This window comes from Canis lupus, chromosome 25 (assembly GCF_003254725.2).
Source record: "Canis lupus dingo isolate Sandy chromosome 25, ASM325472v2, whole genome shotgun sequence".
Lineage (NCBI taxonomy): Eukaryota > Metazoa > Chordata > Mammalia > Carnivora > Canidae > Canis > Canis lupus.
The window spans coordinates 934,678-1,006,766 of NC_064267.1; the positions used below are offsets into that span (position 1 = coordinate 934,678).

At 43.2% G+C, this 72,089-nt stretch overlaps 2 long non-coding RNA genes across 2 annotated transcripts; one reads left to right on the top strand and one right to left on the bottom strand.

Annotated features, from left to right (window-relative positions):
• Positions 1-32,936: 32,936 nt before the first annotated feature.
• LOC118355199 (uncharacterized) lies at positions 32,937-41,851 on the top strand. The gene is made up of 3 exons (XR_004817194.2): positions 32,937-33,383; positions 35,913-35,983; positions 41,685-41,851. It is a non-coding gene; the product is annotated as an uncharacterized LOC118355199 (long non-coding RNA).
• A 5,350-nt stretch (positions 41,852-47,201) lies between these two features.
• LOC118355200 (uncharacterized) lies at positions 47,202-55,570 on the bottom strand. Its single transcript, XR_004817196.2, has 3 exons — positions 54,152-55,570; positions 53,422-53,460; positions 47,202-47,399 (listed from the first exon to the last, which is right to left on the bottom strand). It is a non-coding gene; the product is annotated as an uncharacterized LOC118355200 (long non-coding RNA).
• Positions 55,571-72,089: the final 16,519 nt, after the last annotated feature.

The following is a 72,089-nucleotide window of genomic DNA, read 5'->3' on the forward strand; positions in this document are numbered from 1 at the left end:
TAAAATTATCAGGATGAAATGTGATAGAAAGAAATGTATGCAGACCCTAATATTCCAGGGAGGGCAGGCTACAGAATTTGCATGGAGGGCCTGGTGTATAATGAAAACAGAATTTGTGCAGTCCCAGTGCAAGGCAGGGAAGTCAGTCTCTTTTCACCCAGGCCCACTGCCTCAATTCATGGTGGTGAGCAACCCTCAGGGGATTGCTATCTCTGCTTCAGGGTCTTTTCCATACCTGGATCAAGGTGGGTGAGAGGGTAAATGTACAATGGCACCATGGATCCAGGACAGGGCAGCCTCCACTTTGCCATGCCCTGAGATGCTGTGGGGCACATGCTTTCCCAGAACCTCTGCCCATTGCTATGGGTGAAGGTGGCAGTGGTTGTGAGATGTGGCCTAGAGCCTATCTCAGGGGGTGAGCGGAGGTGAACTATTTGGGAGTCAGGACTCAGGCCTGTTGCATTTGCTCCGTAATCCCACAGATTTAACAAAACAGTACAAAGGCACCCTTAGGTGAGTCCCATGTGACTTCACTGGTCACAGACCCAGGAAGCTGACATTGATTCTGGGCTGGGATGACAGTGTCAAAAGTAGGAATGAGAACTTTTTTTCTGGACAAAGCAATTTGAGCAGATGGATAGTCCTGTAAATAGGAGGAGAAAGAAGCCTGGAATGCAGGTTGAAAACGAACTATAGAGAGCTTTGGAGTCACACATCATCCTGTAGAGGAGAAGCAAAGGAGATCTGAGAGCAGGGGAGTGACAAGGTGAACGAGGTATTTCTGAGGATTAATTCCCAGGGAGATATCGTTTAGAAGCATGTGCCTTTCAACTATTCCTTTTTGTTGTTTTCATACATAAAACTGAAGGGACACTCTTTTGGATCAAAGATGGGCAGTTGCCTGCAAGGCATCTTTCACTTTTTCCTACTGCTTCATGCACAAAATCTGCTGGAACTTTTGACATTTTGCTCTTCCTTTCCTCTGGATTTTCATGCCAGCAAATTAATGTGTAAAATGCCGGCAGAAAATGACTTTCACAGGACAGAATGATCTTGCATTTTTGGTCAGGAGAAGAAGAAAGCAGCAGACTCACTAATTGCTGAATTACAATGAACTTTTCTATGATCCTTTGAATCTCTCAGAGGAATCAAAACAAAACAAAATTAAAGCAATGATATCAAGCAACCAGCTTTGCATGCAGACAACAGGTAGATATTAAAACTGAAACCTCACCTTCGTTCAAAGTAACAGCAAAAAGAATGTGACTTCTCTTCCTGAGGGACTGGTAATAATTTTCATCTGTGTTCTGCTCATCTTAGTAGTAATTTTTTAAACAGGCATTTCCATGGCAAATACACATGCACCCACAGGCACACCCCATAATCTCCTACCCCAGATATAAATAGATTGGAGCTGCCAGGGAATTGGTCATATAGTTTAGACAATTGTTGAGAATTCTAATCTTGTAAGAAAGAAAATCAGTAGGGTGGTGTGTAGCCAGAATAAGGACTTTCATAATGCTGAAAGCATTTGGCAGCACAAACATTTCTGGGCTTTGCCAGAGACAGAAAAATGGATGCAAACTCCTAGTGGAGGAGTTTTATTTTCTCTATGTCATTCCCTCACTTGCATCTCTGGCCTTGAGAAGTCAATTTATTTCCTTTTGCCATGTTCTGTCTGATTGAGAGGCTGAGAGTTCTCCCCCATTTTTCCCAGGCATGTTGAGCTAGCTTCAGCAATGGGGAGCTTGCTTTACCCTCCAGACTGTGTACCACCCCTCCCCCCCACCTTGATCATGTGTTCTATTTCCACTCTTTTGAGCAGTTCTTAAAAATTTGTCAGCTTTTTGGACAGCTCCCGGTCATTTCTTAAGCTATTGCCACTGTACCTTCGTTACTGGGTGCCTTTCCATTGCTTTGACATGATGGTCTTTCTGAGAAAGTGCTAGAGAGGGGGTCAGCTTTGGAATCAGACTGACCAAGATCTTGATCCTGGCACTGACCTTTGTTAGCTTTAACTTTTAACAGGTTACATGGCTGCTCTAACTTTCTCTGAAAATGAGGGTGTTGATGAGTTCCCTGATGAGTTAGTTCCCTGTAGGCATGTTGTGAGCATAAAACAAAATCACATGCATATAAAGCACATGAACACAGTAGATGCATATGAACTGTTACCATGCACCTGATTTGCCTGCCTTCCCTTCTCAACTGACTATAGAATCCTGGGCCGTGAAACTATGTCAGACCTTCCTATAGAGTGTTGCAGGTTTAAAGCCCATGCCCACCTATGACCAGACTTCTCTTCCTGCTTATTAGAAATTCTAAGACAATATGTTTGCTTCTTTTTAAGATATCCCGCACTTTGACCAATTAAAGCTTCTTAGTCCGTCTCTATTGATTGAAACTATCTTTTGTTTCTTCCTTTATTGGGTCAGAGTTGAAATTGTCTTTCAGGCAAGGTGGAACTTGTCCCATTGTCTGTTTTTAGAAGAGTGCCCCTTCTGGCAGATGCCAAGAACCCTTAGAGTATCTTGACCACTGCTCATGTTTTCCTGGGACCCTTTTGTGATGGATTTCAGGAATGGCCGTGTTGCCTATAACACAACTCCACAATCTTTATTTTATTTTTTAAAGATTTATTTATTTGAGAGAAAGTGTGTGAGTACATTGGGGAGGGGAAGAGGGAGAGAATCTTCAAGCAGACTTCCTGCTGAGCGGAGACCCCAACTTAAGGCTTGATCCCATGACCCATGAGATCATAACCTGAGCCAAAACCAAGAGTTGGAGCTTAACCCACTGAGCCACCCAGGTGCCCCTCATGATCTTTATTTTAATAAGTTAGAGTAGACATAACAGCAAAAGGCCCTGCCATCTAATTATTTCCTCAAAGAATGATTTCCCCAAAGAATGATAGTTTGTTGACTATTTTAAAACTAATTGGATTTTGGTAGATATTTTTCAATGACTCCTATTGAATAACAAAACTGTACAACAAAACACATATTCAGCTACTTCAACATAATATTTTGTAGGTCATTTTTTTTTTAATTTTTTAATTTATTTATGATAGTCCCACAGAGAGAGAGAGAGAGAGAGGCAGAGACACAGGCAGAGGGAGAAGCAGGCTCCATGCACCGGGAGCCCGACGTGGGATTCGATCCCGGGTCTCCAGGATCGCGCCCTGGGCCAAAGGCAGGCGCCAAACCGCTGCGCCACCCAGGGACCCCTTGTAGGTCATTTTTAATGTAAGTTTTACCAGGGAGTTATATCACTCAGAGTTAAATAGCTATTTTTTTTTTTTTTCGGGCCAAAGTGGATATTTTGTAATAGGTACTTAAAGCATTTACTTAAGTTAAAATTATTATGTCTATGTTTTATGCTGTATGGCTTCAATTGTCCATATATTTGTATGTAAGTACAGATCTACACTGAAGCAAATGAAGCAAATTAAAATCTTTTTAGGTCATCTGCATTTGGTAATAAGGTACAAGTCTTCGGTAGGCTCTGCAACTTTTGGCAGAGGTCATCTGTCAAGACATTGGTTGCGCCCCTTACTTTCAATATAGAAGAGCCCTATTACAGAGACTTGTTAAATATAACCTCAAACTCACTGCTGCTTCATTCTTATAAGAAATGCAAATGAGAGATACTGCATTTATGAAGGATTTCCTAGATTATATGCAACTCAATCTCTTTGATACACTAAAATCTCTCCTTGGTTTAAGTTAAAGATTTAAAGAGCCCTATTGCTGAAGATTATACCATCACTTTGCATTGAAGAACATTCTTAAAAACACTCATATAGAGTTCACTGCTGTATGTGCTGCTATAATATTGCTGAGATGTTGTTGTTGTTGAGATAATGTTGTTCACTCCATCACCCCTTGTCCTCTGTAGAAGATCTGGGAAGAACTTCCTCTTGGTTCTTAGGGTGAGGTATTATAGTTGGGTTTCTCTGTTATTATCTTGTGGTTTCTGGGCATCATTTAAAAGTTACATTTTCTTCTTTGCTTGGACTACAGAAAGCTCAAAACCAAACTTGCCACCTGCCTTTCATGAGTGTGCACATCCTATGGTGAGCATTCTGTATGACCTGTCACCTACCTCCATTCCCAGAATGGAGAGGGATCCCCAGTGTTTCAGGTGCTCTGGGTACTCTTCCTCCCCACTGGCTTTCACACTTTTATCAGCACTGTACAGTACAACCCTTGTGTTCCACCAGAAAGGAAGAGCTCCTAGGTTGTTTCCCATTGCTTAATTTTCATCCCTTAGGAATTCTCATCCCTTTTTCTGATCCCATCTCCCAGTTCTCCACAACTTCTGTGATTTTCCACTGTGCTCTGTGAACTTCTGGATTGGTTGTTAGAAAGACTTTCCATATTTCCACCACTTCTTTCAATTCCCTCACCTTCTTGCTCTACCTGAGACCTGACTTTGCTGAAGTCAATAGTTCTCTTGCCTCTCCCTTAGTAGTGGTCTCTCTTTCTCACAGTCCTCCCATGACTAGATGTGGAGGTGGGGTGGTATCCTTCTTGCTTCATGTTGCTCTTCTAGATTGTTCCCATCTCCCCTCCCTACCTTCTCACCCACAGCTCTGTATCTTATGCCATCAGTGTATTCTATGCCATACCTCCTGATTGCAGTCATCCAAAGACCGCATTCCCACAGGTCACCCCCTCTCTTTCTTTAGCGATCTTTGCTCCTGGTTCACTGATCTTTTCTCTACATTAATTCTTTCATAATTGTAGAGGACTTCAAATAGAAAAGGATACTCCTAGGGCTCTAGCATCTTAGTTTCTCCAGTGTACTGTCTTCCACTGAACCTAAGCCTCTCACAACTTTAGTCGTATCCTAGAAATTGACATTACCAATGCCCCCTATATTACTTTTCTATTGCAGTATAACAAATTACTACAAACTGAGTGGCTTAAAACAATACCTCTTTATTAGTTCAGAGTTCTGTAGGTCAGAAGTGTTGACTAGGCTGTGTTTTCACTTGAAGCCTGTGTGGTTGTAGGGCTGAGATCCCCATTTCCTTGTTGGCTGTCAGCGAGGGCTACTGTCAATTCCTAGAGCCACTCGAATTCTTTGACACGTAGCCCCTTAAATCTTTATAGCCAGCAAAGGGGAATCTTTCTTGCATAGAATCCTTCTCATGCTTCCAGTCCCTTTCATCAGCAAAAGCTCTGTCCCTTTTAAGAACTCATCTTATTAGGTCAGATCCACTGAGGCTAACCTTCCTTTCTCAAAATCAATCGTCCCATATAACATAACCTAATCACCAGAGTGATATCCCTGTAGTCATAAGTCCTTCCCACATTCACACCAAGGGGACCATCCAAGGGCATGAGTCATCAGGGGGTCATTTTGGAATTCTGCTACCACATCCTCGATATTTTCTTTTTTTTAAAAAAAAAATTTATTATTTATTTATTTTTTTAAAAAATTTATTATTATTTTTTATCCTCAATATTTTCAACTTCAAGAATCCCATTCTTAAACTACTGCCTACTATCTGCAGCTCATTCCTTCTATTTTCAGGACTTTTTTTTTTAAATAAAGATTTTATTTATTTATTCATGAGAGAGAGAGAGAGGCAGAGACACAGGCAGAGGGAGAAGCAGGCTCCATGCACCGGGAGCCCGATGTGGGTTTCGATCCCGGGTCTCCAGGATCGTGCCCCAGGGCCAAAGGCAGGCGCCAAACCACTGCGCCACCCAGGGATCCCTATTTTCAGGACTTTAATAATATTTCAAACTCACCAGAACCTATAGTCTACTGATCTCAGATTTTTGTGTCCCACATTCCCATCATTTCTTTAGTTCCCTCCTTTTTCAGCTTACGGTCAATCACTATAATCACTCAGTGAAATATACCATTAGCTCTCTTTTCCCTCTGTCCCTCTGTTTTATTTGTCTGGCAAAACCCCAGTACTGGTTAAATCCTACCCTCCTCCATGCCTGCATTCACACAGGTGAAAGTGGCTGGAGAAAAGCACACTCCTATACTGACTGGTCTTCCTTTCGATCTGTGAACACTAATTTCAATAGGCTCTTCAAGTTACCTAAAACTCATAAGACATTTCCTTGCTTTCAAATACCCAAACTTTTAAACTTAGAACAAAGATATTCAAACCTTTTCTGCTTGCAAATCTTCTAAAATAATTTTTCAAAATTATGTACCCCCTTTCATATTTTAAATATTTCAATTTTCATAAGAAACTTAAACAGTTCAAGATCTTAATTATAGTGTATTGTAAATATTTATATTTTTTACAGTTTTGAAACTCTTTTAAATTATTCTGAAGGAATCTTAATATCATAGCTTTTGATATCCATCATTATCAATTTGGATATGCATAAACAAGTTCTTTATCAATTAGAAAATTTGCATCATTCGACTTTGTCCTTGAGCTCAATTTTTACTCCACTTATAACATAGACTTTCATATTTTATGATTTAGAGTATTTTATTATTTACCCTATCACTTTACTAAAAACGTACACATATAGTTAGATTAAAGATAGTTTAAATGTTCTTACTGTAGGGTCCTAAATCTCCATTTTTTTCTCATTGTATCTATCATTACAATCATGATTAATACAGAATTTACTCAAATTATGTAAGTATCTCACATATTTTAGGAAATAATCACAAGGCATGAAATAAAATTTTAAAAATACACCATAGTATATGGCTGATCTGTATTTCCCCAAAATTTTGTTTTGAAAAAAATCTAAATTTACAAAGTTGAAAGGATGGCACAATGAATACCCATATACTCTTCACCTAGAGTCAATGATGGTTAACATTTTACTATATTTTCTTCCCCCTTTCTCTCCATATAGTTTTCTTTTTTCACAGACTCATTTGAGAGTGTTCAACTAGGAGTGAGGACATGTACCATAATAAGAGAAGGCAAGGTGCATGGACAGAACACAGATTGCAGGGGAGATGTAGTGTGGGTACATGGAAAGCTTCTTATGGCTTCAATTTTCCTGTGAAAGAGGAATCAGTGGTATGTGAGGGGAGTTGTTGGGAGTTGGTGGAAAGAGGAAAAAGTTTTCACCACATCAGTCAGTGGACATCAATCTGGGGTCAAGACCCTTTGGGGTACAAAGACTTTCAATGGGTACAAGGCCATAAACAGGCTCAACACAGTACATTTCCATATGTATTTTTTCCTTAGAATTCTGCCTCTCCATCTCCAGTTTTAGGAGTCCCATTAATTAAAACCTTTACACTGGCTAGAGCCCACTTATTCTATCCCCATGACTTCACCAGTGTTTTAGATTCAAGATTTTTCAATTTGTTGCACTTTCTTTACTAGCCTTACAAGGTACCACATTTTCCCTGTTTTGCTTCCAATTTTCTGCTCACTCCTTCAGGATCTCTTTTGTTTGTTTAATCCTCATGCCTGACTGTGAAATATTGAGGCACCTATGGCTGAAACCTCAAACCCCTTCTCTTCTCTGTTATTACCTAGGTTTTTCTTCATCCAGTCTCATGGCTGTAAAAACCATTTGTGTCTTCACAACTCCTAAATTTACATCTCCAGCTGGCCTTTTCTCTGAGCTCCCAAATTGTGCATCTAACCACCTAGATGAAATCTCCATTTAGGTATGTATTAAGCATGTCATCTTTAACATTATCGAGACCAGATTCCTGCTAGTTCTATTTCATCACCCCAATACAGGTCATTCCATGCTTTCCAATGCTCAGGCCAACAACTTTGGAGTTATTCTTTTTTCTCTCTACCAATCACTAGTCCCAATTCATTAGTAAAACCTATTGACTCTACCTTAAAGACATATTCAGAATCTGGCCTTTTCTCATCACCTCCACCCTACCACCTTGGTCATAGATCTCACCTTCTTGCCTGGATTTAGTGCATTAACCTCATAATTGGTCACCTTGCTTCTTCCCTTGCTCTCTTTAGCAGTCTCTTCTCAACATGGTGGCCATTCCATTGTTTAGAGTCCTCCAGTGGCCAGAGTCCTGCCAGCCACCTATGAGACCCTTCCTGAACTGTCCCTCATTACCTTTCTGACCTCTCCTCTTGCCATATCACCTGCATCCATTCTGCTCCAGCCATTCCAGCTCCTTTGCTGTGTCTCAAATGTACCAGATGTGCCCTCACCTCACACTTTTGCACCTGCTGTTCCTACAGCTTATTCCTCAGATACTGCTGAAACTCACTCCCCCAAAGCCTTCAGGTCTCTGCTCCAATGTTTCCTTCTCAGTGAGGCTTCTGACAATGCAGCCCACAGCAGTGACTCCCTCCAAGTACTCCTATTCCCATCCCCTACTTTATTTTTCTTCCTAGAACTCATTTGCTGTTGGACTGTGTTTTGCTTATTTGTGCATTATCTGCCTCCACCCATAAAGTGGAGATTTTTGTACATTTTTGTCATTGCTATATCCGTCTCATTTGTTTTCTTCAGCATGCATGCCTCATGCCTCCACCTCAGATTTGAGAATATCTTTACAGGTGTATTTCTTCTTGATATGTGTTGAGACTCCACCGCCTCTTCCAACAAAACTATTTCTTTTGAATTGGGCATAGCTTCTGCAACTGCATCTCAACCAGGAACCCCAGCCTACCAAACATTGGGGGCACACATAAAGTTGTATTTATCAACCAATTCCTCCATTAATGACTCATAAATTTGCATTAAAATTGGAGGCTGTCAGTTTTTGCCTCTAATTTTCTGACTGCTTATTTTTGAATGAACTATTGGATATATCCTTTCCTGTTTTCCCCTTTCCTTTTGGGACTGACACCCTCCACAGTGACAAGTCTGTACTCCCCCTACTTCCTACTCTCCCACATCAGCTTCATATCCTGCTCTCTCTCTTGTCAGGCTATTCTGCTGACATTTTGAAATCTTTTACCTTAGATGCTGGGGGAATAAAAAATTGGAGGTTGAAGCAGGGCACCATTGGATGTTTTTATGGATGGATAAATCAGTTTTGTATTTTTATAGATTTGACAACCCAGCTTTCAAAGACATAACTGTAAAACATCACATATTGGAAAATATCTCTGTGTATCCTGTAACCTATTCTATTGGATATCTCACCTATTAATTATTTTCCTTAGCACTTGAGGATTTGAAAGTGGCTGACAAAGGTGTTAAGAACTGACTCAAGACAGTTTGCATTTACACACAGTTTAAATGCACATTCAGAATGATTTCCACCTTCTAAATGTGTCGATTATTATTCTATGGTGTGTAACAGTGTGGCAAGAATGATGTGGTTAATGCAATAATACTATCCTCCATCATTTTTATGAGATATTTGCATCTCTTTATGAAACACCTAATTGACAGTTGCCCCAACAGTCCTCCCCAATGGAACTGCCTATTAAATGAAATTTATGGCCAGTGCTTTTAAAGTCAGTTAAATGGATGAAATGAAAATTTATTTTAAATGATGTTCAATGAAATTTGTTTTCTGGCTGGAAAAATTGCATTTTGAAAAATAGGTATTTATTGTGTAGTTGAACAAGCCACAGTGTCAATGTATGGTGTGCATTAAGCAGTCCTTTCCTGTTGGGGATATATCTGCTACTCTTTGGAAGCACACTCTCACACCTTGCTGTGGCCCTTCTGATGTAAGTCTGGGCACAGCCAGTAAAGTACCTATACTTGGGGAACTCGTCTTCACCCGGGTACTCCAGATTTTCCTCATCCTTCATGTGTTTTCTCTCTCTCTCTGTCTCTTCTCTCTCTCTCTCTCTCTCTTACACACACACACATCAATGCTCTTACTTATTTGTTTATCTCCTTCTGCTGGAGTGTCAGCTTCAAGAGGACAGCAATTTGTTTTGTTCATGGATGTATCCTCTAGCCAATGGTAGTTGCTCAATAAATCTTTGCTGAATGAATGAATGAATCAGTGAATGGATGAATTAATTAATCAACACCCTGACTGCCTGGACCTCATTACTTTTGTGATTCTGACACAGTATTTTATCCTCCTCAACCCATTAAGTCCTTATTCTACAAACCACTGAATTTTACGATGAAACTTAAGAATAGATGCTTTATTTATTTACATTTTTAAAGGAGAGAGATGAGCCACTGTAGCTAAGAACTGGCACTTCTTCCAGTTGATTGGTGGGCCAGTCTCACAGGGTGGCCAGGGGCTTGGATGCCTGTCATGACTTTCAAACTACCTGAGCCAGTCTGCCTGACTTTTGGTAGGTCTGGTAAGGTGGGTGAACATAGACATTGGTTTGGGTTTGGGAAGGGCAGTGACTTAGTTTGATTTTTGACTTAGTTGAAGACCAATGGGATGATCAACACCTGTACCTTCTATGACAAAGTGAACAGGATTAGGACAGGATAGGTGGATGTTCAGCTGACTCCAGAGCTGAGCTGAGAATTTACCCTAAGTAGAGTGCTTTGAGGGAATGTGAATCTACCCTGGGCACTCAAATGTTTTGACAGTCCTATAACCTCTCAATGCAAAGACCACATCTACTTTGTTTGCTCTTGTAGTCTCAGTGCCTGGTTTCTTTTGTTCATCAACATTCGCTGTGTTTTGTGAGCAGAGGTTGATATTTAGTAAACATTGTTGAATGAGTGAGGTCATTCATTCTTGTTTCTGGTTGATACTATTTTAGGGGTAGGTTCATGTTTGTGGTGCCTGAACCTTATATACTTTGTGTATGGGGGGGTTCCTCTTTAATGAAAAAACACAAAATGACAAGTTAGGCATGAATATAAATATTTATTTGGAAGAGTAAAAAAATTATAACAAATTACTAGGAGTTTAGGGGCTCATTTCCCCCTTTCCAAGCTCTTTTTAGCCAGTTTGCCAGAGTGTTTTTTAGAATGCTTCTCTGTTCTAAACTGGCTTTCCTTATGTATTTAGAACTCTAAAAATTCTAGCACTTCCCAGCTTATGCACATGAAAGTCCCCAAATATTGCATTAGTTTCACAGTAAAGCTACCTTTCTGATTGTTTCACTATGGTCTTGAAAACCTGAGAAGCCCTTAGACAGAAGAAGGGTGGGAATAAGTAGAAAGAGAAAGATTAAGCTTTTGACCAAGGTAGGCCATTGGCCCTCTGAGAAAGCTCTAGAATCCATTTGAGACCTAAACTAAACCGTAGTCCAGAAATACTGCTGACACTATGACACTGCACAGGCTTCTTTTGGATCCCTGCCATGGTTCCTGACTTGCCCTGTCTCTTGTGACCAGGGCTTCGCAGCCATCAGCATCCTGCCTTTGGGTTGCTACTGGATCAAGCCTCTGGCACACGTAGAGTTGAAAATTCCCACGCTCTATACTCTACATGTCAGTGCTCAGTGGGGATAAAGTAAGGTCAATTGTTCTTTCTCTCTTTCTCCTTCATCTAATTTTCTGTCTTTTCAGAGAGAGGAGTAGTGTACAAGTAGTGATGTCCTTTGCTCCTCTTCTGAAATGTAAAAACAAGTTCTCATTTACAGAAGTATGTGATAGTCATTTTTCCTTTCTGAAGTCTCTTCAATTCCTTCATTGATTTATATAGTATATTTGTGTCACCCATCGGACATCATAATTCTTTTTCATAACATTTTTAAGATAAAAGATCTTTAAAGCAGGTGAATTCAGTACAGTACTTGTGTATGGCATATATAAAGGATATGACAAGGAGTTGAGATAGACATGGAGCCTTCCACAGAGCATATGCTATTTAGGAGGTAGATGGAAAATGCTAAATGTACTATGTAGCTATACCATAAAGAAGATTATAATGATGTATCATAAGGAAGGTTAAAATAAAATGGAGGGGGAGGGTCTATCAGAATCCACGAGAGAGAAAGAATGCTCCATGTTATATACTCTTCATGGAAGGGATACTATATTCTATGGAACTTTAAAAAAAAGAAGTGGGATTCCAATAGGCATGGATGGGTTGAAAGAGTAGGAGAAAGGAAAGCATTCCAGGTAACTGGTACAGCATGCCAAACTCAGGAGCGTGTGGGGCATGTTCAAGGAAGAGTGAACATATATAGCTTTGCTGTAATGTGAGAGACTATATTGGGAAGTATTTGAATATAAATATAATAATAAATATAAAATTTATATACCTAAAATATAAATTAGGTATACGTTATGTATGTCCTTGAATAATGTCCTTAATAATTGATAGGAAAGAGAGTGTGGTATATGGGGGAAATCATAGAACTTGAAGCAAGAAGATCTGAGTTGGATTATGACATTGTAAGATACTAGCTGACTGACTTTTGGCAAATCATTAAGTAATTGGAGGATCCCTAATAGAATGGTGGATTTATGTGTGAACTAGTGGTCATAAGATTATAGAGAGGCTTAAAATAAAGGAAGTGGTATTTGGGGAATAAATTCTTGCAAGACACACTTACTCAGGGCCTAGATCCTAGGAATACTGAGGAAATCAGGCATGTAGGGCTCTGTTTTCAAAGACTTGACATTTGGTGCAGAGACCCAAATAATACATGCTTGGACTAGCCAAAAGGAAATAAGATAATTTCAGAGAGAGGTAATTGCTGTGAAGGAAGGGGAACAGACGACTGGGGAGAAAATAATGAGACAGGATAAAAGAGCTAGGTTTTGGGCAATTTAAATATGTCAGTTGGGGAAGGCTGCATGGAAGAGTGGACAACTGATGGAAATTAGCCAGAAATGTGAAGATGTGAGGGACTAGTGTTCCAGGTAGAAATAACAGCAAGACCATAGATGACGATCAGAGGACGACCAGTTTGGATGGAGGGCAGGGGGAGATGGAGGAGACAAGTTCCTTAAGATGCTTGGGACAGATCACAGAGAGCCACGTGGTCTTGGGGAAGGAGTTTGTTCTTGATTCCTAGGGCAATGGAAAATCAGGTTGTGGGGGGGAGGGCACAATTTATTCTATGAGAAGAGAATTGTAGCAGGACATGAACAGAAGTGGGGAGACTAGACAGGAGGCCATTGTGATAATTTAGGCAAGCGGTGGTGGTAGTTTAGAGAGGGTGGTTGTTGGGAGACAGAAATACATGGTTCATTTTGGGTTATTTGGGGTATTACCATGAGATTTCTGATGCATTAGATGTCACCATAGATAAAATGCTAAGTGGAAATGCTTTGTAATTGGAGAGCCCTGTGTACACATGAAGTACTAATACAGCTTGTTTTGGCAGCCAGTAGGGAAAGCTGAAGGCTTTGAGCTTGAGACTGACATGAAGTAGCACAGCACTGTAGTGAGGTAAGCCTGCTGTCCCATATTAGCGTGTGAAAAATGGGCAGAGCCCAGGAAGGAAAATGTGGCAGCCCAGCGCATCTTAACTTAACATGCTCATGATCTTGTCAAAATGCAAATTTGGTTTGGTCGGTCTAGGTTAAGCCCCTGCATTTGTAACAAGCGCCAGGGTGATGCGAAAGCTGCAGGGCTGCAGGTCACACTCCCAGCAGCAAAGAGTTCATGAGAATATTTCAGGTGTAAGTGAATGAGGGCTTGAATGGGGGAGAGGATGGATATAGAGAAAAGAGATCCTTCTTTTACAATAAAGATTGAAGAACAAAAGGGAATCATGAATAAATGAAATTTTGAATCAAGGTGACCAAGAAATGATGGCATCAATAATATGAATCCTCAAAGCAGGAGGAAGTTTGAGGAAGGGAAGAGGATGGATTTTCCAATTCCCATTCTTTTTTCTTGTGCTGCTGCGTGGGGAATGATGTGGATCCTTGGAATGGGAACTCCCCCTGAGCTGTTCAGTATCGTCTGGAAAGATGATGAGTCAAAGGTTCTATTCCCTCCTCCTGTGTGGCTGAATTTGAGAACAAAGAGACTAGCCCTAAGGGGAAGGAGACCTAAGAACCTCACTCCAAGTAATATGGTTGGAATTTGAACGAGTAAGTCATCTTGGAAGTCAAGGAAGACCATGTTTCCTTGGACCATATTATTTCAGTCTCTGAATGTTTACAGCTGAGCATTCTCGAGGTCAATTCCCATTTCTGTCCCCTGCACATGGCATGCTGCTGGCTTCAGATATTAATACCACAGAGTCTGAGTACATCTGTGTGATGTTAATTATAATAACCAATCCACGTCACAGAGCACTATGCCAAGCATTTCATAGTTATTTCATTAAACTCCTACAATTCCAGGAGGAAGGTATTAGTATTACCCCTCTCCACCCCAGACACACCCACCGCCGCTTTGTTGCCCAGGGCTGTGAAGTTGTGCAAGGCTTGGTGTTTTGCTAAGGTCCCACAGTAGGGTGGCAGAACTGGAATTCAGATTAATCAATTAAGTAATTTTTCCAACAAACTTGCCCAGGGAGTCTGGTTCTTGGAGCCTCACTCTGAACCTACTACAGAATCATTGCACCGTATGCTTACCTGGGGTTAAAACAGGGACCTGGTCTGACTACTGGTTTAATTGGTCTCTCTGGTCATAGCTCTGCCCTTAATTATCTGTGTGGCCCTAGGCAAAGCACTTGAAGTCTCTGAACTAAAATCTTCTCACCTAGAAGGAAAAGAGATTTCTTGATAGCTGTAGTTTCTCAGGGACGGCTTTCCATCAGAATCAACAGAAGAGCCTTTAACAAATTCTGATGATGGGGTCCCCTCTGAGATTCCAATTCACTTAGTTTGGCTAAGAACTCAGATATTAGAACTTTTAAAAAGCTTCTAAGGGCTTCCGATGGATAACCAGGCACCAGCCCTCAATCTGGTTGATCATTCTTTGAAGGAAGTAAAGGAAGGCCCACATCTGTCACTGTCTTTCTAAGACTTCATGATGCAACTCTCTGGGTAACATGGGCATCAGACTCTTGTCACCATCAGGACTCATTTCGTGGTAATTTTTGTTCTGGCCACAAAGCCTAGGTGAGGCTCTGTGGTCCGACAGGCATTAGGGAGTTCTTATCTGGTAATGAAATAGAAATTTTGGATTTTATAAGTAAAGAATATGAATTTGGTGGGCAGCCCGGATGGCTCAGCGGTTTAGCGCTGCCTTTCGCCCAGGGTGTGATCCTGGAGACCCGGGATCCAGTCGGGCTCCCTGCATGGGGCCTGCTTCTCCCTCTGCTGTGTCTCTGCCTCTCTCTCCGTCTCTCATGAATAAATAAATAAAATCTTAAGAAAAAAAAAAGAATATGAATTTGGGATAGATGTCTCCCCTCCCCTTTTCTAAACTAAAAGAAGCTGCTTTTATGGCCCTCTGGCCCTCTGAAGAGCCTAGTTGGGTACTTTGTGTGCTGATAGATAACCTGGGGTTGAGAAATGTGCTTGGATCCAGCAGGATCCGCCTTGATTTGGCTGGGAAAATGTAGTCACTGGATGTCTGAGATATTACAAAGAGTGACATGAAAGCAAGACATGAGCTCTGTGTGGAAATTATTTCATCCCCATGGTTTGGGTGTCAAATACCCTCCAGATTTGTCAAACTGGGCTTCCAGGCAGCACCTGGTGCTCTGTTAAACCCCACTTAATGCAGGCACATTGGGACTGGTAACCCTCACCTGAGGGTTTTCCGGTGGGTTTTCTAGCTGGGTGGCCTCTCCTCACAAATGATGCGGATACACTTTTATTTTAAGATTCTTGTGTATCAGTTTATTTCTAAGTTGTCCTGGCAGAGCCAAGCCCGGGCCACTTCCCTTCAATCCCCACCTTTTTTCACTTCTGGTCCTGAACTACTGAACCGAAAGATGTTTGCCTTTCGTGGCAGGATGACATCAGCAAGGAGGCCGTCCCTTGGCCCAGGGAGCCAAGTCCTCAGACACAATCTCGGAAGTGGGACAAGTACATTTTGTTTCTGAGATTCAACCCAGAGAACTGCTTGGTCCCCTAGCCGTGTGCCAAGTGTGTTTGCGCAACCACAACAGTGGCTTCCAGAATGTGGTGTAAGAATTTGCCAAGGGTTTCATTTCTTTGGGGAATGAACATACATGCACAGCATGACCGGTGCTGGCTAGACATATCAGTGTGAACAGGGTGAGTGGGTGGGTGGGGGGGATGTGGGGGAGACCTCAAACTTCATAAAAGTTTAGGGTCCTAAAAGAAGATGTCCCTGGCTAGGATAAGGAAGATCTCCAGAAACAATTTGCAATATTCACCCCAGTGGGGATGTGCAGCCATGCAAAACATTGAGATTGAGTTGGCCAGCTCATGGTTCCATTTTGTTTGGGCTCAGAGTGTGTTAATGCATTGGCAAGGACAAGAAAAGCTACCAATTTGGCTGCTGACTCTGAACATTTGCTCTGCATTCTTGAATCTTCCTGGTTAAAGAGAACTTCCTTGCTACTCTCCCCACCCCCCAGGCCATGGGATAAGAACACACACACACACACACACACACACACCCTATATACATGTAAACACACGCATGTATGTAGAAAGTTGCAACCTTTAAGGAACGAAAATCATCTGTTGCATGTGTGCCCACATTCACAGCTCCTATTGGGAGAAATAAAGGACTATAAAGATGGGTATATACATAGAAACAACCAATATTTAAGGACTGACTAATGTTGATGTCTTTCAAAGGCCAATATGATAATAAACCCCTTCGTTTCAAAGTGCTTTACAGTTTGTAGAATGATTTTATATTCTCATCTGATCAGCCCCCTTTGTGAAGGGGGAGAGGGATTCATTTACTCTTCATTTTAACACCTGAGAAAATGGTAGATCAGAGAGGTTAAGTGACACAGCAATTAAGTTCCAGAATCAGGATAAAAAACATGGATCATTCCCACCCAACCTCTCTATCACACTGGCTCTCTAATCTTGATCTTAGAAAGACCAGAGGTTAATGGGCTCATGACTCATCTATTTATAGCGCTGGATGCTAGGGCCGGGTGCCTCCAAGTGTGGCCCAAGGAGCAGCAGCGACACTCACATCTCCTGGGAACCTTTCAGAACTGCAGGACCCAGGCCTTCTGAATCAGTATCTGTAGTATGTCAAGATTCCCCGCAGATGACTGGTGTGCACAGTCAAGTTCGGGATGCCTTGGAGGGATGGGGGTGGGGTTTCTGTCTCAGTTCTGCCACAGGCAGGAACCCTGCAGTTCCCTGAGTGCCAGAACTGCCTGCATATACTAGGAACCTAGGGAAAAATAGCCACGGGGGAATACCCCCCCAACCATTCTGCTTCTGGGATGAGACCAAGAAGCTGATTCGCTTTGAAAAACTCCCCAGGTGGTTCTGACCTAAAGTGCAGCAGATTCAAAGCCATTGGAATAGATTGTCTCTGATGTTCCTTCCTGCCTTTTGAGTCTGAGAGTCTTGTCCATAAGTAACAGGCATATATACGTATGTCTGATACCAGGCAGCATAAATATATATAAATATAAATATAAATATAAATATACACACATACACACACTTCTTCCCCTCCTGGGGTTTTATTTATGTTTCAAGATTCATACAACATTCTGCATGGAATTCAACCTTTTCCTTCTGCCCAGAGACTCTGCATTCTTGATTCCTCCTTTAAAAAAGCACTCCTGAGAGTGCCAATCCCTCCATGCAGTAACTCTGCCAATGGGATGGGGTGTTCTATTCCATTCCTCTGCCCAGGAGAAGGAATTAAAATGTCTGAAGGAGGCCCCAGCAGGCACAGCCGTCAGTGTGAGGGGCTCCCGACCTTTAACTGAGGAGCCCTGACCGCTGCAAAAGCTCCAGTGCTGCTGAAGCCCTGGGGTAGGGAGGAGGGGTCCATACACTCTCTTTTCAGGTAAAGCTTTAAAACGTCCCTTAGAACTGGCAGAGAAGTTAGCATATTGCAAACGTCACCGAGAGTGCCAAGAAACAAGTTCCTGCCAAGATCTGGCTCCCAGGAAAGGCTTGGCTGTGTCTGGTAAGGCATTGAGAGTCCCCAGGACATGATTGTGTTTATTGCACATCTTCAAGAAAAAAAAAGAAAACCAAATACCAAAACAAAACCCACATTCCCGTGTGCACAGAGTCATGCTCTAGGACTTGGGAATGTGTTCACTCTCCTGTTGAGCCATCTGCTTGAGATATCAAGAGGGAAAATTCATTAGGGAGAGATTATGTCGGGGTCAGGAGAGGACAGCTGAACCGCCAGGGCGCCTGAGCCAGCCCATGTGTGAGGGAGCTCGTAACTCTAGCTGTCCTGCATTATACTGCTTCTTAGATGTGCAGGGATGACGCCAGGCAGCAGGACCCGTGCTGTTTGCTGGGTTTTGCAAAACAATCTAGAAATCGACAGAGGTTTCTCTCCTAGAGCCCCGCCCTGCCAGTGCCCATATTTCAGGATGACATCTGTGCTGATCAGGTCTCACACTGGACATGTGAGGACACGCGCTTCCTCTGATGCCACACACAGACAGCAGGCAGCTGTTGCCATCTCTGGCTGCCTGACTTGTGCCTGTCACATCCCTCTTTGCTAACTGGCTTTCTTCTTCACTCCCAGTCTCATGGCTTAGCAGCTGCATGGCTAATTATTCTAATTTCCTTTTCCCAAACTTCTTGGATTCCTCTCAGCACCCCTTTCCTGTCTCTTCCCGGCCGTATACTCAGGGGATAACCCAATTCCCATAGCTAAGCCTCCCACTTTCTCTCCCAAGCTCGGGATCCCAGGGCATGTGGAAATAACAAGGGGAGAATCAGCTGTCCTGTGACCACCATGCATGCATGGTCAGTGTTGTGACCGTCCATCTGTTAATGAAGAGGCCAAGGCAGGGACGAGTCCTGTTCTCCCAAAAGGAGAACAGCAAGATGTGGGCAGTGTGGTTGAGTGGGCCCCCCGGTTACAAAAGCCTGTGGTTCTCAATCCTGCTATCTCTGGGAATCCTCTGGGATATTTACAAAACCTACCAATCCCTGGGCCCTGCTCCCAGAATTCTGACCTAACTGGGCCGAGGTGATGCCCAGGTTAGGCATTCTTTTTTATAAGCTGTTGGCGGGGTTGCAAGTCATTGCTCTTCCACCTTCCACTCTTCAAGCCTATCAAATCCCCACTTTCAAGATGCTGATGGGTATGGTATTTCTCAAATTCAAATTCTAGAGTCCTTGTAAAAGTGACCAGGCATATCTCAAGTTTGCTGATCCAATGGGGGAAGGCCAGGGTGAGTGATAGCATTAGGGAAAAGGCAGCTTTGCTGCTGCCTGGCTTATAATACGGTGGCTTATTAGAAATGACAAATACCCACCATTTGCTTCAACGTGGTTGGAACTGGAGGGTATTATGCTGAGTGAAGTAAGTCAATTGGAGAAGGACAAACATTATATGTTCTCATTCATTTGGGGAATATAAATAATAGTGAAAGGGAATATAAGGGAAGGGAGAAGAAATGTGTGGGAAATATCAGAAAGGGAGACAGAACATAAAGACTCCTGACTCTGGGAAACGAACTAGGGGTGGTGGAAGGGGAGGAGGGTGGGGGGTGGGGGTGAATGGGTGACGGGCACTCAGGGGGGCACTTGACGGGATGAGCACTGGGTGTTATTCTGTATGTTGGCAAATTGAACACCAATAAAAAATAAATTTATTATAAAAAAAAAGAAAAAAAATACGGTGGCTTATTACTGCTAAGTGTTCCCGGATAGTGCTCCCAGAAGGGCTGGCTGGAAGGGGTAGGATGGAGGAATCCTGCTCATTTGTAATTACACATTAGTACTGCTCACAGACTGCTTACACCCTACTGCTCTCTTTACAGCCTCTGTGCCAGGAGGCAGACTTTCCATTGCTTATTCCATTGTGCTGTGTCCATAGTCTAATGGTTTTTAGATTGGCCCTAATTTCTTTTTCGAGGGAGCATCTTTGGAATGGGTGTCATTTGCATGTCTGTCTTAATTACCCTTTCTTTTTTTATATAAATTTATTTTTTATTTTTTATTTTTTTTTTTAAATTTTTATTTATTTATGATAGTCACACACACAGAGAGAGAGAGAGGCAGAGACATAGGCAGAAGGAGAAGCAGGCTCCATGCACCGGGAGCCCGACGTGGGATTCGATCCCGGGTCTCCAGGATCGCGCCCTGGGCCAAAGGCAGGCGCCAAACCGCTGCGCCACCCAGGGATCCCAAATTTATTTTTTATTGGTGTTCAATTTGCCAACATACAGAATAACACCCAGTGCTCATCCCGTCAAGTGCCCCCTTCAGTGCCCATCACCCATTCACCCCCACCCCCCACCCTCCTCCCCTTCCACCACCCCTAATTCGTTTCCCAGAGTCAGGAGTCTTTATGTTCTGTCTCCCTTTCTGATATTTCCCACACATTTCTTCTCCCTTCCCTTATATTCCCTTTCACTATTATTTATATTCCCCAAATGAATGAGAACATATAATGTTTGTCCTTTTCCAATTGACTTATTTTACTCAGCATAATACCCTCCAGTTCCATCCACATTGAAGCAAATGGTGGGTATTTGTAGTTTCTAATGGCTGAGGAATATTCCATTGTATACAGAGACCACAGCTTCTTTATCCATTCATCTTTCGATGGACACCGAGGCTCCTTCCACAGTTTGGCTATTGTGGACATTGCTGCTATAAACATTGGGGTGCAGGTGTCCCAGCGTTTCATTGCATCTGAATCTTTGGGGTAAATCCCCAACAGTGCAATTGCTGGGTCGTAGGGCAGATCTATTTTTAACTCTTTGAGGAACCTCCACACAGTTTTCCAGAGTGGCTGCACCAGTTCACATTCCCACCAACAGTGTAAGAGGGTTCCCTTTTCTCTGCATCCTCTCCAACATTTGTGGTTTCCTGTCTTGTTAATTTTCCCCATTCTCACTGGTGTGAGGTGGTATCTCATTGTGGTTTTGATTTGTATTTCCCTGATGGCAAGTGATGCGGAGCATTTCCTCGTGTGCTTGTTGGCCATGTCTATGTCTTCCTCTGCGAGATTTCTGTTCATGTCTTTTTCCCATTTCATGATTGGATTGTTTGTTTCCTTGCTGTTGAGTTTAATAAGTTCTTTATAGACCTTGGATACTAGCCCTTTATCTGATACGTCATTTGCAAATATCTTCTCCCATTCTGTAGGTTGTCTTTGAGTTTTGTTGACTGTATCCTTTGCTGTGCAAAAGCTTCTTATCTTGATGAAGTCCCAATAGTTCATTTTTGCTTTTGTTTCTTTTGCCTTCGTGGATGTATCTTGCAAGAAGTTACTGTGGCCAAGTTCAAAAAGGGTGTTGCCTGTGTTCTCCTCTAGGATTTTGATGGAATCTTGTCTCACATTTAGATCTTTCATCCATTTTGAGTTTATCTTTGTGTATGGTGCAAGAGAGTGCTCTAGTTTCATTCTTCTGCATGTGGATGTCCAATTTCCCCAGCACCATTTATTGAAGAGACTGTCTTTTTTCCAGTGGATAGTCTTTCCTGCTTTGTCGAATATTAGTTGACCATAAAGTTCAGGGTCCACTTCTGGGTTCTCTATTCTGTTCCATTGATCTATGTGTCTGTTTTTGTGCCAGTACCACACTGTCTTGATGACCACAGCTTTGTAGTACAACCTGAAATCTGGCATTGTGAGGCCCCAGCTCTGGTTTTCTTTTTTAAAATTCCCCTGGCTATTTGGGGTCTTTTCTGATTCCACACAAATCTTAAAATAATTTGTTCCAACTTTCTGAAGAAAGTCCATGGTATTTTGATAGGGATTGCATTAAACGTTTAAATTGCCCTGGGTAACATTGACATTTTCACAATATTAATTCTTCCAATCCATGAGCATGGAATATTTTTCAATCTCTTTGTGTCTTCTTCAATTTCTTTCAGAAGTGTTCTATAGTTTTTAGGGTATAGATCCTTTACCTCTTTGGTTCGGTTTATTCCTAGGTATCTTATGCTTTTGGGTGCAATTGTAAATGGGATTGACTTCTTAATTTCTCTTTCTTCAGTCTCATTGTTAGCGTATAGAAATGCCACTGACTTCTGGGCATTGATTTTGTATCCTGCCACACTGCCAAACTGCTGTATGAATTCTAGCAATCTTGGGGTGGAGTCTTTTGGATTTTCTATGTAGAGTATCATGTCATCGGCGAAGAGGGAGAGTTTGACTTCTTCTTTGCCAATTTGAATGCCTTTTATTTCTTTTTGTTGTCTGATTGCTGAGGCTAGGACTTCTAGTACTATAAACCATTAGCCAGCCTTATTAAAAAGAAGAGAGAGAAGACTCAAATTAATAAAATCATGAATGAGAAAGGAGAGATCACTACCAACACCAAGGAAATACAAATGATTTTAAAAACATATTATGAATAGCTATACGCCAATAAATTAGGCAATCTAGGAGAAATGGACACATGTCTGGAAAGCCACAAACTACCAAAACTGGAACTGGAAGATAGAGAAAACCTGAACAGGCCAATAACCAGGGAAGAAATTGAAGCAGGCATCAAAAACCTCCCAAGACACAAAAGTCCAGGGCCAGATGGCTTCTAGGGGAATTCTATCAAACTTTTAAAGAAGAAACCATACCTATTCTACTAAAGCTGTTCGGAAAGATAGAAAGAGATAGAGTACTTCCAAACTTGTTCTATGAGGCCAGCATCACCTTAATTCCAAAACCAGACAAAGACCCCAGCAAAAAGGAGAATTATAGACCAATATCCCTGATGAACATGGAATTATAGACCAATATCCCTGATGAACATGGATGCAAAAATTCTCAACAAGATACTAGCCAATAGAATACAACAATATGTTAAGAAGATTATTCACCATGACCAAGTAGGATTTATCCCCGGGATGCAAGGCTGGTTCAACACTCGTAAAACGATCAATGTGATTCATCATATCAGCAAGAGAATAAATAAGAACCATATGATCCTCTCAATAGATGCAGAGAAAGCATTTGACAAAATACGGCATCCATTCCTGATCAAAACTCTCCAGAGTGTAGGGATAGAGGGAACATTCCTCAACATCTTAAAAGCCATCTACGAAAAGCCCACAGCAAATATCATTCTCAATGGGGAAGCACTGGGAGCCTTTCCCCTAAGATCAGGAACAAGACAGGGATGTCCACTCTCACCACCATTCTTAAGGGAATGGGAATGGGAAGGGCTACTCTCAGTTGGATGCAGCTGGGCTGATTCGGGTTGCTGGGAGAGAAAGGGCAGCCCGCTTCCAGCTACCCTCACCAAACTGGCCCCGTGAAGACAAATCAACACACCTGTCCCACCTGTCCCTCCTTGTTCCTGGTGGAAGCCACGTGTGCTCTTAATTCAAGAATGTCTTTAAGATATCATTTCTGTCTGTGGCAACAGATCTAGAAGGAAGGATTTGTTTTAAAAAGGGACATTTGTACAGTAGCTGCAATCCCAGTTGGTGGAGTTTCCCCACAAAGAAGTTGGAATCAGGGCTACTGGGGATCTGAAATGTCATTTAGCCTGGGGTCACACACTCAAGTGTTTGTGCAGTCCCGTCTAATGGAACTCTCTGTGATGATGGGATATCCTCCATCTGCAATGTCCAGTTCAGTGGCTAGAATGTGACAGGCTCAGTGGTAAAATGTTCTCATTTTTAAAAAGAAGACAACAATTCGTGATTTTATTTGAAATCTCCTAAGTTTTAAGGATTGGAAAAGGTTCAAATATTTTAAAGAGGCTCTAACTTTTGTCTAGTACAATTCCTTCACTTCACTGACAAGGAGACTGGGAATCAAGGAGATGATATGTCCTCCCCAAGCCTCCATAGCAAATGGGTGATCCAGGCTTCCTTGGTGTCTATTCTAGGTCTACCCACTTGTCTCTTAAGCAGTGTCTGTGTTGCTTCAATATATTCTCATTCCAGCCATTGCCTATTTCATGCTCCAGACTTTTTTCATCTTATCAGACTGACCTGTGGGCTTGTTTCCTTTTCTTATTCTTCCAGAATCTGTCCCAAGCATCTGAAATGCCCTTATGGCAGAAGAGGGAATTTTTGCCTTTCCAGATTTAGGGGCCTGGAAGCAATCTGTCTAGAGGTCTGAAATTTCTTTGAAGCTTCCTATTTTATCTTTTAAAAAGCCTATGCAAACTTGGCAGCCTACTTCTTAATATATTTGTGCTTATTTGATATTAAGACAAAATCCTCTTTTCCATCTTCAAGTAAAACTAAAGTTCCCAAGTGAACAGCTTTATCTGTGGTTTCATGAATTATCTGGCTCACAGCTTATATCACTGGGTACCTCATACCTCAGTTTGAAAAGTGCTAATGCACACCAAACAATTTAATGGTCAGTTTAAATTTCTTTGCCATCCCAACTTCTTGCTTTGTAATAAGTGGAGAGGAGACTTCTTGTTTGGGGAATGTCAGGATTTCTAGTCTTTTCTAGGGAGATGTGAGTAGTTTGGGGGCATGAACTTGGATCCTGTCTCCTTCTCCTTATATTTCAAATATCTCAAGGGCATAACTACAGAGGTGGTGTAAAGCAGGGAACATAACCAGAAGCCAAGAAGTCAATCCAAAGTCATTGCTATTTGAATGTTGTCTTCCAGGCTGGTTTTGTCTTCAAGGAGAAAAGCACAGGAGAAGCCATGGAAGTCATCAGGAAGGAAACCACGTTCTGGGTAGTTAGTAAAAATGGCCTGAAGTCAGCCTTCCATAGCATGTGCCTAAGGGAGGTGGAGGTGGAAACATGCTGGGTATTCCAGCTCATGGCTATATCTCTTGAAGACAGAATGCAGAGGAAAGAAAGCTCTCAACTAGAGAAGCCATAGGCTTTCAGTCTTGGTTCATTTCATTACTCTGTGGCTACTCAGTGTTCCAATTTCCTTTCCATGTTTTTGCATGATCTCCACCTCACCTGAAAGGCTTCCAGTCAGTTAGAGGATGTAAAGGAAAATTCAAGAGTCCTGACAGTGAGTTTGTAGCTAGTCATGGCTTAATAAAGTTAGCAGCGGAAGAGCAGCAGAAATGGATATTGAGCATTTTTACTGGAAGAAGAGACTGGGAAAACATGGGACCTTTTGCCTGTTTATTTTTATGCCCTACCACAGGCTAGAGTGGAGTACAGTGCATTGTGGGTTCTCATGAATGTGATTGATTTGACAACGAGGTTTGGTTATTTTAGCTAAATTCTCAGGCCTCTTTGGTCTCCTTCTGATATATATTTAAATTTTTAATTCACCAGAAGACAGCCACAGCTTCAACTATTACTCTCTCAAATTTTTATCTCCCCCAAACATGACCCCATATTTTGAATTGCCTACTAGATACATCCTTCCTGCCAAGATATCATAAGTACATCAAACTTAAATTTTGCTAAACAGAATTTATCATCTTTTCTCCCAAACCTGTTCTATATCTTATCTTTCCCTCTCCGATACTGATAAGTGGCTCACTCAGTTTCTCAAGGTAGATACCCCTCCATTTATCTTTGATTTCTCTCTGTCTTCTCCTACCACATTCAATGAGTTACCTGTCTGGTCCAGTTTCTTCTTGAGTACTTGGCCACTGCTGCCCCACTGCTGTGGCTTGGATTCATATTATCATGTCTTGTCTAGACTGTTGCTGTGGCCTCTCCAGCAGTCTTTTTCCCTGACCTCTAGTCGCTCTGGTATCTGGAGGATCTTTGACACTGACCTCATGAAATCATTTAAAAAAAAAAAAAAAAGATATAAGTCTTCTGCTTCCAATTCCCTGTTGCCTGCTGTTGTTCCAGAAAACTGTTTAAATTTCTTTGTAAAGGTTGCAAGATTTGTCCCAAACTGGCTCCATTTAGTTCTCCAACCTCAGCTTTTTCCAGTCTTTACCTACATACTTGCCAGTCAAGAACTATTCCTTGTTCTTCAAATCTAGCACACCTTTTCATGACGGCACTGTTGCCATACCACCCTCTCTGTCTGGGATGCTCTTTTTATTTCTTGTCCATCTTTCAAGTCCAGTTTCCAATGCTAATTCCTTTTTTGATTTCCTCCAGCCCTTCTAGTCAGGATTAGCTGGTCTACCTCTTGTTCTTCCCAATGCTTTGTCTGTGGCTCTTTTATGGCTGTGATATTTTGTAATCTACTGGTTTACGGTTTATATGTATTCTTCACTAGATGGTTAAGATCCATAAGACCCACACCTTGCCTTTCTGTGTCCCCAGGGCTAGCACAATGCCAAGCTCAAGGTAGGGGCCTAGTAAACATTGGACCTAATGCTAATCTTACTAATCATGTGGCTGACTGTGAGCCCTTTAAGAGAAGGGATCATGTCTTATACACCTTTCAATTGGCGATGGCTATCATATACTTGTGCTTTTTAAGTGTTTTTGGACTCAATGGATTAGTCATTCCAAGAAACAAAATAGAGTTTTAACTATCTATCACTTAGTTTTGTGGCCTTGTAAAGTTATAAACCACTATCAGGAGGGAACTAAGACTTCTGAAGACCAATAATCTATCAATGGCAGCCATGCTTTTTAGGTTCTTTTTATTTCTACCCAGAAATCATGCTAAGAATGGTGATAGCTACTATTTACTGGGCCTGCAACACGTCAAGTTTTACATTAGAAATTACCTCATCCAATTAGCATTTCTTTAAAGGCAGTTATGATTGAATGAAGGGCTGTCATCAGAAAAACCCTGGAATTTATTTAAAATTACCTTGTGCACATCTGAAAGACTGAAATTATTGTTTAAGCCCCTCAGACATTACACCACTAATCCTTTTCTAATGATCTCATCTTAAGAAATAGCACTGGCAGGGGGACTGCTGAGCCTCCCCCCATAACAACATAATAGGCAGATTTGGGTATTTACATAATAGCTCAGAATGATTTCAGGGCATTTTAGACAAAATGTACAGCCACTTAGATTGCTGTCATTGTGGTTATCTCATCACTTTTAGAAATTAAATGGAAAAAAAAGGGAAAATCTGGGAGTTTTGGGGACTGTTGCACTTGGTTTAGCTACTTCAATGCTCTAGGTCTGTAGCAAAGTGCCACCATTAGGAAATTTGGTTCACAGAAAATGCAGCCATTAAAGCTTTGAGCAAGATATCAAAAATCGACCTGAATTAGAAGCAAATAGATTCCAGAAATCCTTTTGAAAATGGCTACCATTCCCCGGATGCCTGGGTGGCTCAGTGGTTGAGAATCTGCCTTCAGCTCAGGGCAGATCCTGGAGTCCCAGGATTGAGTTCTACATTAGGCTCCCCGCAGGGAGCCTACTTCTTCCTCTGCCTATGTCTCTGCCTCTCTCTCTTTCTCTCCCTGTGTGTCTTTCATGAATAAATAAATAATTTAAAAATCTCAAAAAAGAAAAAAAGCGAATGGCTACTATTTAACCTATACAGAGGGGGAAACTGATGGTCCTAGGGTTGAAATAACTTACCAAGTTACCTATTTTTGACTCCTATGCTATTTTTATTTAGAATTTTACTTCTATCTCCCTTTCTCTTTTTTAACTTGACAGATTGGACACAATAGTTATTATTCTGTACTTTAAAATATTATTATTTTTTAGAGAGAGTGTGAGAGTGAGTGGGAAGGGGAGAGGCAGAGAGAGAGAGAGAGAATCTCAAGCAGACTCCCCACCTAGTGCAGAGCCTGATGCAGGGCTCCATCTCACAACCCTGAGATCACGACCTGATCTGAAATCAAGAGTCAGATGCTTAACTGACTGAGCTACCCAGGTGCCCCTGTACTTCAAAATATTTACCCACATGTTTATTATTTCCTTGCCTCCTCATTTCTTCTTGAGAATCATCTTCTTTCCTTCTGTGATCATTTTCTTATTTCTGAAAGTCATCATTTCAAAATTTTTCATTGAGTGTTTGTCAGTGATGATCTCTCCTGGGTTTTTCTTTCTTGAAATTATGTTCATTTCACTCATATTTGAAAGGTAGTTTTGCTGGACTGTTCATGATTTTCTCTCAGTTGTTGCTGTTTGCAAACTAACTGTTGGGCTACTACTCTTTGTAGGTTATCTCTCTTTTTCTCTGGATACTTCTCTATTTTTGGTGGTTCTGTAGTTCCACATTGAGGTGTCTGGGTGGGGCTTTCTTTGGGAATATCCGTGTTTGTTGAGCTTTGTGAGTCAGGGGATGATTGTCATTAATCAACTCTTCATTGTCTCTATTGATACTCCTTTTAGATATACATTAGAACTTTTTCATTGACCTCCTTGCCTCTTAAACCCTCTTTCATATTTTTCATCTCTTTGCCATTTTATACTGCATTTTTGGTAATTCTTTTTCAGCATGATCTTTTTCATTAAATTTCTCTTGAGTTCTGACTAGTTACTTCAGCTTTTGTTTCTCAAAGTTTTAATTGGTCTTTAAAAAAATCTGCCTGATTATATTTGACAGCCTCTTATTTCTCTGCCAACTTTTTGATTCTACCTTTCCTTTTCTTTATTGTGCTAAAAAAACGCATAATGTGAAATCTACCCTCTTAACAGGTATTTGCGTGTGCAGTACAAGATTGTGAACTATAAGTGTAATGTTGCACAGCAGATCTTTAGAAATTTTTCATCTTCCCATCTTTCATTTTTTAAACTCAAATATATTTTCTATTCTTATCTGATAATCTTATCATCTTTCTTCTTAATTTGTCTGATCTTGCGAGTTGTTGCCTCTAAGGACTTTTTACAAGGTGGCTTGTTTTCCTTTATGATGTATGATCCCTTTCTTTTTGCAAATACCTGTTTTTTTGAAACTTGATTGTTGGAATTCTTTGAGATGTGTGGTGAAGTGTATTCTTCTTTAACTGAATTTTTAGCTTATTGTTTTAGACTGAATTCCAGGCTCGAACCATCCTAAAAATGGCTTATAGTTAAATATTCTGAAATTTTTCCCCACTTTCCTTCCTACTCCATCAAGAGCCAAAGACAGGACAGACATATATTTCCCTCTCCGATAGATTTTCCTAGTCTAGATTCACTCATTGAGTTTTTCCCTTCTGAGGTCCTGTTTATTTGCATGCTTGTTTTTGACAGAATTCACTCTGATGCTTCCTGTCTTGCAGGCATGGAACCTCTTAAAACCCAGGCAACAGGTCCCTGGTGGTCATAGACAACAGAATGCCAACTCCAGTAGCAGATGACCATTTTGGATTCAGGTTTTCTCACTGTTTCTGACCTCTGAGAATTGTGCTGTTTTCTTTCAGCTCTACATTATGTTTCAAAACACATTTTCCAATTTATTCAGTGTTTCAGGTATCTCTGGACCTCTAGTTAGTTGCCTTTTCAGAAGCAGAAATTTTAAGGGTGAATTCTCTAGTATCTCATCAATATAATAGTTATCATTCCTGTTTGAGAGTTAAGATCATAGGGGAAGGGAGGGGAAACTGAATAGGAAGTCATCAGAGAGGGAGAAAAACCATGAGAGACTCTTAACTATAGGAAACAAACTGAGGGTTGCTGGAGGGGAGGTGGGGGGGGGATAATTGAGTAATGGGCATTAAGGAGGGCAAGTGATGTGATGAGCACTGGGTGTTATATGCAACTGATAAGTTATTTAATGCTACATCTGAAGCTAATGATGTACTGTATGTTGGCTAATTGAATTTAAATAAAAAACCTAAATAATTGGTATCTACACCAGCTCCTCGGGCTAGTATCCCAGCTATCATCTTAGTGGAATAGGTAGCATTCCTTCTACCAGCTCATAGTATGGAGATACTCATAGAACAAACGATGACCTTGTTTAATACTTTTTATGAACAAAGAATTAGGAAATTCTTATCACCACACTTTCCAAACCTACCAATATACTTGCTTTCATATACACCCTTACTGCTCTGCCTTCTGTTCTGTGGGTAAAATTTTTTCTTTTACCTAAGTCTGCCCTTTATACCTGCAGGTGCTTTGGACCCCTTTCTCCTGGTTTCCTCCCAGGTAACCATCCATTTTATTTGCCACCACTTCAATTTCTCTCTTTCCATTGGACTATTACCTTGATTACTGTATACCCATGGAAAGACCACTGTCCTGTGACCCCACTTCTCCCTCCATGCACTACTTCATTTATCTGCTGTTCTTGACAGCAGCTAATTCAAAGTATTTTCTATATCATGGTCTCCACTCCTTCTTTTCACATTCTTTCCTGCAACCCATTACAGCTGGTCTTCTATCCCTTCCAGTTGCTCATGTTACTTAAGATTATCTCCATGTTGTCAAAACCAATGATCACTGATCTGTTCTTATCTCACTTGACCTTTGGCAGCATTTGGCACCACTAACCATTCTTTTTCTTTGAAATACTGTATCTTTAGTTGTATGATACCACACACTCTGCCAGTTTGGTTCCTATCATAAAAGTTTGCTCCATCTTAAGTCCATCTCTTCTGCTGGACCTCTAAATGTTGAGGTACTCTGAGGCTCTGTGTGGAACCCATCTTTTCTTCTCCATCTGCATTCTCCTGTAATTCCAATGGCCTTAAATTTGTCTACATCTTTAGCTCAGATCCTCCAGTGTGCCTCCAGCATCTGAAATGATGTCTAACACATAGTATGTACAAATGAATCTAGAAAGGGACACCCGGGTGGCTCAGTCTGTTAGGCAGCCAACTCTTGATTTTAGCTCAGGTCATGATCTCAGGGTCCTGGGACAGAGTCCCGTGTTGGGCTCTGGGTTCAGCGGGAGGTGTCCTCCGGTATTCTCTCTCCCTCTGCCCCTTCCCCCACTCATGCACAATCTCTCTCTCTCTCAAATAAATAAATAAATCTTTAAAAAGGAATCTAGGAAATAAGAATTAATAGACCAAAAGAACATCTTAAGGACTCAAAATCTAAAGTCTGAAGTGCTTTCAATCAGGCAAAATGAACATGAATAATGTGTATCTTGGAATCACTGCCCCTTACCTGGTTCATGCTGACATCTTCAAAGAATTGTGACAAAAACCCATGAAATTCTTAGTATTTCTTAGAAGAAAAAATCCAATTTAAATCTTCTCATAAGCTTGAAAATGGACTGGTGGTGTAGTCTACTGTTCCTTTAAATATCCTAAGCTTTATAATGAAATATTTAGAATAGGAAAGAAATTCACAAACCCTGGGGCAATAGATATCTGAGCACTGGAGGAACAAATTCTTTTCAAATCTGGGTTGCTTTTTTTTCAGAAGAGGGAGAAGTGTGTGCATGTGTGTGTGCATGTGCACACATGCGTGCATGTGCATTAGTGCACTTCCATCCCAAAGTCTCCCCTGACGATAGCATTAGTAAAGGAAGGGACAGGAAAGTTAATAATGTTCCTTAAAAGATAAAACCTGTACAGGGTCATGTCTGTCAAGAAAGGTGCAGATTGGCTCAGCTATACAAGCAGATCCAGAAAATGCAAGATGATAATTGTGTATTTCCTTCAACCCAAGGCGTTCTCAGATGGACTCCTCCAGGGGTTCCCATGAGTCCTGGGCCTATTTGAATTCTGGCTAATGATCTGGAGGAGGGTGTTGCCAGTCTACTGATGACTCTGAATCACATTCATTTTGAGGGCTTAAATCATCAGCATGGACTGAAAAGAATGCACATTGCATAAACTTGCTACTGCTGCTATAACAAATTCTTACAATTTAGTGGTTTGAAACAATATGAATTTATTACCTTACAGTTCTGTAGGCCAGAAGTCTGACTGGTCTCAGTGGGCTTAAATTAAGGTATTGGTCCAACTACATTCCTTCTAGAGGCTGTGGGAGAAGATCCGTTTCCTTGTCTTCCCAGCTTCTCGGGACCTCTCTTGGTCCATAGTCAGACCACTCCACTTCAGAACCAGCAATGGGGTATCAAGTCCCACTGCTGTCTCTCTCTGGTTCTCTGTAGCCAGGAATGAATCTCTCCTCTGAAGGACTTTGGGATTGTACTGGGCTACCTGCATAATCCAGAAGAGAGTCTCCCCACCTCAAGGTCCTTGACCTCACTCATATTTATGTTGGTGCTAATGATGAAGAGAAAGCTAGGGTAGGTCTAAGACAAATTTTAAAAGTTATGACTGTGCAAACATCTTAAAGTGTAGTCAAGGAGCAGAAATGAGAAATGATATGCTAGGTTGGTCAGTTTCGATCAGATATAAGAAATATATTAAGACTGGGGATGTGGTAGACAGGATAATGACCCTCCGAGGATGTCCACATCCTAGCTCCAGAACCTGTGAATATATACCTTTCTATTTTGGAAACAGGTAGTATATATTATGCCATATGCATGGTCAGAGGGACTTTGTAGAAGTGAGTGACTTGAGGGTCTCGAGATGGAAAGACTGTTCTGGAGTATCAGATTGGGCCCAATGTGATCCCAAGACTTTAAAAGTATAAGAGGGAGGCAAAAGGGGAGAGAATCAGAAGGACAGCAGTGTGCCGAAGATTCAGCCTGGTGTTACTGCCTTTGAACACAAGCACAGAGGAAGGGGCCATGGGCCAGAGAGCTCTCCTGGGAGCTGGAAAAGGCAAGGAAACGGATTCTTTCCTAGTGCCTGTGGAAGGAACATAGCTCCCCTTAATTTTAGATCAATGAGAACCATTTTGGACCTCTGACCTTTGGGGCTATAAGATAATAAATTTGTGTTGTTGGAAGCCACTAGATTTGTAGCAATTTGTAGCAGAGGCTGTAGGAAACTGATAGAGGGAATGTGTGTGTCTTTGTGGGTCTGCTTCCTGCAATGGAGTTTAATCCTAAATTGATGTTTTCTCAAAGTTTGACTGAAAGGATGAATAAATAAATGAACCTAAAATCTATGGGCTAATCTTCCCAGGATGCTTACAAATAATGACATTACTTTGCTACTTACATTGATTTTCTCCTTTCATAAGCTTCCTTTGATTAGGAGCAAAGGACACCAACAGAACCCGTAGACATACACATACAAATAAACAGCATTGGGCTTCTAAGGGATAGGAGGAGTCTCCCCCTCTCACTCTTCCTAAATTAAGCCCAGTTTGGAGAAAAGTAAATACTCTCCAGTTTGAGGGCCTAACAGTGGTATGGCAGAATGACCTGCAGCATCTCTAATGTTCAAACCAGGGTGTGAAATGTTCTTAATCATCTGACCTTAGACTCTTAGTTTAGGCTAATTAAGCCTCTCCTGAGTGCACAGAATGTCCTGGCTTGTAGCAGCATTGGGTAACAGTTTGGACTGTACATCTTTGTTCCAGGAGCTTGCTTGATTCCCTGTTTCTCTTTTGTTTCTCTCTTCAAGATTCAGGTCCTGTTGGGCTGTTTCCTTCTATTTTTTATTTTATTTTATTTTATTTTATTTTATTTATTTGGCTGTTTCCTTTTTAAAAGAATGCACTCTACCTGGTGCTCTCCTGGAATCTCTGGGTTTGCGGTCATGGAAGGGACTATTTTGGAGGCAGGCAACAGGGTAGAACCAGCTATATTACCAGCCAGCAAATCTCCACTGTGCCTAATGGACTCTTTCCTCTCCTGGGATAGTGCTTACCTGCACCAACCTCAGATGGGTTTGGAAGAAGAGCCTGCTGCCCACTATGTCTGAAAAGGGACAGTGGCGGGAGAGGTCACTGGGAATCAGTGGAAGAGGAGCTGGTGAGACTTTACAAGCTATTTTATGAAAGGTTCCTTAACCATGAACTAGAATTAATAATGAGTCTACATTGCTTGTGTGTTATGGTGTTATTTTCAAATTACTAGTCAGCCCTTCCCTCTCTAGGGTCGAATAAGCAAGATCTCTCAGAATCTGAGAGTGTGTATTTACATATATATCTCATTGTTTCAGCAGTCAGCTTGGACTAATGTTCTCACAGCCCTGTTTTGCAACAAAATCTGAGTCTTCTCAACTTCAGACCCTTTTACCTACCATTTACCTAAGGTGATGTAAATCTTAGGAATGAAAGGAACACTTTCTTTTTGGAAAAATTACTTAGCTTGTCTAAGCCTTAATTTCTTCATCTGTAAAGTGGAGGTAATAACATCAAACTCCAGGGGTTGTGGTATAATGAATGATTCAGTGTGTGTAAAGCTCTCAGCAGAGTGCCTGCCACAGGGTGGGCTTCCCTAAAAGTTAGCTACTTTTTTTAGTGACATGTGCTTAAGTGTGACTACATATCAGGTACAGGGCCAAGTGCTAGAACACAAAGATGACTAAGATATAGTCGTGACTGAGGGGTTGTTTGAAGTTTGTTGAGGGCGCGGAGTATATGAATGAGTAAAATTAAAATGAAGAATCATGGGTTCCATTAAAATTATGAATAGGGGAGAGGAAGTGGCCCCCTGTACCTGGGAGAGGGGTAAGGATAATGAGGAAGGGCTTCTAGATCAGACACGCTGGACCTCAGACATGTTTATGAGGCAGATGGATGAGAAAGACAGGAGGGTACTCCTTTTCTTCCTGTTTGATTAAGTACCTATCACAGAGGGTCCTGGTGGCACAGACCCAGAGCATTGCCTACATGTCCCTGATCACGCTTTTATGACATACTCATGCTGCTGCCTCACTCTGGCTTGCTGGGGGCGGGGGAGCATTACTCTATGCAGCATCATAGGGAGCAGAGCAGTCATCAGAAGGCATCTGGCTTCTGCAGTTAGGTGGCTTACAGGGCATGCAGAGGAGAGAGTGTATATGAGCTCAGCTTCTTCTGAGGTCCCTTTTAATGGAAAGGAACTCTGAAAGGCTGATAGACTCCTGCTGCATTGTGCTCTCACCTGCAGGCAATACGAGGAGGAAACCCTGGGAATGTGGGCTTTCTCTGCAGACATAGTAAGAAGGATCCTTACCACTTGCTAAGTTCTAATTAATTTTCCCCATTTCTCTGACCTGCCCTTTCCTTCCATCAATGAGCCCTACTGATACATGCTGACTCTAGATAGCATGTGGGTCACTGATTATGGTGAAGCGCCATTTTCTTTATTTTCTCCTTCTAGCGCTGGAAGGACCTAACTCAGTTTAGTCCATGGATGTACTCAGTAAATGCTAGTTGAAAGAAATTCGGTCTCTTATATGGATGGAGACACTTTGTAGAATGTATTTGGATAGCAGGTTAGTGACAGGAAGGCAAAGCCCAAGCTTGACCTGCTTACCAGAATATACCTGGGCCAGCATCAGACACAGTGCTGGCCTGGTGAAAAACAGATATTAAATATATTTTTTTAGTCATCAACACAAGGCTTCAGAGTCATCTCTATTTCCCCCCACTTTTAATGAGTTAATGCGTCTCAGAGATTGTGCCTATAGATATTCTCACATTTGTCTCTTACATTCCTACTGCTACTTTAATTCAAACCCTGGTTATTTGTCTAAAGTGTCACAAAAACCTTTTATGCAATCTCCTGGCCTCCCTGTTTCCAGCATCACCTCATCATCTCTTTCTACTTCGTAGCCTATTTTCTAAAAGTAGGGCCTGGGCAGCCCTGGTGGCTTAGCAGTTTAGTGCCACCTTCAGCCCAGAGCATGATCCTGGAGACCCAGGATCGAGTCCCACATCGGGCTCCCTGCATGGAGCCTGCTTCTCCTTCTGCCTGTCTCTCTCTCTCTCTCTCTCTCTCTCTCTAATAAAAAAGTCTAAAAAGATAAAAAATATAAGTATGGCCTGATCAGATCTCGCTTCATCATCTGTGTATGTGTACATACACACACATAAGTGTGTGTATGTGTGTGTGTATTCCTCAGCCTGGAAACAAGACCCTTTACAATATATTCCACATCTAACTCTCAACATATTATCTCCTTCTATCATTTGCTGTACTTGGAGGTACCACCTGCCATTCCATGAATATTCCATGTCTTTTAATCTTCATGAACTTGCTATTACTCAGTGCTTAGTTTGAATGCTACCTTGCCTTACCCAGAGGCAGAAGGTTTGAAATGTTTGAGCTGAGAGGGTCCCTAGAATATTCCACTGCTGCCTGCTTCCTGTGTACGTAGGGAAACTGAACCCTAGTAAGGAGACTGGGCTAATGTGAGCTCAACATTAAAGTCAGGACTAAAAAAGCTCTCCGGGCCCTTCATTCATACTTCTTCTATGTAGTCAGTCTTCATAAACCTGTAATAACATCTCTTATGACACTCCTTATATTCCATTTTACTTTACAACTTCTTGTAATTGTCTGGATTTGTAGGTCCAGGAGCAGAGACCATGTCCTAATCATCTTCATATATTCTGCAGCACATGGCAAAGGGCTCACACATGGTAAGTGCTTTCTATGTGTATAAACAAGAATAAATGGGTGGGTGGATAGGTAGATGGATGGGCGGATGAAGAGATGGATGAGTAGATGGGGGGGTGGATAGAAGGATGGATGGAGGGAAAGATGGATAGATGTGTGGATGGATGGGTCGATGGATGGATGGCTGCATGCACGAATGAATAATTGGGTAATTAAGGATATGGTAGTTCTCCAGGAATGTGTTCAGATATCCCCTTGTCCCCATAGCAGACTCAATCTGCAAACACTTGTATTATACAGCACAACTACAGGTGTGGCTCATTCATTTTCTGATGTGATGAGGAAGAGATTATGAGTGGGGGCTGAGTGAGGGACCTACCCTTCCAGGTGTGTATCATAAAAACAACAGGAGTCTTCATCTGCTCCAGCTCCTGTGTTAAGTACTCCATGTGCATTACCATATTTAATCCTCACAGCAACTTTATGAAACAAGTGTTCTTATTATTCCCAATTTAAAGGCACTGAATGGAGTTGAATAACTTGTAAAGGAAATTGTAGAGCTAGGATTTGAGCCCAGCTTTTTCTGACTCAGAAGCCCGGGCTCTTACCCATGACACACAGCCAGGAAATATCGGGGTGGCAGGTGGGTGCGAGGCTTTGGAGATCAGAACCGCTGTGTTTGAACCAAGTCAGACCACTAATTTCCTGAGCAGGCAAATCACTTAATTTGACTTCTCGGTTTACTCTATGGTTTAATGGAAGTAATCGAATCTTCTTAGCAGGAGTTCTGTGAAAATTAATGACTGCATAAAAAGGGGTTTAAGATAAAGATTCTCAAATAAAAGGAGCTGGAGGGAGAGAATTTAGAGCGCTGTGAGGAAAAGAGTGAGAAGGTGCAGTTGACTCTATTTCCATTGGCCGGTTTGTGAGCTGGTCATGTCTTTGTAAAAATGTCAGCTTCAAATAGATTTGCATGGACGAGGTGTTCTGGGGGAAGTAGAACCTGGTACATATTTTCTAGATTTGATTTTTATACATTTATGAAACATTGCTTGTAGCATTCTATTATTTAAAAGAGAAATACCGTTATGAATGGATAATGGTGGTAATCACACCCTGTTAGGGACCCAGGGGCAGCAATATGCATGGCCTTCGCCTCTGAGTCAGCCTGGCTTCTCCACTGGTAAACTCAGCATTCCACATTCTTTCCCTTGGTCTGCTTGTGTTCAATCATGGACACAGTCAGAGGATGGACAAAGAGCAGTGCTTTATGTCACCACGTCCACCCTTCTCTCCCCCTCTCCTCTTCAGATGGGAGTGTCTTGGCATGATTTTTCATAGGTAGGATTCCTGCTCCTAGAGTTTGTCACCCTTCATGGGGCTGTACGTGACCACCATCCATGCCCTCCTGGATGAATGAACAAATGTCCCTCAACCTCTTCTAACCCAGCCAGGTATCACTCATCCATCCTTCCATTCATCAAATATTTGTGGAATATTAGCTCTGTGCCAGATGCTGTTCTAACACTGGGAAGTGATAGATGTGATATCTGTCCTGTGGAGAGATTCACCATCAAATAATCAGTGAAATAATTGAACTATGAGAAGAGGAGACAAGTGGGTAAGGAAGGGTAAAGGGAAGTAGAAAAGCCTATGACAAAAAAGTACAACTGTATGGGGTGAGATCAAGGAAGTCTTCCTGAAGAGGCGATTTTGAGTGGGAACTGAAAGATGCACAAGAATTAGCAGGGTTTATAGTGCCCAGTTGCTAGGTGTATGGGTTACGGAGACAAGCAAGACCAGGAGGTAAATGGCATAGCCCTGACCGCAGGGTGCCAGGGAGATGGACAAACATACTAACAATGATGCAGAAAGTGGCAAGTGCTATTGGTGGAAGTGTGTAAGCTGGAAGGTGAGTGGGGGGTTCCTGTCTGGAACATCCAAGGGCAGTTGATATTGTCTGGGGAGTTGCTCTGGAGCATAAGTGGAATTAGCAGATAGATAACAAAGGAGAGAGATGAGGGCATTTTATGAAGATGGAACACCTTGGACAAAGCTCAGATTGCTGAAGCATCCCTTTGAGAAAGCATGGATAACTTTTCAAATCTATAGAGTAGGGACAGGTTGGGAAGATGAGACTGGAGAAAGGATGAAGTCCTGTAAGGAAGGGCCGTGTGACTTATGCTAAGGAATTTGAACTTGATGGAAAAATGTTCATGTGAAGAAATATTGAGGGGTTGTAGTCAAGGGAGTAGAGTGACCAGATTTGCACTAGAGAATCCTCTGCCTGGTAGGAGTGCGCTGGGCAGGAGGCAGAGGAAGCTGTGCAGGAGCAAAGTCAAGGAAAGATTCTTTACCATGTTCTCCAAGGAAGTGACTCTTTGCAATAACAAGTCCCTAAATCACAAGTTCCTTGGCTGACTACACTTCTTATCCCACCATCTCTTAGATAGAACTCCACCTGTACTCAATCATTGTGGGGAACCCAGCAGGAAATATTCCCAAAGGATTGGTTCAGGCTTTCCAAACACATTTGACCACCATGTTTAGAGTGATTTTCCTAAAATTAAAAGCCGAGTGTATCAGTTCTTGCTTAAAATCATTCAGTGGGTTTTGGACAAAGCTCAAATTCCTTGCCTTATACCTTCAAGGCCTTTCTAGAACTAGTTGTTGGCAGAGCCCGCTGTGGGAGAACCATTCCAGGGTGACAGCTTTTGTAGATTTTCTCCTAAGAGAAATGTCTTCCCAAGTCCTTTGCCCATTCCATTTGGTTAGTTTTCTTTCTATTTTTGAGTTACAGGAGTTCTTTATACACTTCAGGTATTAATCTCTTCTCAATACATGTGTTGAAAGTGGTCCATGTCTTGAGACCAGAGAAGTATGTTAAAAATCATGGAAGAGATGATGGATGAGATTTGGATGGGTTGGGTTTGAAATGCCTAAGGAATATTCAGGAGCAGACCCCATAGAGATTGTCTTCGTTACATTTCCAAACTTTCTTAATTAAAAGGACATTATCCTGGCTATTGTCAAAACGTTTATGTCTTTGCCATCATTGTCAATACTGCCATCTTCATTTTGGGTGGCAGTAAGATACTGAAACCTAGAAGCCTTTACTATCTAATCCTGTAAAGAACAGGTTTGAAGAAACAATATATAAGAAGATATTTTTGAATAACTTATAACAAGTCTACTTCCTTAAGATGTCTGGGTCTTCACATGCATCAAACCAGGCCATGCTGGTGCTGTGCTGTTCTGGACACTTAGCCACCCCTGTTCCTGAATCATGCTTTGATGTTATGTTTTGGCTGTACAGAACATTGTAGACTCCATCCAGGTGAAGCCTGTTGCTGTTCTGAGGTAGGGATGGTGTTAAGGACTTTCTCCAAAATAGCCAAACTTTTACCTAGTCAAGACTCCTTTGAGAAGATCCTTTTAGGATCTGAAGAGAAGATGGAAGCAAAAGGCAGAGTTTGGGGAGCAAAATGTAAGAAGTAAAAGAAAGAAAGGGAGAAAAAGTAAACTAGGGGGAAACACCCATGGAGACCAGGGCCAGGTGGAAGGTCTCACACAGGCAGGGGCTATTATCACCAAAGATGAGGAAGAGGAATTAAAATGCAGGAGGGGTGTCAGCTCCCAGGGTGTTCAAGAAAGATGAGGACTTGTCTCCCTTAGTGAATGTGGGAGTGTGGGATTTGTTGGTGGCTTTAGCAAGTGAAGAGGTAATTCGAGGAAAGAACCCATGTAGAGAGGAAAAGTTTGAAAATACAGATATGGAAAGGGAAAATTAGCAAGAAAGAAACTATTAAAGAGGTGAGACGGTGTGAGATTCAATGCAGAGGTAGAGGGGATCCCTGGGTGGCTCAGCGGTTTGGCGCCTGCCTTCAGCCCAGGGCGTGATCCTGGAGTCCCCGGGATTGAGTACCATGTCAGACTCCCTGCGTGGAGTGGAGCCTGCTTCTCCCTCTGCCTCTGTGTGTGTGTCTCTCACTTAAAAAAAAAAAAAAAAAAAAAAAAAAGCAGAGGTAGAAGGTTTGGCCCTGGACAGGAAGAAGGAGACTTTTTCTATTAAACATGAGGGCAGAAGGGATGGCAAGGATGACAGAGGCTGGGCAGCTCTTCCCCAAACCATTTTCCTTCCTTTCCCATAGGCAGTTGGACCAGATTCTCATTCTCCTCTACCAGTAGGTCCAGGCACATGATTAAGTGCCAGCCATTGGACTATGAGTGGAAGTGGTATGTGCTACTTATTAAAAATTCTCATGCACACCCCTCCAGACTCTTTGCTCTGGCTGAGGGAGATGATGACCTTCAGAGAGACCTTGAAAACCACATGGGGACGACCACAGCACCTCCTTGAATCTTGGTGTCTGAATGACTGACAAGGAGCACTCTCCATGCTCCTGACCCCTTTCTCCCCAACATGGAACCTAGGGTGGACTATTAATGCAGTCAGCTAGAAAGTTATCTTGTGGGAGTCACAAAACCATTGCAAGTTGTTGCATGTAACAAAGGTTATATGCCTAAGATATCCCAGAATAGAAAAGAATTTTAAAAAGGAGCTGATGGAGGGCCTTTGAGGCGTGGCAGAAATAGAGGATAAGGAGACAGCTGTGTAGGGACTGAGTGGCTCAGTGGCTGAGTGTCTGCCTTTGGCTCAGGGTGTGATCCTGGGGTCCGGGGATCCAGTCTCACATTAGGCTCCCTGTGAGAAGCCTGCTTCTTCCTCTGCCTGTGTCTCTGCCTCTCTCTCTCTGTGTCTCTCACTAATAAATAAATAAAATCTTTAATTAAAACAAAAGGAGACAGCTGTGTAAAGACCAGGGAAGAGAGTTCCAGGTAGCGTGAAGAGCAAATGCAGAGTCTGTTGGAGGAGGCCATTCTCTATGTCCTGGAATTGTCAGAAGTTCAGTGTGATTGTATGTGCATCCAGGAGTGGAGGGTGGAGGGAGTGGCACAGGGAGCTCAGGGAGCTTGGTGTGGCTTTCCTGTCCTTGTATCAAGCTGGTACTTTGAGTTCAGCTGGATCCTTCCAAATAACCACATGTTTCATGCCACCTTCTGCTGGGCTTGCACTGGGGCAAGAGGTGGAGCCCAGCCTTTTGGCTGCAGCAAGCCTCCACTGCAGGTGCCTGAGACCATGACTGTCCCTAGAAAGGCAGCTCTGGTCATGGTTGCCTCAAACTCTGGCTTCTGCTCTTGCTCGAGCTACCTGGAGGGTAGAGCAGAGGACTACCTATGCCCTGAGTAAAAGTTCAGATGACAAGTTTATGTAGGTGTTTATCCACAGTCCCTGTGACCTCTCCTAGATCTGAGGTGCCTGTCATCTGGATGTTTTGTGGGACATCTATCCCAGCTGAGTGAGCACTTTTCCCCCAGAGGTCCCCCGCACTCAAAAAGATGTGCTGTCAGTACCTTGCCACCCGTTCTGCAGTCAGTGGCTCTCCCGGGTACAGTGCCATAGGCCGGGACATTTTAGATACAAATCAGCTAAGAACTTAATGAGCGCCTTGGCAATTTTCATCGTCCATCTCCGAGCCTATCTGCTCACTGTTGCTGTGGTGATTCATCTGTGTGGAACACGAGGCTCTGTTGCGCTAATGATGCATTTTACATGAACACAGCCCTAGCTGACATATAAATCCCCCCTTGCTTGAATGGAAACATAACCTGTAATGCAGCTACTAACTGGTTGGTTTTTAATTTAACTCCTGTGTTTTTCAGAAAAAAAGAAAATTCGGGATCCCTGGGTGGCGCAGCGGTTTGGCGCCTGCCTTTGGCCCAGGGCGCGATCCTGGAGACCCGGGATCGAATCCCACATCGGGCTCCCGGTGCATGGAGCCTGCTTCTCCCTCTGCCTGTGTCTCTGCCTCTCTCTCTCTCTCTCTGTGACTATCATAAATAAATAAAAATTGAAAAAAAATATTAAAAAAAAAAAAGAAAAAAAGAAAATTCTACCCTGAGGGAATATGAAGTTTAAGTCTGGCTAGATTTAACTGATGTTCAGTCATCATTCATGGGGGTGCTCCCCAGCATGGACTGTCACATATCGGGGGCCTAGAAAAATGCCAAATTCCTCCTCCTCTCTGAGTGACTGGAAAGATGTCTAAGACCCTGGGCTGGATCCTGGAGGAGCCTGGGGTATGATAGAACCCACAGAATTTGAGAAAGGAAGTGCTGCATTCTCTTGTGTTAGAAGACATTGCTCACCACATGATTATCTCTCTGTGCAGGTGTCAACTATTGAGATCAGCTGGTGTCACCTTTTGTCTTGCAGGGGTGAGAGCACAGCTTTCTTCTTGTAGATGTTGGAAAGGAAACTTAGTTGGTTTCAGAGGTTGCCTATGGCCCACTTAGCTCCGTTTGCTGCACACGGTCCAAGCAAGTGGCCATTTCCCCAATTGTCCATGGGCCTCAGAGTCCCCTGGAGCCCAGGTGAAATGGCAGGTTCCAGGGTGCCACTCACAGAGCTCTGATTCAGAATTTCTATGGCAGGGTCCCAAGCTTTGCAGTTGAAGGTAGCTCTCCACAGGGTCATGAGCTTGAGACAAAAAGTGGCTGAGAACAAAAAGTGTTGATGACAGACAGCGGTGAGAGGCATGCTGTTCGTTACTGCTGTGCATTGGCCATGCACATGGCACTCTGGGTGTCAAACGTGCTAAGTGATATTCATTTCTTCATTTCTCCTGCTAGGTGCCAATCCCCATGCTACATGCTGGGAATACAGAAATGAGTCAGCAAAAGCTCTTGCCCCATGAAATTCTTAGGCCAGTGTGTATGGGCAAGTAGACATCCATAGACCTAGTACAATATATGAAGACCGATGGTGCCCTAATGTAACATGAACTCAGCTGGAAGAATCATGGAATAAAAATTTTCATTGCCACTTATTGAGCACTTAGTAGAGGCTGGATTTTGTCTTACATAAGCTAAGTAAATTCATCCCAACAACTGTACAAGGCAGGTAAAGATGAGGTGTAGGCTGTTAACGTAGTTTGCACAAGGCTGCCCAGTTAATAACTAGCAGAGCCAGATGGTTGTGGCCAAAGTCCATGTTCTGAAGAACTCTATTTTAAAGTTTAGAGAGAAGAGGCCTGTTATTTGCTGAACACCTACTGCGGGGGGGTGGGGGGGGTGCTCACTAGGTTGATTATTCATGGCATTTCTGAGGGCACCAGAGTTCTGTGAGGAAAAATGCTGTAAGCATGGATAGACAAGGCACACTTGTCCGGATGCCACCTCACATCTCATAGCCAGGGCCTAAATGGATGCAGGTTGCTGGGATGTTGGTTCTCTTAGCTTTGCTGGTGGCTGGGCAGGGTCTTGTTACCTCCAGCTATGCCCCCAGTCGATTTACCCCAGTGTACTCACAACGTGGGGTTCAGACTACCCTGGTATCTATTTCCTTGCCCTCTAAAGCAACTGATGCTGTGTAGATGGTAGTTCTTTCAGCCTGAGATGACTGGGGATTAGTTTGCATTTCCATTCTCTGACCACTTTGGATGCTAACTCGTTGCCTCTCTGCCACCAGTCCCCTCTCCCAGTCTTTGTATCAATTCAGTCAGGTTGGTAGGTGGGTGTTGGGAGAAAGCACCCCTCTGCTGGAACAGCAGTGGGAGCCGTTTAGTCCCTTACGGTCCATTTGCCATCACACTGACTCACTCTGTGCACATTTTATCTGTTGGGGTTTCGGTTGAAGACATCCTTCTTCACTTCCTCTCCTAAAAACAGTCACATCTTGTGTTCCAAGAAGCATGACTGCTCCAGCATTAGTCACATGTCATGGGTGGTCACTTGCACCTCTACTTGAAGATGGGCTGCCATCTTTGGTGATGTTAGTAACAGGTCCTTAATCAATGTGCTATTTCTATACCCTTCTTTACAAGTTACTATTAGGGGCCAATTATATTTAAAAAACCACTTTCTCTTACTCAGTTCAACCAAAACAGGAAGCCATAGGTATGAATACTCTTCCTGTGAATCAACAGAGGAACACTTAGCATCTGCACCCATGAACCTACAGCTTGAGGCTGCTAGATTTGCTTCTGGAAGAATGGAAGGTTGCAAGCTGGACCCTGGGGTAGTAAGCAGGTAGGAATGGGAGGTGGAACAGCTGTGCCTAGTGACCTTACAAGCTAAGCCTGGAAGACACTAAATAGAGAGTCACACACTGTGAGCTGGAGTGACAGGGCTCGGAAGCCAGGGCAGGGATGGGCAGCTTCATTCCAGGGGTGTTATAAATAAGGTGACAGGCGAGTGCTGACTAGCAGCTGATGTACTTTAGTAGCAGTCAAACTGGAATGACAGTCCTGGGCCTTCTGGGAACTAGTGAGAAGGGGGTTTGGGGGTATGGTGGGTGTTAGAAGTCTGGACTTATGTCAACACCTTATGATGGATCAGACAGACACACACACACACTATTGTCACTCACACTCCTTTGGCCTCGCTGATTGTCCAGCACTGGGTCACAGGTCGCTAACTTGTGATTAGTGATACATATTTCAATATTAACCAGTGAGTCACAAGTATGAAGGAGTAGGAACCAATATGGTTTCAAGTCATCCCATGATATCATTGGGGTTTAAAGAGTCCTTTCTTGGCTGTTCAGGGGGCTGCTTGCCAGAGAGGAGCAATTTGTTACCCTCTTGTCCAGACAGGCTGGTTGGTATGCCTTCGGTAGTGTCCACCAGCCTGCTTCTTCCCAGGGAAGAGGTAGGTTGAGTGAGATCATGCGCAGAATGTTTGAAGATCTGAAAACAAAAGGCTTATATGCAGGAGCTAGTCTGCCACCATCCTCTGTCCAAAATAAATAGCCTTTTTTGACAGCTGTTGATGGGTGCTAAGAAAAGCAGGAGAGCACCTGTACCCAGACCTGTCTAATTGCTCTCCCCCTCCACCAGCTTCCACCTGGAACCTGTGCTCATACCAGGCTTTGAGCTTCCCTGTGAGTTTCTCTTTTGTTCCTGTTTACGTGCTGGACTTAATTTCTGCAGAACTATGGCTTAGGTAGTAGTTCCCCTCAGCATCACCAACTCTGATGCTTTGAGTCAGCTATCTTGGGGATGGAGGTGGGCAGGAGGACTGGTCCTTCTCTGATGCTGCCATTTGTGTCCATTGGCCTTGTTCCTCTCTTCATTCTTTCATCAAGATTGTCCCAAGTGCCTCCTATGGGCCACAGGCTGTGGAATGAGCTGAGGATACAGAGATGGAAGTGTACAATCTGTGGCCAGGAGTTGTTTTAAGGCCAGTTGGGGAAAAATGGCAATAATCTGATGAGTCTGCACAACAGAACAGGTGAACAAATAGTAGGTGTGATTGGAAGTGGAAGGTCATACCCTAGGAGACACCTACATAGATAGCTTGTTTCATTTGTTGCCAGATCTCATGATTACATTGAATCTAAATCTCCCTTTCTGTAACCTTGAACCATTTATCCAAATTCCTGCCTCTGGAACCACACAGAATAAATTGTGCTCCTCCTCCATAATGCTGGAACCCGGGATATGTGAGCTTCTCTCTTCCAATGCTAATGGTCTCATGCCATTAGGTCTAGACCTGTCCCCTGCTTTAATTGCTGTCTTCTGGATATATTCTAGTTTCTTAAAGTCTTTGCTGAAGTCAAAAAGTGTAAGAACCCAATATAATATTCTGGGTTTAGCTGCACAGAAAGACAAATAAATGAAGAATAATGAATATAATAAAATAAAAAGGAGCCTGACAGTGTGTGTGTGTATTTAACTCACGGGTAGAGAAAAAGAATATATTTTTATTTTTAATTTTACAGAATGCAAAATCAGTTCAAAACCTTTTTGGTATACCATAATTGATTTTGATTATCTTAAATGATTACTTATAGTTCTATTGTCTGGTGTGTTTATGCTAAAGTCCAATCAAGAAAGTGTGATGAAAATATCACGTGTGATGGTGCACAGCCCATCAAGTCCATCTGGACCTTTATTTGACCTTCCACCCTCAGCTGTGGCCTTAGTACCCTGGGTGACCCTCCATTTCTGAGTAACTTTCTAATCTAGGCAGACACATGATTTTCTCTCTGGTCAAAGCGAGCTGTAACCAAACCCTGATCTCACGTGGACAACCCTGGAGAAGGCTGGCACAAACCACTCCCGAGTGGCCATCTGGCTTCCAATGTCTGTGAGTAGTACACACCCTGAAGAATGCAAGTTTGTGCAACCATCCATTGTACCTGGATGTGGATGGCCCGTGACGTCTGCTTCTAAAGCACAGCCCGCGAGTCCTGGTTCTCGTCTGTCTTGGAAGAGCCTGTCAGTGTGTCAGAATTTACCTGTCACGGGGTTGGTAGATTGGGCCCTGGCATCTATTCCAACTGTGTATCTCCCAAAATCTCTTGGAGTGAGGGTTATGGATGCAAAGCTGAGTTTCCCAATTAGATGCAGTCGTGCAAGATTTGAAAAGGGGCAATCTGACTGCAGGTCAGATTTCTGCAGCTTTGGCTGGTTTCTGGCCAGCAAGGTCTTAAAGGTGTACGTTCTTCTGTAGCAAAATTCTATTGTATAGTCCCTGGCCTCCTGTGAGTAGAAAGTTGATAGTTTCCAGATCCCACAGATCTGTTCTAGACCTCAGCTGTTCCTGTGGCAGCCTGCCAACTCCCCACCTTCCACCTGAGGTGGAGGGGGCAGCTCCACTTATGGGCTGGGTTGGCCAGGTGGTATGGGAAGTTTTTCCTGGAGGTCCAACCTGCAGCCTTACCGCCTCCCCTCCCCCAGCCCTTCCACCGATTTTGTAAGCACAGAACTGCCTGTATTAAATCAAATCCCATTCTCTTTAAAATAGCTACTTTCTGTTTCCTCAAACCGAGCCTTGACAGGTACATTTATCAAGGCTAGTGTCTGAAAGGTGATTTCGGCTCTTTTACCTTCATGAAAAAAAAAAAGTGCCTCGTGAGGCACTGCTGTCTCTAGAGCCTTAAACTTGAGTTTTCTGTCCTGTGTCTGCTGTACCCATGACCTTGAACAATCACTCAGCTCTCAAGTTCTTTTCCTTATCAATCAAATTAGGCAAATAATACCTGCTTGGCCTATGTGAGCATAAGTAGAGAGAATTAATGTGAAAATGGGGTTTGGGCAGTGAAGTGACTGCTGTGTTTGCTCCTTGGTCATTATAATATACTCCAATATGCCCAGTCTCTTCCTTTTATAACATTTCAATTAGAAAATGTCTCTTCATCAGAAAGTGAGGAATAGTATCCAATGTCCTGTCACATAGTTTGTTTAGATTCCCCATGGCTCTTTTCAAACCAGATACCTTGAGACCTTGGAGAGAAAGCTGACATCTAGGCAGTAATTTATTAATGCATAAGTGGAAAGTTGGTGAAGTCAGGGAACTTTTGAAGTCAGCCAGCTATCAAGATGGACAGCGATATTATCTAGCATGTGAACTCAGTGGCTTATGAAAAAAGTCCTATGGAAAAAGAAGACAGTTTATAAAATCAAATAATACCTCATCATTGGCAGACCATTGGTTCCCTTTCTACTACGTGTTGAAGATCTGCCTCGTATGAGGCTTTCTGCTAGGCATAGGCCTTATGCTAGATGTTAAAATAAGTACATTAAGGAAAATTTTACTGTATGTCAATTATATATTAGTTTGCCCAACCAAATATAAAGAGAGATGCAGAAATAAACATGAAGTTCCTTCCTTTCCATGCCTAGCAAAGCCTGTTTGTGGTGTAGAACGAACGGAGCCCTGCACAGTGTGCTGTAACACACTCCTCTGTGCAGATGATGGCTCCTTGGCGCACCCATAGTCTGCCCTCGCCCTATTATTCCTTCTTGTGGGAATCCTGGCCCCTCTCTGCCTACCTGATTCTCAGCATCTTCAGGCCCTGCTCAGAGGGGCACCCACTCTAATTTTCTTGATTTTCAAAGTCGAAATGAATCCCTCTCTGCTATCCTACTCATTCACCCATGTTGCATCTAGAATGCATCATTTTTCTATGTTATTTTGTTATTTTTTAGTTATCTCAATATACAAGCATAAAGTATTTATATATTTAATTAACTATTTTAATTAATAGAAGCTGGTGCAGCATGGTGCTGGTAGGGAATAAAGTTTGCTGAATTCAATCCTGAATGGATCCTACATACATTTCACTGTATTGAGTAATTCTGAGAAGAGAACCATGGAATAGATACTGGTGAAGCCTCAGTGAGAACCAATAGTCCCTGTCTCCATCTTTCCTATTATTTGCTGCCCTTTTTCTAGCTTCTACCTGCATACCCTTGCCACACAAACAAGCGTACACCCATTTATCAGAAGCAGATCATATGCTAGAGCAGGCAAAGAGTATTAGGACCACAGGAAATCAGGTCACTTTTTTGGCTTTAAGTTTAATTCTTTACAGTGCCAGGTGCATGGAATTTCAGGGAGGAAAAAGAAAATTTATTTAAATCCCCATTAGATTGAATAAGTGAAGTACATAGGTGTATTCTGTTAGCAGTTGTCCTGTGTACATTATCTAATTACTATTTTAATAATTACTGTTTTAGTAATCCCTCAAATCCAAGAAGAAGGTGAAAAGAACAACAAGAAGACAGAGACATTTAAGAAAGTGTAGAGGACTTGCAATGACTTGCCTGAAGAAGTGAAATCTGAAAAGTCATTTGAAAAAACTTAGTGCTGTTAATGAAAATGCCATACATACATTTATACAGAATTGCAAAGCATCTAATATTTTGCATTTAGTATCTCATTAGACCTTCACAGCCATCCTGTGTGGCAGATAGGGTATATGTTTGCATATGAAGAAATGATTTAGTCCAACGATATGCCTCTTTGACCTCTTTGAAGATACCAAATTTCATTGTAAGTGATTTAGAGAAATATGCCTATCTGAAAAGTTTTAGCTGCCATTTTGTTTTAAGATATCAGACTACACCATTAATGAGCTTAATTCCTTTTAGTAGCTTACTAGTTAGGGTCAGATTCAGCTAATATTATCGTGGAGCAGACAGAGAAACAAGATGATTTTCTTTGAAAGGAGGGCTTTGCTCACACGGGTTACAGTGTTGGCAGGGTCTTGTTTGTTAAGATCAAAGTACAAAGTGAAAGACGCTAAACATGTGATTCCAGGCATGTGTCTTTCTCTCTTCCTTGGAGTATATACCCACAGAAAATAAACACAGCGCTGAAAGAACATGGGGTGCAGATCTGAAATGCTCTGGATTGGTCATAGGTGAGTGAAGATGAAGCCCTTTCTACTTTCAGCTCTCTGTCAAGTTGATGTGCTGCCATCTAGAAATTAGCCAGAACATGGGATCTGAGGGAAGAAATTAGAAGACAACTCTCTTTTGTTTTAAACAGAGACATGGGGATCCCTGGGTGGCGCAGCGGTTTGGCGCCTGCCTTTGGCCCAGGGCGCGATCCTGGAGACCCGGGATCGAATCCCACGTTGGGCTTCCGGTGCATGGAGCCTGCTTCTCCCTCTGCCTGTGTCTCTGCCTCTCTCTCTCTCTCTCACTGTGTGCCTATCATAAATAAATAAAAAATTAAAAAAAAAACAAAAACAAAAAAAAAAAATAAACAGAGACATGAAAAATAGTACTTAAAAAGTAGCAGAAGTTTTTCAAGTTAGAGATTCATTTACTTAGCTAAGATATATGACTGCTGTACACTAGGGACCCAGAGATAGAGACGGCATGGTTTTCATCCTTGCACAGCTCACGAACTAATGGGAGAGATGAACATGTAAGCCCAAATCATTCAATAAGAATATCTCTAATAGTGTGGGGTGGGAGCAATAGCATATTTGAGGAGATGGGGAAGGTTTCTTAGAGGTGATACTGGAGAGTACAGAAGCTAGCTTCAGTCAGTGGAGAGAGGGAAAACTATTCCAGGCAGAGGAAAGCAAAAGCACAGAGATGTGAAATGTAGGGACAATTTGCTGAAATGGTCAGTGATTCATGAAACATGTGCTAAAGTCCAAATAAAGATGGAGGAGATTACACATGAAAATAAAGAAAATTTCTGAAAGGTATTTTCGTACCCAGAAGGTTACCACTCTGGAGAACATAGCTTTAGAGTGATGTTTTTCAAACTTTGTTGTGCTTAGAATCTGAATAGGGGTCTCACTAAAATATGGATTCCAAATAAGATTTGAGGTGGGGCCTGAGGTTCTGTGTTTCTCACATTCTTTCAGGTGGATGGTGATGCTGTTGTTTTGTAGCCTACTCTGGGGATACGAACAACAAGTGGGAGAAGGACAATAAGGGTGATAAGCTTCGCGCTCAGTTAGAGGTATGGGTGTTGAGTGTGCCTGTGTGCGTGTAGCTACTGTGGGCAGGATTGGATGTTATTCAGCAATGGACAGCAACCAGTGCTTTTAAACAGAGTGGTGACAAAATCATATCTGTGTCTAGTGACAAAGTGAAGAATGGCTGGGAGTGGGTAGCACAGGGCACAAAAACAGGATGCTGGGCAACAATCTAGGTACTGATATTGGAGGCCTGAACATTCCTAGTAACCGCAGCAGTAGAGACAATGAGGTGGATTCAAGAGATACTCAGGCATTAGGACAGACAGGGCATGATGATGGACTGGATTGAGGGTGTGAGGCAGAGGCAGAAGGAGGGAAGTATGACTTACAAGAATCAGTTATGGAAGAGTGGGGTTTAGTGCTCTCGTGATGCCGTATATAATTCAGAAAGAGGAAATGGGCAGGTTTGGGATGAAAAGGAGCCCATATATCAAACAAACAGAGCTGCTCAGAAGGCAATCATCATTCAGAATCAAGGCCGAGGAGAGAGGATACCGTCCTGATATATACGCGTGGTGCAGAGAAATGAATGACGGGTTCAATAAAGGGATGGCCCCAGGGACAGAAGGAGAAGAGCAGGCAGTATCGTAGCAAGCTGAAGCCAAGCACTTCAAGAAATAGGTCCCATCAATGTCAAATACTCCAGAATGCTCATAAGGATGAGGTCAATTGAGTGTTTAAGTGTTCAAGATGACGTTGGCGAAGGTAGTTCCAGAAGCATTATGGATGTAGGACTATATATTACTAAGGTAAGGAGAGTGTGGTAGGCAGGATAATGGTCTCCCGAAGATGTACCTGCTGTAGTCCTTGGCACATATGAATGAGCTACCTTAAATGGTGAAGAGATTTTGCCATTGTGACCAAAGTATGGACCTTGAGTTGCGGAGATTATCCAGATAGGCCCCATCTAAACACGAGTTCTTATAAATAAAAGAGGAGGCAGGATCATGCCTCAGAGAGAGATGTCATGACCACTCAATCCACTGTTGCTGTCTTTGAAGATGGAGGAAGGGGGCCATGAGTCAAATGGGGACCTTAGTCCTACATTTGAATCGAATGACTAGGGAATGGATTCTCTTCTAGAGCCCCCAGAAAGGAATGAAGCTCACTGACACCTTGACTTTTGTTTTTAAAAGATTTTATTTATTTATTCCTGAGAGACACAGAGAAAGAGAGAGAGAGGCAGAGACACAGGTGGAGGAAGAAGTAGGCTCCATGCAGGAAGTCCGACGTGGGGTTCGATCCCGGGGATCGCACCCTGGCTGAAGGCAGGTGATTAACCTCTGAGCCACCCAGGGATCCCCCAGACACCTTAACTTTTGTCTGCTGAGACCTGTGCCAGATTTCTGACCTAGGAAACTGACCGCATTTGACACTATGTGATTTTGGCTATTCACTGGTTGAAGCCGATTGATAAGTAAGATCACTGTATTTACTGCAGGGATTATAATACATCTCTCCTTCCTTTGGAACTTTCTTAATTTATACATAGACCTTATTTTTCAGAGTAGTTTAGGTTCTACAGCCAAATTGGGGAGAAGGTACAGAGATTTCCCATATGTCCCCTCCCCTACTATGAATGTCCCATGCCATAGTAGTTTATTGGTAAATGAACTTTACCAATGATTGTAAAATTATTGACCCTAACTTGATGTCTTGTTATCACCCAAAGTTGATTGTTCACTTTGGTCTAAAATGTTACTCTTGGTCTAATATTTTTTCTGACTTGGAAATAGAGAGATCCCAGCAACAGCCTTTTGGTACGTTGATTTACCTGCTGTGGTCACTCCGTAACCCAGTGCAGACCACACCGCGACTTGCTAGGAATGCAGTCAAAGACACCTTCTGTCTCTCCTGCTCTGTTTCCCTCTATGGCTCCCGCTCAACAGTCCAGCTATTACAATAAGTGCTTAATGTGTGCTCTAGCATTGTTGTGGTATCATTTAGATGATTGCATGCTGGGCTGACACAAGTCAGAGACAGCAAACACATTAAGGGCTCATCATTACCAGCTTGCTGGGGATTTGGGCAATGCAATGGTGGTGAACCTCAGATGCTCCACTGAGACACAATCCTATTTGTACCCTTTCCTCATCCTGTCTCATTCCCTCACGTTCTGTCCCTTATATATGCGGTCTTGCTATGTCATTTGAAGCCAGTGTGTAGCGTGGCTACTTTTCCACTCTTGCTCACCCCCCCTGGGGAACAAAGAAGTATCAACTGGCAAAGATGTGGTTATTGCCTTTCAAATGTCAAAGGGTTTGGGGCACTGTAGTCATGACCATGGGCATTTTTAACCATTTTTTAGAAAATAATTTGTACCTTTCAATGTGATGTTAAATTTCTGTGTGTATTTCAGTCGTTCTAATTATACACCTTTGATTTTGAAAGAGTGTTGCCAGAAGCAAGGTCTAAATGTATTTAGTATGGATTAAGTGTGCCCTAAAAGAAGCATTTAACACCATGCCATCAATTTCTTGTTAACACTGGTAAAGGTCCATAGATTTATGCCAGCTCTTCTTTCATTTTTTCTGTATCCATCCATATTTTTCTTTCCTGTCTTATGGTACTATTATAACTAAGCATTTCTGTACAGTTATCATTCAGTTCAATTACTAGACACACCACAGAGTGCTGGGTGCTGGGATGACAACTATAATGGTGATATTTCTAATAAGGAGCCTTAGGCCAGTTCTCTCTCTCTCTACAGGTGCTGTAGCGGGTAGAGTGAGAAGATACCCACAGACACCTGTATAGTTGTATGGGGCACACACACGCTTGCCTTCCCCACAGAATGGCACAGAAACTCAGCCTATAGCCTTAGCTCCAGAAGAATTCTCTTTATCCCAAAGGGATACAAGTCTGAGAAAAAGAGTGGAGGGGAAAATCACATTCTGTGAGCTGATTACCCAACAAGTTACTCTATGTTGACGTATACCCTTCTTATTTTAGCTGTCCTGTGTCTCCTTATCCTAGGCAGTTGCTGGGTGAGTCTTGCTTATCATATTCATCTGGCATTATAGGTACTGAACAATACAGGTAAATCCACAGTGAATTTTTTTACCTGGGTTTGCTCCAGATCATTGGGACCAAATCCTACTTATCCATCCACCTACAAAGTTGTCTTCTTACCAGAGACAGTAACATATTGCCCTTATTTCTACTCACCTTCTTGAAATTCTCTGATAGATTTCTGATGTTTGAGGCCTGGAAGAAATTACATGTGCATGGATTCAGTAGCTAGCATTTATTACCTACTGTGAAACAGGAATTTTACCAGGCAATAAAAATACTTCATTGAGTAAGACACTGTTTCTATGCTCTACTATTCTGTTTGTAGAGTATCTAATTTAATACTACCAGTTAACAATTTGGATAAATATTCTAATGTAAATAATTCCTTCTTTTATCATCTATAATACTGTGTCAAGAATGCAAAAGCTATGCAGATATAAATGAAAACTTAAATATTCACACTCATTGAAATAACTTTTCTATTTGTAAATTTAATGGAATTACTGTAGAACATCATCCATAAGGGAAGGAGTACCTGGGAACACTTTCACGTTGGCCAGTGTATGTCTTAGCAGTTGTAGATACTTTGGCAGTAATAATTGGGGATGGAGGAGAAAGAAGGGATATTGCAGAGGGAGGACATTGGGAGATGTCTGGGATGGCTTTGGGGTTCAAGTTCAGTGGAGTAGCGGATCTAAGGCTGCGTTTGGGATTCTGTGGGTGAATATTGAGAAAGCTGGGTATGGGAGCTTGGGCATTAACACCTGACAGAACAGATGTGGGCAAGTGGCTCAGGCCAGGGATGCAATCTAAGGAAATATGATTTGCCTTCCTTTTATTTGGCTTCACTTCAGGTGGGGCCCTGATGACTGGTTTCATTTACCTTGTGCCTCCAAAGTACCTCAGAAAATGGGTAGCCATTTTCTGGTGACCAGTTCAGCTTTTAAGAATTGATATCCCTGCTGGCTGTGGCTGGCTGGTGGCCTTTAGCCTTGGGGCAGCCACTCTTGCTTTCACACCCTCTGTGACTTCTGAGGCCGGAAGCCTTCCCCTGCTCGCATCCTGTGGACTGAGAACACGTTTGCTGTGGAGATCCATGACTGCTTCCTCCTGTGTCTGAGGCTTTCTTGGCTCTCAAGACTTCCTGGGTTTGCTGACAACACCCTCGTGTGGAGGAGGACTGCCCTGGCTGCTGCAAACATACATGTCATTGAATGAAGAGAACAAAAAAACTGACTGGACCAGACACACCTTCAATGGCCATTGTTCAGCCCCTGGAATGCATGGTTCTGTGCCACCGGAAGGAGAGGGGAGGAAAGGAAGAGGTGACCCCGGGAGGCATTTCCTAAGCACAGACTAGAAAGAGCCTGGTGAGACTGAAATTGGTCAAAAGAAAATGAAAACAGTGCTCTCCCTCCAATCAGGGCAACCCTGAGTGAGTTCAGCTGAAGAAGAGATGTTATGCCTGGGAGCCTGACAACGAGGAATTTCCAAACAATACAGAACACTGTTATCACCACGGAAGCAGCCAGGGGCTCCCTAGAATTTCAGGGTTCTCCTCCTCCCCACATGTAAAAAGCCAGACACATTCACTCTTCAGCAATGTTTCCACATCCTCCATCAGTGATCTCTTCCAGGGCCGAACATTCCTCAGTCTGGAAAACTCTCCTCATGTCTAACCCGAGACATGCTGCAGCTCAACTTCTTTTCTTCTTAACTCCCTTCTGCTGGATGACGGGAAGGAACCTGTTGCCATGTCCTCCTTCAGATGCTGATGACTCACCAACAAATCTGATCTTCCCTTGCTCGTTCACCACCTCTCTCTGGAGCGGTGCATTCTAAAGCCCCAGTTTAATCTTTATGCTCAGGGGAAGGAGCTCTAGTCACCAAGCGAAGCAGAGGCACAGCAACAAGCACCCCTGTTCTGGCCCATCTAGGAAAACCCCAGACTCTCCATTTCCAAACAGAATGCAGCACACTCTTAAAGAGTATTTTGTTTTCCTTTTCTGGAACCCATTGTGTGTTGCATCAAAGACAATGTGTTCATACAGCTGCAGTTGTTGATGGATTAAACTTCCCAGGCAGGTCCCCAGGAGTGTTCAGGGAGAAGGCTAGGGCTTCCCGAGGAGGAGAGGAGGAGGCATGTCTGGTGTGTGTCTGGGTGTGTCTGGGTGTGAGTGTCCAGGCACAGCCGGGCAGCACCGGGGACCGAAGATGCCCTTCTTCCCAGCTTGAAGTCCTTTCAGTTCCTGGAGACTGTCCCCAAAAGCCACACTCGCACACTGAGGAACTGAATAATTGTTGGCACGGTCCGGGGGACAGAAGGCCAGACTGGGCGGGGATAGCATTCCATGATTATAACACAATGCCATAATAGGGTATAAAATTCTTCTCATATTAATTTTATACAATAGGAATCTTAAAACTTGACTTTTACACTGAAAAGGGTGGTAAAATGCAGCCCTTGGTTGTGTTTTGCAACCAAGGTTATCTCATTTGTCCCGGCGACTCTTACATGGGTCCTTGCTGCCAGGCTCTGTTTTAGAAAATGCTGGGCTCCTGTGGAGGAGTGTGGGGCTCACTCACAACCACCCAGCTCAGAACCTTCTCCTTGGGGCCTTCCCAGTGTGGCTTTGAGCCTGACAGCCGGTGCCGCTTTTGGGAAACTGGCCCTGCTGGAAGGCCATGCTCGTTCTTCTTGCCCATGACCAGAGGGCCTTGAAGTGTGGAGTCAAGGCATGTCTGGGCTTCCTCAGAGAACTCAGGCTTGCAGTGTCTGTAAAGCTGGTGGTGCACACGGGGGTCTTAGAGCCGAGTGTTCACCTGTAACACCCCACCCACCCACCCCTGAGGACTTGGCATGACACTCCCCCAGGGCTGGCAAGGACAAGGTGTCCTCCTTTCTGTGCCATTCTCCCTGGGCCCAGCAGCGCCCCGTGCGTACCTTGTCAGTGCTGTTGACAGGCTGACTCACAGACTGGGCACGGTTGCTAGAACCCAGAAACCTGGATGCTATTTCTAGCTTGGCTCTGGTGCTCAGCTTTGGTTTCCTACCATAGAGTCTGGGTGGAGAAGTCATTGGGCTCTCGGCTAGGCAGTCAATTTGGGGTGGAAACCAGGAGATGTGGGACTTTCTCTGCATGAAAGTGTAGAGAATGAACTTAACAGTTCCCATGACCTGGACCATCCCGAGGACAATCTCCGTTCAAGAAACCTCTGTGAACTCCAGAGAGTCTTGATATATTTTAGAGAGTAATTTAAATCCTCACCCTTAATTCACCATTGTACTTATTTGTTGAGCATACATTTATTTAGAATGTTTAATGAAAGCCTTTCGTGAAAATTTCCATAAACCTTAAGTGCAAATAAGCAGCATTCTCCAAACCTCGAAACTCCCCATGAGATCAATTCCTTTTTGAGCACCTTGCAAGACTGGGGCTGCTTGGGGAGTCTTTCAGACTCTCTTAATAATACCTTGTGGGGAAATTATGACACATTTTCTTATTTTCTATTATGCTTATACTTGTTCTTTGGATGAAAGGGACTCCACATGTAAATTTGATGATTATTCTCTGAATTTCTTCTATGCAAGTAGAGCACCAGAATTTCCTGGGCTGTTTGTACAGGATTCAGACCGGAATTTTAATGGCAAATATCAACCCCAAAGCAATAATGTTCATGAAAAATTAACATTGCTAAAGAGGACCACAGGCCCCCGGGGGTTACAACCCTGAGGGTCACCAGTAAGTGACCATGATTTAATGAAGTGGTGCTCCCACTGATTAGGAAGAAATGGGCCTGGCATCTTCCACAGCATAAATAGCCTGTTGCTGAGCGTGCCAAGCAAATGCTTTCAGAGGCTAAATTTTCTCCCCAGCTCCAGTGAGCTGGCAGTGGACAGCAGAGGACATTCCACTGAAATCGGGCCATCAAAGCTGAAGACAAAGGCAGCTGATTCAAGTGCACCAAATTGGAGTTTCTCTAATCAAATATATTAAATTCACCATCATTCTTGATTGTTTTAATAGGAAGAAAGGGCAGCTGTGTCCTTCATTTTCTAAGCATTTTATTTAGTGCCGTGGGGAGGGGAAGGGGAGGAGGGAAGGCAGGATGGGAAGGGAAAAGAAATAGAGATGGCTAGGAAAGCTACGGGAAGCTAATGTCTTTTGTCTTAAAAGTAAAATGATTTTGCATGCTGTTCAGATCCACACTGAGAGTTCCCAGAGCCGTCACTCATGGACAAAAACCCAAGATAACCAGCTTATAAAACATGTTTGCACAGGAGTGGAGAAGCCGCCAGCAAACAGACCTGGCGGTTTGGAATATTCGGGCAAAGAGAGACACGGGTGGCTAGTGTTAGACAGATTTGCTTCACTGGTTCCATGAAAACCTGCTCAACTGAGCATCCCCCCTGCCCCCCGCATAGTTGTGCTTTGTACAAAAGGACTTAAATTTCAAGACACTTGGGAGAACATATCTCCCCTCTTTTGTAACCTTCCTGGCTAAGGGTGGAATTCACAAAAGGCCTTTTTGACCATTCAAGCAATGGGATTCGAAATTCCAGTTAAGAAATTGATGGCCCAACCTTTTTTTTTTTTTTTTTTTTTTCTAAAACAGTTTAACAGAAAGTCCAAGTGTGATGCTTCCTGCTCAGAGTGCAGCACAACATTCGATGTCTTGGTATGCACCTCCAGCTTCAAAGGGGAGCTGGGGCGCATGATGTCACTTCCTCTGTCTGCTGAGTTGATAACAGGATGGACCTGAACGAGATACAAAGCAGACATTCCACTGTGTAATTAATTATCGTCCTCCATTGTAAAGGCCGGGTCCTTGGGTAGACACTGTTTTTGTACTTGGTGTGGCGCATACACAGAAGTGCTTCGCAGGGGAGACAAAGGTCTAGGAATTGCAACTATGGGCTCGCAGGCTCACACAGGCTAACGTGAGTCATCCAGAGAAAGGCTTTGGAAGCTGGTGCCTGTTACAGCCTGAAGCCAGCCTGTTTCTGAGCTGGAATGTGAAAGGCAGCTGGCTGTGTCAAAGGGGCAGAGAATAAAGCCGCAGTGTAAGACGAAGACACAATTCAGCAAAGAGAAGATGCTATTAAAATGCTTTCGGCTCCTCTGGCCGCTTCTTTAGGAGGGCCCCCTAAAGGCCCTCAAAATCATTTGGAGACAAATGATTCTCATCCTCCTCTTGGGGGAGAAAAAAAAGGAGGTGGGGGCTCCTATCGGACTCTTTTAAGTGTCCCCATTTGAAGGGGATCAAAAAGAATGTGTGATAAGGCAGCGTCTCCGGACTCAGGGGCATTGTATCAAGTGATACAACTCAGGCTAAATGAAGCTCCTCGTCCTTCGGAGAAATCTAATAACTCAATCAATCAGCTTGCGCCCCCCGTCCTATGTGGTGGGCGTCCAGCCCCTTGACAGTGGTTCCTTCTTTGACCACTAGACAGCTGGCAGAGGCCTGCTCAGGGAGAGGAAGAGTCTGCCCCGTGTGTCCTGCCCCAGCCTCCCTCCCTCTGCCACACACAATGCCCTTTTGTCCCCGTGGCCCCCCTCAGGGCATGGCCTGAGCTGGGTGGAGGCCGTTGCCTGGGAGCTGCTTGGCTCCCAGCATTTTCCCCTTGCAGTGGCTGTGCTGTGCCCTGCAGGGAGGGCCTCTTGGGCAGGCTGGGAGCCTCATCCAGAGCTGACGGGCCCTGGAAAGTGTCAGCTCTTCTTAGCCTGGGTCTGGGTGGCACTGAGGGTAGCTGTCTCTGCCACCTGTGGCGAGGGCCCTGGCTTGGGGGGAGGGCACAGTGGTGCTTGTGAGAGCACGGGGACCACAGACAGAGCTCAGGGTGGGGAGTCGAGCCACGGAGCTGCAGCTCAGATCCATTGCCAGATTCACTGCAGAGGCCTTGGGCAAGAAAGTCCCCTAACTTCCACTTGGTCTCCTTTTTTGTGAAATCAGAGGGTGGAGGAGAGGATACCCCAGATCCCTTTCATGTCCAGCAATGTGTGCCTCTTGGCAGGTAATAACCAAGGACATGGGATAGGAAAACACTGTGGGCTTCCCAGTCAGATGGGCCTCAATTTGAATCCTGACTTCACTGTCGTGTGGTTTTGTTCCAGTTATAAAGCTTCTGTTTCGGTTAAATAATTTCTACCATACAATTATGTAGTGTGAGCATAATGACCTGAATTACAAGAAAGAGTCTGGTATGATTGCTGACACATAGTTTGCCCTTCTAAGCATCAGCTTTTCTTGTAACTTATGGGATAGTCACTGTCAAAAGAAAAAAAGTACTTAATAAAAATCTGCGTTAGTCCAAGAGTCTTGCAATTTAGAAAGAAATTACATAGTAGTTCCACGCCTTAGGTTAGCAATTCCTGGACATTTCATTTCAGGGACAAGTGAAGTTGGAAAAAAAAAAATAGGATTGGTTGCAAGGTTGTCCACTTTTTAATTTTGGCCCAAGTAAGTTGGCTAAAAAACAATTCTCCTCTACTTTTACCATCATTTCAAAATACAAAGGCCATGATGACCATCTTTACTGGGAAAGGACATATGTCTTTAATAAACTGACAAATATATGTCACACATGTATTTTTATTATACATCAGATGCATATGAACATTGTCCTCCTCTTTTCTTCTATCTGTAATTCACCGTGGTCGAGTGACAGTTTGTCCCATTCTGCCATTAATAGAAGATGATTTTGGGAAACCACCACCTTAAGGAATCAATTTACCTTACTTATGTATGTTCATGTGTTTGAGAAACTCATGCCTGCTTTAGTTCCCTTTTTACCTTTCTCTTTAATCTCCCTACCTCTCTGTACACAGATGCAGGCATTTCATTTATGTTGCTATAGCCTACCCAGTCTACCCTGAAGTTTCCAGAAGTGAGCAAAATGCTTTGCAAGCATCATACATTTCAATTCTGTGTGGACCCTCCCCTCTGCCACTTAAAGTAGCCATCCATAGTAGCACACTGAGTCCACCTCCAGGGGAGAGGGCCTGTCCTTGGCCAGCATTTCAGGGCTACCCGGCTGTACCGCCTCTTCCAGCCAGAGAACTATGTATACAGAAAGCAAGGGAGGCCTCCAGCCTTTCCCCCTTCTGTGGATCCACTTTGCTTGGGGTACCTAGGGGGCTTCCAACCCTCTCCTGGTCTCAGCTTAGCTCCTCCTCTATACTGGCTCACTCCGAGGAAACAGGGGCTTTGGGGCCAGTCCTTTGGTTCCTTGCTCCTTTCCCTCTTGGTAGAAAGCAGGAGACCTCTGAGCTCAGCCAAGACTGCTCCCTTCAAGCAGATGCCTGAGCTGCTTTTCATCAGCTGGGAATCTGCCACCCCCAACCCCCCCCCCCCCCCCCCCCCCCCAGCGTCAAGTCCTGGGCAAGCACTAATGGAGCAGGAGCTGGATGGGAAAACTGGACAGCTTTTTGCCTCCTACTGCTTCGGGTTCTCACACTGTGGCCTCATGTGTTGTGAATTACAGAAATACCAAACACACCCACAGTTAAATATAAGTACCAAAATGCTCTTGAATGCCAAGTGTAAGTGACTTTGAAATGCTCTCTTGATTTGTGCTGCCTATATGTGGCTTGCTTCCGTCGGGGCCAACATCCTGAGCTTGGGCTAGCGTGTTCTCTGCTAGCTTGCCTTGTTTTCTGGTGCTTTCCTTGAACTCTCTACCACCAGGAACCAAGGTTGTGCTGGGATCACATTTTCCCTATAAGACGTGTGACCTTCTTGTGGCCATATGTGGTCTTCATGGGAGGTCTCTCCATGGTCAGCAAGGAACACACAGAAAATCCATTAGGCCCAATATCAGATTTCTGGGGTAATAGATGGTGGTGCTACTCCTGAGATCTGTGGCCTCCCAAAGCTGAGTGTGGCTGAGCCTAGCGGTTTAGCTGGTTGGCCTCACAGATATGGGGCATGACGACAGCTCCCTGCTCACCATCTGGGTCCAGGTCCTATAATATGCAAATCACAGTAATGCCCAGAGAGTGGCCCAGAATTTTCCCTCTCCTCTGCTTCCTCCTGACCCAGGCCTGCAGCTCAGTGGGGTCTAGTTCCTGCAGAGTATGGTGGAAGAAGCCGGCAAGGAAGTGGGGTGGGGTACTCATCTAAGCCAGGCTTTATCTCTTTGGGTTTGTGAGTCTCTTTTGAAGTGATTTAAACCAACAAGAAAAAAATGGTGCTTGTTTTTCATTTGGGAGGCTTCAGTTCTAACAAGAAGCTTCTTCAGTGTTAAGAGGCTCACTGAGGTTAGTCCTTTCTCTCTTCATGTGGTTTGCAGTTCTCATGTTTTACTTATTTTTGATGTGGTAGCTGCAGCCAATGAAAGCTAGTCACCCCCCACCCTCACCTCTCCCCCAGCCCCAGTTCAAAGTCATAAACTGAGACTTTTGGGTTTCTGTCTTTAACATTTCCTCCCTTTGACGTTCCTGCGGGGCCAAGCATGTAACTTCCCGTCACTCCCAGGAGCTTCAAATCTTGTGATGTCCTTTGCTCATAAATGGGGGCAGTGAGACATGTGGGAAGGGAGCCAGGTCGGGGGTGTGGGACTACCTGCCTTAGCAGGGATTCCTGAGTGCATACCAGGTGCCAAGCATGTGCTAGGAACTGAAGATCCAAAGACCAACCCAGCAGAAACCCCCACCTTGGGTTCTCCAGCCTTTCTCTGGTCAGAGAGAGGACTCCCACCATGCTCTCTTGAGGGCCATCAGCACCCTTTTACCTGCCAGATCCAAACATCCTTTTCCATTCTCATACTTCTTTACCCTTTCCCAGTTCTGGCCCTGTTGATCACCCCTTCTTCAAGTCATGATTTATTCAGTGGATACTTTTTATATGGCTGATTCGTACACCAATGAACCAAGTAAAGGCATTTCCGGGGCCAGAACATCTGTATTCACATCCAGCCCTGACTTGTCTTCCATATGTGGTGCAGGTAAGTTATGCAGCCTCTAGGGGCTCAGTTTCTTCACCTATGAAATGGGATTAATATTACCTACGTCATAAGGTTTTGTGAAGATGAGCTAAGGTAATATGGAACATGTGTCTGGGGTAATGCCCTGGCATGTGTAGGTGCTCAACAGACACTGGCTACTGTTAATATTATGATTAGATGCTGTGCTAAGCACAAGGAATACAGTTGTGAACCTGACAGTCATGGTTTCTGCCCTCATGGAGCTTGTAGGCTGTTCCACGAGTGTGTGCCAGCATGGTAGTGTTAGAACTGTTAAGTACTACCGAGCCATGCTTCTGACAGCCTTGCTATGGTGCTGTCTCCCAGAATCTCCAACTTTTCTTCCTCTACCTCTGTCACTGATTCGTCTTTCTTTTTTCTGCCACAAAGCAGTGATGCCACAAGATACTGAGGTTATTTCTGCCCCTTGCCCCCCACACCCATTTCAGCTTTCCATGGGAGCTGGCAGTGAAGGCTCAAGAGGAGTTAAAGGCTTGATGCCTGCTTAATCCGAGTCATCCTGAGGTAGGTGTGGGTGGTGCAGGGAGGTGCTTTGGGTGTGTGCATGCATGAAGGTTTCCTTATTGGAGAGAGATGGCTTCAGATGGCCTCCTCTGCTCTGCAGTCTTCACCTGACCTCTCTGTAACTCCCTTTGAGAGATGATAACACTGTTTACATGGGATTAGTTGACTGTGTACATATACAGATATTCTTAACTATCTACACACAACACATATACATATGTAAAAACATACATAGACACATACATTTATGCATGCATAGATTTATGTTTGTATGGGGATATATACATGAAAAAGTATATATTTCATATATATTTCATATATATTTCATATATATATATATGAAAAATCTCAGCTCAGTGCCTGGTCCATAATAAGCACCCATGTAGCTCTCAATGGTAGCTCTAGCTCCAGCAGTTCTTACGAGCTGGAACATGGTTATTAGCACATACTCTCTGGAATACAGAAAAGCAGCCCTGTTCAGTATAGACGCAGCCTTGTGTAGCCACTAAGCTAGGAACATAGGGAATAGAGTTGACAGAGATCAGTGCATGCCCTTGAAGGAGTTCATGCTGCATGTTTGTGCACAGGTGACTCTAACGCAAGCCAAACTTGAGAAGACAGTCAACAGAGGACACATATCTAGATGCTTAGAGAGACAGTTCCTCCAGTAGAGAAAGTATGTTCAAGCTCAGCCACTTAAGCCTTGAGAATCAGAAAAATGTGGATGGGGAGATGAGGCCGGAGGGAGGACATTCTTACTGGAAGGCCAAAGGAAGCATGTGAGCAAATGCACACATTGAGGCAGCCGCGTGGCAGGCCCACAGCCTGTGGTGGCTGGAGCACAGCAGGCATGGAGGGGCTGCATCGGGAAGGAAGCTGGGAGTTGCAGTGGGAGGTATTTAGGCTGCTAAGGGGTGTGCACGCTACAGCTAAAAATACATTGTCCTAGAATGACTCGAAGAATCCATAGGGAAGATCCTAGCTTGTACGAAGTCGAATTTAACAAAATGAAGAAGATTTGTGTAATAAAGAAATAAAGCAGAGTTGAATCATGCCAGGAACAGCACCTTCTTTGTTTCTACTGGCAGAGGACTCTGTCGTTAAGTCACAGCACCGTGGCCACGGCCATCAGATTAAAATGTCAACAGATTTCCATGTGTAATAGAAACTTTAAACTTTTTTATTACTTAAAAAAAGGAACATGGTGCCAAAGCCACAGACTTGGGGTTATTAAGCTTTGGTATTTGAGCCTGGCTAAGTGAGGAAATAATCTAAACAGCATTCTTTTCCCCCATCTGACCCATCTTCTAGCCACAACCGAAACTTCCAATGGCTCCTCACTGGCTCCTCCAGTGAATGATTTCCAAAAGCCTAGGCATAGTTTATGTCTGCTTGATCCTGTCAGCCTCTTCCCTGGTCATTCCTCTGCCTTGCTTTTATACCCTGTCCGTATTTAACTCCTTGTAGATGCTTGACTCCTATTATGTGCCTGCTGGGCTCTGTGCTTTCCTTCTCTGTTTTCTTGGCTAAGTTAATTTCTTCTTATCCAAAACCCTGTTCTGATGTCACCTGCTCTAAGAGGGCTTCCTGATCTTCTGTCTCGGGTAGTGTCCCTCTTCTGTTCTTGGATGGCAACCTGTGCTTATCTTTATAATCAAGGCTCTCCTGCCATATTGTAATTGCTAATTTAATAGAATGTCTTACTCAGATGCTCAATGACCTTCTGAGTGTAAGAACTGTTTCTTTCATCCTATGTGTTCACTTTGGCACACCATATGGATCAGAAAAGGATTTCTGGGTTAAAGAATAATCCTAGGAATCCAAGACATTGTTCTGTTTGCTTCAACAAGACATTTAGATATTTTAGGGGCCTGAAGACAACATCTAACCTCAGGTACTTAGTATGAAAGAAATGGGCCACAGCCTCCTGACCAGATGGCTTCCTTCAGCTGGGGATTGTCCTCAGGTTGGAGAAGATGAGAAGATTTTGAGGTATGGTGGCTCTGGTGACACTCATATGGGGGAGACCAATGCCTTCCATTGAAAATAGGAGAGAATAAAGGGTCTAAGGACATCAGCTGGGCTTTTCCAGCCTGGCTTCTATTACATGACAGGGCTGAACTATTCCCAGCCTGCTATATTTTTCCTGGGATGGACTGCACTTCCACAATTGTGGAGGGAGAAGGCTCAGGATCCTGTGCTGATGGAGACAGAAGGGACAGAAATAGCTGTCCCCTAACTGGGGAGCTTTCCTGGTGGGTGACAAGGGTCCATGACAGGCCCATCTGGGGATAAAAAGACTTAGAGGTGAAACCTTATTTATTTATTTATTTATTTATATTTTTTTTAAATTTTTTTATTTATTATAGTCACACAGAGAGAGAGAGAGAGAGAGAGGCAGAGACACAGGCAGAGGGAGAAGCAGGCTCCATGCACCGGGAGCCCGACATGGGATTCGATCCCGGGTCTCCAGGATCGCGCCCTGGGCCAAAGGCAGGCACCAAACCGCTGCGCCACCCAGGGATCCCTGAAACCTTATTTAAAATAATTCTCTATCTGCAAGAAGACAAGAAACATCAATGCATAATAGAAGCGTGGTTCTGACATTCCCCTTACCTTTAAAAGTAAAGGCAGGAGGGAACATGGGGTATATATTGTCAGGTGGCTAAAGAGAAGACTAAGGGGTGTGTCTTTGATGAATAAGGAGGTGGAATATATTTTCATTTATTTTTTGAAATTGATAATGAGATAGAAAAGCCTTGAGACTGAATTGACCTAGAAGTGAAGGAAGAAATTATTGCAAGCATTTTTCTAGACATTTCCCTCAACACTAAAGGTGAAGTCAACAAATTCTTTTTCTTTTTTTCATTAGATACATAAATATAATATTTTGCTTTAAATTTTGTCCTTGAACATAAAATGGCTTTAGCTAATACAGGATTCTTATCGCATTGTAAGACAGTCATAATGCAATTGTAACCTTTGACAATGACAAATCTGTAAGACATGGCACGATGCAATGATTACTATTTACTATGCAATACCTTAAAGCTTAGTTGCCCTGAAGTAACTGAAAGAAAGTTAGGTTGAAAACTGTATCTAAACTCTCACTTACCTTGTAATACCTTTCAGTTATTGTTAATACAATCTAGAATAAAAGAAGTAATAGTCAGGCAAAACTCTAATAACAACAACAACAAAAAAATCCTGGCTTAAGAAAACTCCATGTGTGTCTACCAAATTATAATAAAAATTTAAAAAACCCACCCTCTGGAAAACAAAAATTAGGTAATTATTTGTATTCAATAGATCTTTCAAATTTGTTGCAGGGTTTTTTAAACCAAATATTTGCCATGAGTTATTCTCCATTTTTTTTCTATACACAGTTTTTAGGGATAGATTTAGCACATAAAACAAGCCAAGTATATCCTATTACCCATTTGTTGAGTCAGTACATCTCCTGCAACTCTGTTCTTGAATAAACAGGTATCACTTTTTCAGCTATGGCTTAAAAAAAATGAGCATTGACACCAGGCAGGTAGGTCTTCCTAACCTACAAGATTGGAAGCCAAGGACTGTTGTTATTTACATTTCTTAGAGGAGTACAGTGTATCCACTGGATACTCTGTGTTTGTGTGTGATTCTGGAACATAATGTAGCACTTGTTTTTGTTAAGTATTGCAGTACTTCATGTGTCTGGAGTCACTCAGACCTGTGATTGCCCCACACAGATAGCTCCCTACCCTGGCTGAACCTCTCTCCCTTCTGCTTACCTCAGAAATATGCTTTCGGACTTCTCATTGAGAATGGCTTCTGTGTGCCTGATGTATTATTTCTAGTTGATGATCCTGGGTCACCAGGATACACCAAAGTATCACATTGCATTTCTGCTGCGATATGAAGCCTCCTAAGGCCTTGCTGAGAAGGCAGTTTCTTCTAGCTAAAAGTATCTTGTCCTTTCCTGAGAAATATTAGTCCCTCTTCCACTCATCTACGATGTTACTACCAGTCACACAAAGGTCATCACTAATTCTGATACTAATAGGTAGCATGCATCAAAGTCTTACTGTGAGCTGAATACTAGACTCAATGCACATATACGTAAGTCAGACACTAAATTATTTTAAATTAAATTATTTTAAAATGTTAATCTTCTATGGGAGGCTATTAATATTATCATCCCCATTTACATCTGAGCAAACTGATGTAAAGAAAAAATTAGTTTTATAACTTGCCAAGGTTATATATAAGCAAGTGGTAGAGCTTAGATTGAAACCTAGTCAAGTCTGACTCCAGAGTCCATGTTCTTAACTACTTCCCTATGTTGCCTACAAAAAGTGGTTAGTTCTTAAACCATTCTATGGTCCTACAAGGTAGATCTATTAATGTCCTCATTTTGCTGATGGAGAAACTGAGGCATAGATAGCCATGTAAATTTCCTAGTGTCATACATTCAAACCCAAGCCATCCAGTTTCAGAAGCTTTTATAATTTTTTTTAAAATATTTTTTTTTATTTATTTGCGAGAGAGAGAGAGAACACAAGCAGGGGGAAGGGACAGAGGGAGAGGGAGAAGCAGACTTCCCACTGAGTTGGGAGCCCCATGCAGGGCTCAGCCCCAGGCCCCTGAGATTATTAACTGAACCAAAACCAAGAGTCAGACACTTAATTGAATGAGCCACCCAGGTGCCCTTTCAGAGGCTTTTAGTTCTTTCTCCTATGTGGTCTCTTAAAAGTGACAATGCTGGAGATTGACTCTCTCTCTCTCTCTTTTAAGATTTTATTTATTTATTCATAGAGACACAGAGAGAGAGAGAGGCAGAGACACAGGCAGAGAGAGAGGCAGAGACACAGGCAGAGGGAGAAGCAGGCTCCATGCAGAGAGCCTGACGTGGGACTTGATCCAGAGTCTCCAGGATCACGCCCTGGGCTGCAGGCGGCACTAAACTGCTGCGCCACCGGGGCTGCCCTCTCTCTCTCTTTAAAGATTTTATTTATTTATTTATTCATTCATTAGAGATGCACAGAGAGAGGCAGAGACACAGGCAGAGGGAGAAGCAGGCTCCCTAAATGGAGTCCGATGTGGGACTCGATCCCAGGACCCCGGGATCACTACCTGAGCCCACGGCAGACGCTCAACCACTGAGCCACCCAGGGGCCCTGAGGTTGACTCTCTTCTGCAGGTGGCATTTCCAAAGAACTTCCATGAGAAGGTGGCTAACAGTTACTGAAGGATGGGGTTTGTGCTTGTGAGAAGCAGGAGAGGTTTGCAGTTCTCTCCAGGCTGCAGGCACCTCATCTAAACCCTGTGAGTTTCATATGCATCACCCAGAAACAGCTCGGAGCTGGTGAGGGGACTCAGATCTCTGGGCTCTCTCAGATTCCTCGTATTTAGGAGTTCTGGAGCTGGGGCAACTTCTCTGGTTTAGTCTGCGTGCACCTGCAGATTTCCCATTAAACTGCCTGCCGAATCAGGAATAATGATTCTCAGGGGGAAGAGATATTATTTGCATTTGAATTAATGTTGAGTTCAGAGTCACAGATTCCTCATCAAGAAGGATTTAGAGCAATTGCTGATATCCTGGGGATCTGTGGCCAGCTCATTATTTGCATCTCACAGGGTAGTACTAGAATTTTTAATTTTTTTTCAAGTTTTCCTTTGAAAGTTTGGCTCTCTTTATCCCCATGATCATAATTATAATAATTTTGAAACATCAGTCTGCTCAGATATCAAGGTGTTGAACGGATAATTTCACTTTAATGAATTTGTCTCATATGGGTTTATTTTCCACATCTGTCCTAAGCTGAATAGCTAACTGGTTAATATGAGAACTGTTCCGTTTCATTAGCTTCTCCCCGTTGATTTCCTTGAGGTGGAACTGATGCATTGCCAGTTACAAGCCCTGTCAGCTCTTTCTTTTTAGGCAAAATACAGATCCAAATTCTATTCTAAGGCACTGATATCAACTAAGCAGAATTTTAAAAATGAAATAGTTTGATCACCCAGATAAACTGCAGGAGTCCATACACCCGATGGCTTGTGAGAGATTAGCAAGTACCTGTCATGGACGTCAAAAAGCACTTGTACCTGTGGCCATCTTGGGTAAACTGTACAGGAAAGGCCACGGAGCTCTAACAGGCATGGAGAGGGAAAGAGATCTGGCTGACAGATGCAGTAAGGCGTGAGAGAAAGAAAAAAGAAGGCAGTGGCATGGCAGGGGGTCCAGGAGGCTCTGTTGAGGGTCTTGAGTTGGCAAATGACAATTTCAAACTTCTCAGGAAAGAGGTCTCTTGATTGCTGTGGTGGGCTAGAAGGATGTTTTGGGAAGTAGTTTAAGGCAAGAGAGATGATGTCCGTGAATTTCTGAGCCTCCTGGAGAGAGAAGGGCAGTGTATAGACCCCTAAGTTCTGCTGAGGTGGAGAAATGATCAGTTAAGATACTCTGGGCTCCAAGAGAAAACCCGATGCGTGGATGCGTGCCATCAGGAGGTGTAGTGTATCATCTCTCACACCAAGAAGGTAGAATGCACTTCAGGGTTGTTTGATTCAATGACTCTGGGTCATCAAGGAGCCAGTTATTTGTCTTTCTTGCCCTGTGTCCTTAGCATTGGTTTTCATTTTTAAATTTGTTCTTTTTATGGTTCAATGGTGGCTACTAGCAAGAAATGAGGCTCTGTGTTTCCTTCCTCATCACTCTGGGTTTGGGCAAAGGAGAGGCTCTCTTACCCTCACTTCAGTCTGACTGGGCCAATTCAGGTCTCATCTCACCCTGGCACTAACAACTATTACCAAGGGAATGTCATGAGCTGCCAGCTGAAGCCTGACCAACAGAACCAGTCACTGGCAAGAGGTGTGGGGTTACCTGCTCTATACTAGACCAATTGGTGCCCACTCTTGGGGACAATGGGTCAGCTTTCTGAGAGACACATGAACTATGTGGAGAAAGGGTAGAGTCTGCAGGAATGAAGAAGAAATGAGTAGAGTAGCAGTACATGGCATCCTAGTCTACAGGGTTGCCAACACTGCCATGAAGAGTAAGGATCTCAACTGAAGTTTACTGCCCCAGAGGTAGATCAAGACTAGATAACCCTTCCCCTAATAATCTGAGACCAGGACCTTGCTTGGGTGTTTAGGAACCCTGCAAAAAAAGGAAAAAAAGAAAAGAAAGAAAGAAAATGAAACCAGAAAACAGAAAGCATCACTGAGAACTCAGCTATTAAAAGGAGTAGGCATGTGTGGGAGGCTCTGTGTGCTGGGGGTGTCAGGTTATGCCCTCTACCATATCCCGTAAGCATTTAGAAAGATAGAGGCTTGACTGGCGTATGCTCTGTACATCCCAGGATTCCATGGACTTTTCAATATCCAGCAAGAAGACAGAGTAAAAAATGGATGCCAGGTCTCCATGATCCACAGTGCATCCTTGCTTTGTAAAACCACCTCTCCAGCAGTCCTAGACTCCTTCATCCATTTCATAAATTTTTATGCGCATTATTTCAAATGTTTTTTATTGCTTTTAATTATGCAGAAATGTTTCCTAATTGTCCTTTCTAGGTACTCTTCAGTTCACCTTTTGAGAATAATACATTGGTGTCATCTCTTTTAGCTAAAGGTTAGATATACATGAGGAAAGAGCCACTTCCCCTCAGATTATCTGATGTTTGTGCTAGCACTATAAATTTTAAGTAGCTATAAGTTGATGACAGATGTCCCAGAAGAGCAGAGTGTATGTAGAGTCCCTTGGTGCATTCAAATGGGACAGGCTTGAGCCAACCCATGTCCAGCAAGAAACACATGGAAGTCCTATGAAAACAGAGGCTCGAACTTTGGGATCAGAGAAAGACAGTGATAGAGAGGAGAGAGCCATCAATGTGAGAAGTAAGAAGAAGCTTGCCTTCTGGAGCTGGACGTGCAGACTGGCTGAAAAATAAGTGACCCAGAGGGTAAGGTCAGGGGCTCACATCCCTGAGAGCAACTTAAAGAAAAGACAGAACATCAGAGATACACTAGGGCTCCTGGCCAGAGTCCGTGTATACCTTCCTTTCTCTAAAATGGCAGCCCAACTCGTATGTTGGTGCATACGTGCCTGCGTGGCTCTCCCCATACCCGCCAAGTTGTTCCAGCCATGAGGTAAACTCTACAGCACTGCAGCCCTCTGGAAATGAACAGCCAGGCCATTCCTGAGAGGCTTAAAACTCCCCATGGGACATGAAAAGTTAAGGCCATTTGGAGGACCCCTGTGATGGGAAATGGAGGACAGGGAATAGATGGAAGATGCTGGTTTGTGGTGAATTGCTTACTGCCCTACCAGCTTTAATCTAGGGCACTACGGTACCATGAACATCTCAGGCTGGAAGCTCCTTTGATGTGGGGGGCTGTCCTGTGCATTACAATGGCGTCTACCTACCAGACGCCAGTGGCATCCTCCCATCCCCAGTTGTAACAACCAAAAATGTCTCCAGACATTGCAAGCTGTCCCCTGTTGAGATTTTTGTCCCTTACTCTCTGGTGAGAACCACTGCCCTAGAGTGAAGTAGGAACTAGAAGGCTTGGGAGTTATGAGATTATTTTTTTAAAAAATTTTTTAATAAAGAGTTTATTTATTTATTCGTGAGACACACACACACACACACACACACACACACACACAGAGGGGCAGAGACACAGGCAGAGGGAGGAGCAGGCTCCATGCAGGGAGCCTGACATGGGACTCTATCCTGGGTCCCCAGGATCACGCCTGGCTGAAGGCGGCGCTAAACTGCTGAACCACCCGGGCTGCCCATATGAGGTTGTTTAGATGAGTGAGCATCTTCTCCTTAAGATCCTGAGGGATTGCTGAAGGTGACCAAGAACTTGCATGGATTGGTTTACAGCTAAAGAATAAACATTGGACCTCAGTGCAGGGCAACTTATAAAGGTGGTTTTAGGACTGGATTCAAATACTGGCTAGGACCATTTAATGCAAAAAGGTGACACAGAGATCAGTTGAGAACTGAATTGGATATAACCAAGTATCCGAGAGTGAACAAAACCACAAGCTGTATTTATTACGCGGGTATAATGATAACCACGCTTGTAACCGGACTCCAAATTGTTATGCACCTGCCGCGTGCCAGGAGCTGTGGCCAATATAGATTATACACAATTTATAATCCCACAGCTGCAAGGCAAGAGTTGCCCTCATTTTGTAGATGAGGAATCTGGGGTTCAGACAGGTTCCCAAGACTTGCCCAAAGTCTTGCCACTGGTCACAGCAGAGAAAGGCTAAAACCCAGGTCTGCTACCTCCAGAGCAGGTGTTACTTTCACTATAGCATATTACATTTGATTAGAAT